Consider the following 72089-nt stretch of genomic DNA (forward strand, 5'->3'; position numbering starts at 1 on the left):
CAGATAAACATGTAAACACCACATTGCCACCTAGTGGACATGAATGGTATTAAAATGCAATGGAAAGAACACAACATCTTCCCCTTTTCATAAAGAATACAGTTGTTTGTATATCACAACAGAAATAAACAAAGAATAAACAAGCATTATGAAATAAAAGATTTTTAAACTTTTGTATGTCTTATTCATTCAAATATTAACACAGCTCTCTCAAGTTTTACACGTTTCTTACATATCTAAAACATAGTCCTTGGTCCAGGCAGGTTTTTGTCTAACTCAAATAGACCTATTCAACGGACTTGGTATTGCTCGATGTTTTACCTCCGTAGGAGTAACACTTCCACTTGATTTCGGCATTTCAGCAAGACGTGAGGCATTCCACACCCTACCATCGTCAAGCAGGTAAGAGTCTTCACCTTTTTTCTGTACAACAGCTTTTGGTTGTGTGAACTTCTGATCACCCTTCTTTACCATCCAAGGTTTCTTAACTCGAACTAGATAACCAGGTTGGAATCTTGAAGGCTTTGCATTTCTTCTGGCATCCATGTACTGTTTAACTTTGTCTTGTTTCCTTTTCACACGTTCTCGTATCACGTTTCTGTCAATTTCTTTTACAGGAACGTCCATGACTTGTAACTTGGTTCTCATACGTCGACCATGGAGTAACTCAGATGGTGTAACACCTGTGGTAGCATGAGGAGTACTTCGATAGTTCATCAAGAATGTTTGAGTGAACGTCTTCCAAGGTTCTCCTTGAATCGAAGCAGTTTGTAGACAGTCTTTCAGAACTCTGTTGAACCTTTCAACTTCTCCATTCGCACGTGGATAATAAACAGAAGATCTGAAATTACGTATGTCTCTCTCTCTCAGAAACTCAGAAAACTCAGCAGAGATAAACTGAGGTCCATTGTCTGAAACCAACTCCTTTGGGTTTCCTTCTCGAGTAAAAACAGTGGTCAAGAACTGTTTAACAGTAGATGTGTCAACCCTGGACAACCCTGAAAGCGACTTCTGGCCATTTGCTGAAGTAATCCACAAGTGTTATTGCGTATCTGCAGTCAGTTGGTGCAGTTTCAAATGGTCCTACAATGTCAATGGAGACCTTTTCCCATGCAGCAGAAGGTAATTCAACAGGGTTGAGGGGAGCATCATGTGTCACGGCAGACTTGTCATTTTGTTTGCAAGTATGACAGTTGCGTATCAGGGCTTCAGTCTGGTTGTCCATCTTAGGCCACCAGTACAATTGCCTAAGTCTTTGCTTCGTGCGGACTATACCTTGATGTGATTCATGTGCCAGTTCTATGAGTTTTTTCTGTAATGACTCGGGTACTAAGAGACGGTATGTTCCCCTGACGATACATCCATCCACGACAGCAAGCTCATGTCGGACAGGAAAGTATCCCTGTAAGTCCGGATCAACATTTTTCTTGTCTTTTGGCCAAAGTGTCTGTTGATATGTACGCAGTTTAGAGAATACTGGGCAGTTGTTGCATGCAGACTGGAAATCTTCTTTGGAGATTGCACTGGAAGCAAATGAAATCATAGCAACAGACTCAATGGTTTCCGCAAAGTCATGTTCAGTGTTAGCAAGAGGCAATCTTGATAAGCAATCAGCAACACTGTTCAATGAACCATGTCTGTATTGGACATCGTAGTCAAACTCCATTAAGCGTGCAGACCATCTGGCGACCCGTAACCCAGCTCGACTATTTCCTTTACTCGTGAGAAGAGTAGTAAGAGCTTGATGGTCAGTGCGTAGTAGGAATTTTCTTCCCCACAGCCATGTACGCCATTTCTCTGCAGCCCAGACGCATGACAGTGCTTCCTTCTCGACAATCGGGGTAGAGGTCGATCACCACGGCGTCGGGGTCCTCGGCCCTCAGGAGATGGTGGTGGTGGGGGGGGGGGGGTAATGTCACAAGCACGCCAGGCTCCACCCTCTCCCAGACACCACGATCACAAGCACCCAAGTACTGATCACACACACACCTGCAGGTCATCACTGCAATCACCACCTGCACTTACACACCACTTGCACATGCTCACGCTAATGCTTGCTTCCACGGACTCACCTGACTACCTACCTGCAATCCCAAGTCTCCTGAGTGTCTCCTCGTCTCGTCTCCTGGCTCCCTGTCTCCATCGCTCTGTGTCCTGTCGCTCTGCAACCAAGAATGTTTCGTATTACCCATTGTCATCACCATTCTTCTGAACTTACACTTCTGATACTCACCTCATCTGCTCACTTCCTGGTTCTGTCAAATAAACCCTTTTTACATCCGCATCTGTTCTCCGTGTCACCTCTGTTTGTAACAACTATAGTTCTACACTTTAGATCTTTAAAGCAGTTAATAGACATTTCTGTTTGTTGTTGTTTAATGCACCATGCTAAAAATTTCCCAGGTTTTTCACCCTGGTTGTAGTAGGATTGTTTAAGTCTCATTCAATTAATTGCTGCTTGGTTAGCTGACAATTCATTGTACTGTGATCTAAGTAATAAAATGAATAATACTTTGCTACATATATATATAGCGATAATCTGGGTACTCAAATCTCTTAACATGGAAGGGGGGGAATCTCCTCAACCCCCAATTATTTGACCCCTAATAAAGGCCTTACATGCCTCCCATCATATGCTAGCAGATGTTTGAAAAGTGTTACATACAAAATACATGTCAATTTGTTTTTCCAAAAAATCTATAAATGTAGGGTCTGCAAGTCATCCTGGTTGAAGGCAAACTTGAAGTTTAGTATCTGTATAAATGAGTGATATAGCTGCATGGTCAGATATTACTATTCTACTATACTGACATTCATCAATTTTGCCAGCTGTTATGTATTGCCCAGGGAGATCTGAGACAGTCAGAAACAGATTATAGAATTTGGAATCATCTTCATTTGGGCCATACACATTCATCAGATTTATATTTTCAAATAATAGCATACCCTGACTTATGATATATCTACCAGCAGGGTCCTCTGATCTACATATGTGCATTTTAAATAGTTTGAAGGCTAAAAAAAAATTATTGTTTTCCAACCAATGTTAGTGAGCCGTAATTATCTGTCATACCTGCCCTCTCCTCATTTCATCACTCTTTTTCTCTCAGTCTCCTTATCTTGCCCTGTGTCTACCCCTCCTTAAGTTGAGCTCTGACTGCTAGTCTTCTCATTTTCATCGGTGTCAGTGAAGAAAGTAAACATAGGGTAAACCGATATTTAGCTTATATTTTAAGCATTTTTCTTAGACAAGTCAATTCACTGAAGGCTACGAACGCTAAGTTTATTAACCTCTTAACCCTCTCGAGTCGCTCTCTTTTTTTCTTATAAGTGCCAAAGAGACTCAAATAACTGTCGTTTTTTATCATTCAGACAAGTGTTTTACATCATTATAATCTGTTAAGTTTCTATTTTTTTAGTACAGTCACAATAAAAACAAATTGTTGTCCTTTTTGCAAATTAAAGAAATCAAACATGATGTGCGATCTGCAGCCTCTCTGTCAAAGACGTTAATTCAGATAGTCTTCAGAAAATAACCTCTAGCTTAGTGAATACTTCTCTCACAAACATGAGACATTTGTGACCAGTCACAGAAAGTAGGGACACAAGTCGGTTCTGGGGCATTTTGAGTTAGTCTTGAGTGTAGTCTCCAAGCTTTCCAACGATGTATAACACATGGAAATCTGATAATATTTGGAGAAGTTGTGGCCATTTGAAAGTAGGCACTCAAAAAAGCTTAATAGGGAGAAATTGCCTCTAAAGATTGTGTTCTCACCTGCTGGGAGTGACAATGGGGCTCATTTACATCTCATTTAGATAAGCCATACCCCCTGTAAAGCTGCATGGTTGCAATCGGACCGCATACTATTAATAATAAAGGATAATGTGCATTGTAAATGTCAGTCATTTATCTTTTTTGACTAAAAATTATTTAGAGGCTGAAATATGTGAGTTTTATCTTTTTATAAAACCTTTTTTGTCAAAACTCTTGTGCATTGTAGATAACGTTGCAAGACACTCCTTTAAAATTTGGGCATCATTTTTAATATTATTATTTTAATGTTTATGTAAACAAAAAGTACATATTGATGCTAATTTTATTTGTTATTTGCTGGTTTTCTACATAAAACTTGGTGAATTGATTTCATTGTGTAGCATTAGGACTCGCTCGCTCATGCCGGTTTGCACTCCACAACATCAGGAAGATTAGACCGTTCCTAACAGAGCACGCAACACAGCTTCTTGTCCAGGCCCTGGTTATTTCTAGACTTGACTACTGCAATGCGCTTCTGGCTGGACTCCCCTCTTGTGCGATCCAAACACTTCGAATGATCCAGAATGCAGCAGCACGTCTTGTCTTCAACGAGCCCAAAAGGACCCACGTCACACCTCTCTTCATCTCTCTGCACTGGCTACCACTCGCTGCTCGCATCAAGTTTAAGGCGCTGACGCTTGCATACAGAGCCACCACGCGCTCAGCTCCTGCTTACTTTGACTCCATTCTACAAATCCACACCCCCACCAGAAGCCTTCGCTCAGCAAAGGAACGACGGCTTGTGGGACCATCACAGAAGGGGAAAAAATCCCTTTCCAGAACATTCTCATTCAACGTTCCCAGCTGGTGGAACGATCTTCCCAACGCCATCCGAAACGCAGAATCATTGACATCATTCAAAAGTCAACTTAAAACTCAGTTCTTCCGCGAACACTTAACCTCATTAAAAAAAAATCGGTTTCTCTTCCTTCTTCCCTCCCTCCTCTAGCCTGTGCTACACTGAGCAATGTACGCGGTCTCAGGATTTCAGGCTCTTATTGCGCTTCTCGACTCTTCATGACCAATCGCTTCATGTTCCCCCAAGTTGTACACTGTTAGACATTTATAAGAGATTTTACAGTAACTTACTGGCAACACTGTTGCCAGTAAGTTACTGTATTTGAGATTTACAGTACAATAACCGCATTTCAGTTTACAGTAACTACATGTTACTGTAATTTTGTAATACAGTACTGTTACTGTAAACCTTGGTTAACAGTGCATTAATCCTAATCCTATTCAATAATTAATACTTACTGAATTACATTAATTCTTACATTAATCTATCCTACAGAAGTAATCCAAACAGACAATTATTATGAAATATAAAATTCTTTATTTAAAACATTTTAAGTGCTTTAACTTAAACATGTAAATGTGTGGAAAAAGTTCACTTTAAAACATCCTCGAATCAAATCTTATTTTCAGAAAATCATGTATAAAAGTAATCAGAGTGCATTCAATATCACTTATTTTACATTTTATTTACATTTACATTTATGCATTTGGCAGACGACTTGCATTGCATTCAAGATACACATTTTACATTTTGTCAGTTCTTGCTTTCCCTGGGAATTGAACCCATGACCTTGCTAGCGCCACACACTATTGTTTGAGCTACAATTTTAAAAACAGAAAATAGTTGGTAGAATACTGTAAATAGTTGGTTGAAGAATACTGTAACTTTGGTGCAAAATACACATATACATGAATAAAATATAAACAAAGAGCAAATTAATTCTGAAACAAGTTATCACAACACAACACAAACACAAGTTTCATGTCTGTACCGATCTGTGCCATCTTCCACATTGGATGATTTCAAACAGGAACCAGGATTCTGCTCCATTATGGCAAGAAGTCCCTCTAGATAAGAATGATATGAAGTTAGTCATACAATTTGAGTATACACAAACATTTTACACTGTTGGAATTTAATAAAAAATAATAATCCCATTACAATTCATCATAATGGTAAAATAGTATTTTAGAGACAGTTAACACTTTGAGGTACACCTAGCTCAACGTATGCTGTCTAATCCAGTCCTGCAATGCCTTCATGAAGATGTGAAATGAAATGTTCAGTTTTTGTTTTAGCTGGTGATTCAATGTTATGAATATTTTGAAGAATGTACTTTGTAGTGATGCTGAACCTGATTGCATATTAGAGAGGTGTCTCTGTTATTAGCTTAACAAAATTGATATTGAGTAAAAAACTAAAGAAAACTGTTAGTACATAATAGTAGCAGCAGCACAAACATGCTCCAAAAAAGTAATATTACTGAATCACCTCAACATGATTTCACAAACTATTTAATCAAAAACAACAATGTAACCTTTTATTGCAGGATGGATTACATGTATACTGCATTAGCTTTAGTAAGGTATCCTCAAACTTAATGCTACATTCACACGGGGCACCGGCGTTAACGCTTCTCATTTACTTTGAATGGGTGACGTCATGCGTTGCTGAACTGAATTGTCGGTTCCATCGCGCGCGCGTCGCTTCACTCACGTAGCAAGCGGCAGAAGTTGAAAGGTGTGTTGGACATCAGCTGTGGCTGGATGCAACCAATCGGCGAGAGTAGCCACGTGCAGGCGGGGAGGAGCTGCAAACGGAGACGTGAAGTCTGACACTTTCTGCTTCCCGCAGTGATGCTTGCACTGTGTTTGCACACTTTATCAGCTGAAGTGAAATAAATGCAATATTTGTCAATGCACAGATGTTTCAGAGACATTTTTTGTCATGTAAAACTTTATGCACTACTTAATACAGCGTGTGTTTGTACAAGAATAAAGTTCAACATACAAGCCTAAACTATCAATGAAGTGGGGGTCTACGTTTTTCATTAGTTTTATTTTGATAAACATGACAATATAACAACGCAACTACATGAAAAGAGATTTAACTGTTATAAAAAAGAGATTTGTGCGCATTAGAGGAACTGAAGGTTTTAGAATAAACACGAAACACATGTGATCGCTGTTATGCGGAGAATCTGGCCAATCGTGGAACGGCTGTGTCATCATCAAAGTCCGTGCAGTCGCTCTGGAGAAACTGCACCGGCTGTATTAGCCGACTGCTCTCGAATTGCTCTCGAGGTGCTTTGATGCCATATGTCACTGTCACGTGGCATTGGCGCTGTTTCAGGTCAGACAAAATTTCTAACCGGCATGACGCCCTGTGTGAATGCAGCATAAGTGTCTGTGTACATTACCTATCCTATTAAAAAAGTGTCTCACCTAGTCCAAGTTTTTCCATTCAAACTCCATTAGGTGGCGAAGGAAGGATGACACTCTGTTGTTGATTACAGTTGTCTTCCTGTTCACAACTTCCCCGGTCTTCCGACTCACTCTGGTTTTGGTGGTGCATCTTGTTCCCTCCTCTGGGTTTTTCCTCACGGAAAAAACTTAAAGCAAGAGAAAATTAAGAGAATAAAGATATTTTAAATTTCATCACCCTTAGTGCCTTTGTTTTAAATGAACTGTTTTCCCTGGTTTCCTTTGTTTTTTTGGTAACACTTTAGAATAATGGTCCGTCATTAAACGGATAGTTCACCAAAAAAAAAAAAAAAAAAGTTAATTGTGTCATTTAGTCACCCTGTTGTTCTAAACCTTTTAAAGAATGTTTGTAAACAGACAATTTTGAGGCACCATTCACTTCCATGGTAGGAAAAAATTACTATAGAAGTGAATGGAGCCTCAATCTGTTAGGTTACAAACATTCTTCATCTTCTTTTGTGTTCAGAAATGTATTCAGGTTTGCACTTGAGCAACATTATTCTAAAGTTTTGCCATGTTTTTTTCATAAATTATATTTCATCTGCCAAAATCATCCAAAAATTGTCCAGGACTGCTTCAATTCCAGAAAATAAAATTATAATCTGTCAGTCCTGGACAAACACAGTTTTGGATTATTTTAGTATAATATAATTTATGAAAAAAAAACATGGTACATGGCTAGTTACAGCTAAAAAGAGGTGGAAAAACTAAATAATTGTGTGATTCTGTTAAACAGACCCGACTAAAACATACAAGAAAAACTTTGAATTAACAGTAATATGTGGAGAAACAAAGAGGGGTAACGTTACTTACCGTTGTATGAGTTCCAGTGTCGCACAGCACAGGCAGGCTCCTGGTATTCTTATCTAAAATGTCAAATAAATAATGTCAATCCAAATGTAAACTTTGTTTGTTAACGACATTATTTTTGCAACTAGTGGCCAACGTTAATTTACTAACTAACGTCGTCCTAAATGTACGCTTAATATGCTCGATAAACAAAATCTTCATTGTATTGGTAAAGTTAATTCAATAAACTCACTAACGTTAAGTCTTTTTAAAAATAAAACGTTAGGTTTATGTTACCTCAGTTTTAGTACCAAAGCTGAAGCAAATGATAACCTAACGTTATGTAAAGTATGTTGTCCGGGCCGTGAGCTCTCTCCTCGGGCAGTAACGTTACACACGACGCTGGCTGCACTGGTTCCTAATCTAATTCAATAAACTCTTTTTTTTAAATAAAACGTTAGGTTTGCCTCAGTTTTTAGCAGCAAAGTTTAAGCAAATGATAACCTAACGTTATGTAAAGTATGTTGTCCGGACTGTGAGCTCTCTCCTCGGGCAAAACTTAGAACGCTGCACCGGTTCCTAATCTAATTCAATAAATTCATAAAACGTTAGATTTACCTCAGTTTTTAGCACCAATGCTGACAAGCTAAAATTGGGGTGCAGACAACCGCGGATAGTACAAATCACACTTACCTTGCTTGTTTGCCGTTCTCACGGGGGATGAAAAAATCTTCGCAGGGTGTCCGGACACAGCTCATATGTTCTCTGGAACCGTGAGCTCTCTCCTCGGGTGAAACTTTCAACGCTGCACTGATGGTTCCTAATATAAATCTAAAGCAAATCCTGTCGATCCCAATTGTGCCAAATAGGCCGTTGTGGTAAATACAGTATTATACTTTATTTTTTAAAAATACAGGAAATCACTGTATTTGGTGTTTGACAAATTAAGGTTAGAAAATACCCATGATGCAACGGGAATTACAGTTATTTACTGTAAAGAGAATTTACAGTATTATACTGGGTGATATATAGTAAATAACTGTACAAATTACAGAAATGTCTAACAGTGTAAGTCGCTTTGGATAAAAGCGTCTGCTAATTGCATAAATGTAAAAAAATGGAAATGTAGGACTTTTTAACAGGATTCTGAGATAACCGTCATGATCAACTATGATAAACTAAAATCAACTATAATTATGTGTTTTTATAGTATAATATGCAAGGTACAATTTTCTATAAGATAAAAAAAATCTCTGATTCTGTTCTTTTCTCTGACATTTAAGGGTAACATAGGCCTACAAAGACTCTTTTAGGTCTAAAACAGTTTGGATAGTTGTTAATACAGCGTTCCCACAGCTAAATTCAAATTCAAGACCAGTCTATTTTTGTAATATTTCATGGTGTGTCTGTGAAACGCAAGTAACAAACATTAATCAAGCATACTCCACGAAGTGTTGGCGAAATAACACATTATTGGACCGGAGAGAATAATATAGAATTTCTTCCAGAAAACTTCTTGCACAAAATAAATTTTCAAGGACCTGTATGTATGTTTATTTTCAGTCATGTCGTTGTACACGGCCCTCTCTTTCTGCACAAGGGAAAAATGATCGTGTTGGTTCTTTACTGCTTCAGACTTTCTGTCATCTGGGAGGTTTGCACTTCATATCAGCTGCTCGTGGCTTTGGCACTGCCAGCAGGGTTGCCAGTTTTTCACAACAAAACCCACACAATTGCTACTCAAAACTAGCCCAAAACAAGCCCAATCATGTTTCTTTTTGGCATGGATGCCTAGTAAAATTCACATTCCTGGGGCTAAATATCACATAATTGGGGTCACTTTATGCTTCCCTTTGAGGGTGGAGCAATAACAAAAGAAACACGCCTCTGCTGCATTCTAGAATCTCCGAAAAACAAGCCGATTTCAACCTCAAAGTGTATGCTTTTAAATAAACCAATACTGCTATCTCAAACACGAAGAGACTTCTTCGTGATCTCAACTAACAGATTCTGCAAAAAAGCAAAAATCACCAATTTTGAACAAAAAAAATGCATCTTTCTCATTTTGCTCGAAACTTGTGCTGCCGACTTGTGTCCCTACTTTCCGTGACTGGTCACATATGTCTAAAGAAACGCTGAAATGTCAGGTTTTAAACACTAAACCAAATCAAAAACAAATATTCTGTGTTTATGTAATCCGTTTGAGAGATGTTAGTCGTTCCTGAGCGGCTCATTATACGCTAATGCGACCACGCCCACGAAGTGCGCATTATATTGGGATTCAAATACTGAGGCTCTGGAGGCGACACCCACACATCACACATCAACTCAAACAAACACATCAAGTACTGCATTCCTACTTCAACTACATAGTTTTGAGACTCGTTTAATAATCCTGGAATAATTCTCCATGGAAAGCTGTTCATTTTTTAAATCAGCAGATTCCATCGCTGTGTGTAAGTATAGGCTAAGTTTACTCTGTAAGCATCTGTGAATATTAAACGCTAAAACCTGCGAGGACGCACTGAAGCTTTCTTTGTTTAAATTAGCTCAAAATTACTGTCAGATGTAATTACCTTGACAATCTATACATCATTTAAAAGATCTAAGCCTCAAGCTTCCATTTTTTAACTCTTTTTTATTCTCAAAGTCATATAGTGACCGTAATTTTTCAATATGTGTCAGAAGTTATGAATATGAAAACAGCTTTGGTACCTTCTAAAGATTGTAATATGAGCCTCAGCTGATCTCATTCATAAAAAACTCCTCTATTCCCATCATGAAGACTCACGACAAAACATCCTTCAGGGCTTTTAGTTCAAAAGTGTGCAGATGAGGAGAAATATTGATAGATTCTCATATGTCTGTGTCAAATTTCTTTACAGAGAAGGGTTATTTATTCAATCGCAAATGTAATCATTATGAGCGCTCAATACTCTGATGTGTTGTGTTTTCAGTTCATACTGGCAGCCGGAGGGCGTTCCGTGCACATGTAGTCCATATTTAGCACGCATGAAGAAGATACCATGTGACATTGACATAAACAGCTTCCAGAAATCACTATAACATGCAGATAGACACATTTGAAGATAATGAACACACAATTGTGACAATATATGGCTTATCTGTGTTATTTATACCATATTGGTGTTTTCATAACATGGTGTTTTCATAATATATATTTATAATGCAATGCTATTCGAGCTTTTATAATTATGCAGAATATTGTAAAATTATATATTTTCTGTCTGATTTTTTTTTATCCAAAGCCAAATGAGATCACAAGGTTATTTAAAGCACTTGACTTGTGATATAAAGTAAGTTTGGAGTTGTGTTTTAATAAATTGGTGTAATAAATCATAAATTATGGATAAATAAATGAAATTGTTGTGGCAGATAATATAGATTGCTTTAAGTTATCTGGTCTACCTTTATGAAGCAACTCTGCACTGTGCCCAATTAGAATTTCCCCTTAGGGACAATAAAGTTAACTAAGCAAAAAAATAACTTTATTTTGATTTTCAACCCAGAAATTTTTACTTATCTAGTAAATTAATCTTGATTTAAGAATTTAAAATATTTGGACTGGAAAAAAGAAAAAAATACCAAATAAGAAGAGCATTTTTTGCAGTGTAGTCAAATCTTTTGATCATTTAAAATATAATAGGCCTTTGTTGACTACATTACAAATAAAATAAACTACAAAAAAGTATAATTTCCTTTGTTCTGTTGCTCTTTCACAGGCCTACCTGAAGCTCATTCATTATGCAGCTCATTATGCAAACTATTGTGTTCTTTTGTTATCTCAGGTGTTCTCATCATTATTCATTAGCCATCACGCCTCCTCACATATTGGCTTTGTGAAGAGAAACTGTCTTACAAATTGTAAACGAATATATTGTTTTATGTGAATGAGTGGGCTCAATGATTCTCACATCAGTTTAAGGAAAGAACTAAGCAAATATACAGTCAAAAAGTCAAAAGTCTTGAAAACACATCAAAAACCGTGGATAAACATTCTTTTCTCAAAAATACAAGCATATACATACATGTTGCTCACATATGGTAGCCCAGTTTGTGCTGAATACAGTGTAATTACACTTTTGCCATTAATATGTATAAGCAACTGAAAAAAAAAATGTCCGAGCATATCAAAACTTCTAAAGGGCCCCAAAAGAGCTCAGACTCCAGAGGGTTAAGCTCAGGGACCAATTGAGATTTCCACCTGGATTTGGCCAATCCAAATTGAAAAGCTTCCCATACCCAAATACAAGGGTCTCAATACACAATTGTGTTGTCATTTTTAAAGGAAACCTTTTGAAGTTTCATAATACACTGCTAAAAGTGATAAACATGCACGTATATGTTGTCTAAGCTGTAATAATGATATGGTATTTGATATACATTTTCCCTGGGTTTCACAGACAAGGCTTCAATCTAGTCCCAGACTAATAAATGCATTGAGCAGTTTTAACTGAAAGCAACTTGTACTAACATATCTTAAGTCTGTGCCAGTGTTTTGTGTTAAGATGCACCAGTAATTTTATTTTCCCTCTAAAAGGCACATTTAAAAGCTACTTAAAATGTCCTAACTGAACTAAGGCTTAATCCTGGCTTAATCTTGAATATTTCTCCCCTGTAATCCTGAACACTGATTAGATTTCTCAGGTGTTTCATTAGGGTTGGAGCCAAACTCTCCAGGAGCAGGGTTGGACAATCCTTTACTATAAAACGAGCCATGAAAAATCATAACAAAATGTTAAAAGCAAAGATATAAATCAAGTAAACAGTTTTACATGTGAATATTAACTTTGCAATTTTCAACTCAATACATAGATTGAGAAAGGGGACCCAAAGGTCAGGAGGGCCTAACTTCATTCACACACACGAGCCAAGTGACTAAAGCCTATTTCAGACTGCATGATTTTCAAACTGGGGGGGGGGGGGGGGGGGGGGGGGGGTTCACACTGCATGGCTGTACTAGAGGAATAGTCGCAGACACCTGTCCCGTCCGCACATTACGTTTCACAACAAAGCACACGCGAGAAGGAAACAACGCGAGATCACGTGCGTCAGACTGGAGTTCTCGCACGAGGCTGGAATTGTGATTAAAAATATAGACTGCAGTGCAGAAACTTGCAATCCAAATTGTCTGTGCGCTGATTTGCAGCAAAAGGGAGAAAACAAACGAAAAAAGTTATTGTGGAGAAAATGGTTGGGGAGAAACAGGGAGCAAGGATTGTGTTCTGCAAAGAGAGTTTGAAGTAATTAAATATTGCAATGTGTTACTGTTTGTTGAAGCAAAGCAAATGTTTGTGTTGTTTCGGTTTGATATAACTGTACATATATCTATTAAAATACTATTATGGTCTATAATTCCTCACCGAACCTCCCGCTGTCCTGTATCTTGCTCTCATTGGCTGTCAGTCATCGCCAATGTATTTTTCAGTTAGAACTCATTTCACACAGCACAAGTTAGAATAGCCGACAGGTCCAGATATTTAGCATGCCAAATATCTCGTGGGCGTCGGCGACTCATCTGCAATTCTCTCGGATCACGTCTTTGACAATCATGCAGGGAGAATGATCACTCATGTGCACAAGCACTGATTGGCCTATGATTTTGGGCATTTGTTGGTGATTTCGCAAACCTGTCGGCGAGTCAAAATCGGGGCTAAAAATCGGGCAGTGTGAACTTGGCATAAGGCAGTCAGCCACAGGACAAACAGAAACTCGAACACTACAACTTCCTGATTCAAACAAGCTTCACAAAAGGAGGCAACAAAAAGGACTGATTGTATAGAAGCGGTTTTATTTAGATCATGTGTCTTGCAGCCAGTACTGAATCAAATCATGGACAGGGTGACATGTAGGTGGTCTCAAACGCATCACCTGAAAAAGGAACAGGAAGGGTCCTGGATCAAGTTCAGTGAATTCAGCAAGAGCAAGACATGATTAGGGATGAAAGCGTACTTGTCTGATAGTAGTCATAAATGTTGATGATTGTCACGACCGGCTCAAAGCCGTGACAAATAAGTGGAGGACATAGTAGGTTGGTGAGGTTTTGCAACACATAAGGTTTATTTATGTAAATAATAAAATATATAATACAATAAATCAAGACCAAAATAACTACAATCTCTGTCAGACAAATGTTGTTAATGTGTCAGACAGAACCAAATTCAAAGTAATGACAAAAGAACGTAAACAAAACCATAACGAGACTGAAAAAGGAGCAAACAACTCAGGACACTCTCATGATGGTGCTGCACGACCTGAAGCTCTCTCCAAGTCCTTAAATAGAGGAAGAAACAGGTGCACATAGTTTGCTCAAGGAGCCTGCCCAGGTGCACATCGTTCTCCCAATGAGTCTCTCAGCCACACCCACCGGTCGGCAACAGCAATAGTAACGGGAGACCCGTCACACACCCCCCCTAAAAAGAAGAGAGCACAGTCTTAAAACAAAAAAACTTCTACAATTCAAATATTCCCGTGGAAATAGTTAGGCCGACTTGTAAATCTCCCCAATCCCGTCAACTCGCTCTCCTTCAGCTCCCTGGCTCCTAGGACGCACATTTAAGAAAGAAACAGAGACAAAGTCAGAGGAAATACATACTCTAGTCTGTTTTTTACGATTTGGCATATTAATCAAATGATTCAGACTAGAAATCTGACTAGCCACAGTAAAGGTCCAACAAACTTAGCCTGAAAGGGCAATCCCACAACAGGCAACGATGCCAGTACCTGGTCACCAGGTTGAAACGAACGCAACTCTGTTCGACGATCAAAAGTTGTTTAATTGAATCTTGAGCTTTTTTCAGAGAAGACATTGCCAACTGACACGCCTCAAAAAGTCGCTCACTAACATATGACAACACATTTTTCGGCGGATCAGACTTTTCCCTGTCCGCAGATAAAACCGTCAACGGACTTCGCACATCGTGACCAAAAACAAGGTAATTTGGACTGAACCCAGTACTTTCTTGGGCAGCTTCCTGAGCTGCCATCCTCAACCAAGGTAGACCAGTCGCCCAGTCCTTACTCATTTGAACACAATACGATCTCAACAAAGATTTCAGTGTTTGATGAAATTTCTCCAGTGCTCCCTGACTTTGGGCATGAATAGCACTGGAGAGATTATGTTGAATATTAAGCGGTTTCAAAACTTGACCAAACAAATTAGAGGTGAAATTACTTCCCTGATCAGATTGAATAATTTTTTGTATTCCAAACACCGAAATGAATTGGGTCAGCGCTTGTATGACTAGTTTTGCCGTTACAGAACGTAACGGATATACAGCCGGATCTCTAGTTACTTGGCACATGATTGTAAGCAAATATTCACTACCTGCCTTTGACCTAGGCAATGGCCCAACACGATCTACAATGAGATGCTCAAACGGTTGACTAATGGCTGGAATTGGATAAAGAGGAGCAGATTTCAAAGTTTGATTTGGTTTTCCAGTAATCTGACGTGTGTGACAAGACTTAATGTATTTGGACACATCAAGTTTCAATTTCGGCCAAAAGAAACGTGTCAAAAGTAACTTGTACGTCTTTCTCAATCCCATGTGGCCGGAAGTATCATGTGCGGTCTGTAACACTAGTTGCCGGAGACACTGAGGAATTACAATTTGCACCATGGGATCACCAATCGCAAACTCTGCCTGTGGCACCCATTTTCGAACCAGCAATCCTTCATCTAGGTAATACCCAGATGAAAGATTCACAATTATATCTTGAGAGACAATTCGGTCAAATAATTCAACAAGAGTCAAGTCAGCTTTTTGTTTTTCGATCAATTCATCACGTGACATTGACAAAATTGAAGGGACTTCTAGTTTTACCTTCTCAGATTCAGTTTTTCCCTCAACTTGTGTTTTACTCATAGATCGGGTTATCACGCAAGACGGTAAAACATTCAAAGGACTGGACAAACTTTCATCACCATCTAATTTCAAGATCTTCGGACATGGTGTAACCACTAGATGTGGTGAATCATTTCTCCAGACACGATCACCAGCCAAGTCATTCCCCAGAACTACGTGTATTCCCTCCACAGGCAAGCAGGAACGAACAGCCACCTCCACTTCGCCCTGAATCAACTCAGAGTGCAAAATCATTTTATGAATTGGGACAGACATAACATTTAGGCCAATGCCCTTAACCAACACATTACTTCCAGTATAAGAATCCGGTGAAAAAGGCAACACAGACTCTAGCACAAAGGTTTCTGAGGATCCTGTATCACGTAGAATCTTAACTGGTACACTTTTTTTTGCATCCACCAATCTAACAGAACCTTCTGTAACGAATGGAGTAAACGCTGAAACACACGGCAAACAATTTTCCTGCATATTACTTCTTGTTGAAGCAGTCACCGCTAAAGCAACAGGCCTTACAGGAGACAAAGAATTAGATTTTACGTTAGAATGGTCAGCTTTTGCTTTCAATAACGGACATTCATTCTTCCAATGACCAAACCCATGACAATAATTACACATATTTGCTTTATCTTTTTCTTCAAGGGAAGTGTGCAACTGTGTACTGGGTAAATCAGGCACAAACCTGGAAAATGCGTTGGATTTTCGCCATGGTTCATTTTGAAAATTCTCTTCAGCGGATCTGTAACCAAAAACAGTTTTATGAGTCAAAGAGAATTCATCAGCCATGACGGCCGCCTCATACACGGTGTCAGGTTTACATTCGTTGATGTAAGTCGCAATACGACCTGAAACTGAACTCTTGAATTGCTCAAGCATCATTAACTCCTTTAAATCGTCAAGTGTTTTTACCTTAGAAGCTACACACCAACGATTGAAATTAACCGAGATCTCCTGTACAAATTCAACATACGTCTGCTTTTCTCTTTTCTTCCAGGACCTAAATCTTTGTCTGTAGGCCTCTGGAACCAGCTCGTAAGCCCTCAACACTGCCGCTTTTACCGCTTTATACTCAGAAGCGTCCTCTACGCTAATTGAAGAATAGGTTTCTGGTGGCTCTGCCTGTAAAAACAGACTGCAACATAAGAGTACGCTCTTCATCTGGCCAATTTCGCGCATCCGCAACACGTTCAAACAATAAAAAGAATCGCTCAACCTCTTTTTCATCAAATTTAGGAATCAACCTCAAATTACTCACAATATCAAACTTACACGAACTCGAATCACGCATCTGTTCTCCAGTTACGGAAAGTTTACTATCTCTTATTAGATCCAAACGATAGCGTTCCAGATCAAACTGCTGTTGTTGCAACTGGATTTTCTGTAACTCAATGTGATTTTGTGCGTCTAACATTTTTTCCTTCATTTCAACCTGAATTAACAACAATTGTTTTTGTTGTTCAAAAGTTAAATGAGACTGTGGTGATGTTGCGATATCAAAAGTTGACGCGTCTTCCGAAATTTGAGACTCTAAGACTCCGCGTTCAAGTAACTCCATCTTTATCATGGTTTTAAGATTATCTTTCAGACGTTTATCCTGACATGACAAATTAATTTTGTAATGAGTTGCAAGTTTTACTAGCTGATCTTTAGAAAAATCATTCAACAAATCTTCAGACGGAGCACTTATAAATTTCTCAACCTTTGAGGCCATTGTAACATAAGGCTACTTAATTTACCAAAATATTTGAGGGGAAGAAATTGGATAAACAATTCCCTCTAACTAAATTTAGAAACTACCTAAACTCATCCCTAATCTTCGTACAGTTACTTGCAGCGGGTTTTTATACACTATAAACCAGCGTTTGCAAATAGCAACCGATTAACGAGTCACCATTACAAAACACGGATGTGTTCCCGAGACAAATGCTCCAACTGCTTTCACCATACAAACAAAACAAACTAAAATAAAAAAAGATCGGAGCATCCGGTTAAGGATACCCCGCTAAACCTAACCAGGGAAAAGTCTAATCCAAAACAACCCTTCCCTCAAATATACAAAGAGTAGCCATACTTACCATCCTTAAGTTGAAACTCCCACGAAACAATAAAAAAAAAAAAAAAAAAAAAAAAAAAAAAACACACCAAACCAACCACTATAAACCTCCAGAATTTTTTCAAATATCTTCAAAGAAAAACAAACTTAACGAATTAATGATTAAATTAACGAAATATAAACAAAGCAACTCCTTTCCAAATTAAATTATACCGGAGCAAATTAACTCCCAAATTTGTTTCTTACCAAACAAAAAACTTTAACATAGACCTAATCAAACCAAACAAACATTTATCAATTAGTACGGACAAGAATTCATATTTGTCATACTAAAAAAAACGGTTGGACAAGTCCACATAATCGTCAAATAATGAACAAACCTTTTAACAAATTGGCTGGACGAGCCCCCATATTTGTCACGACCGGCTCAAAGCCGTGACAAATAAGTGGAGGACATAGTAGGTTGGTGAGGTTTTGCAACACATAAGGTTTATTTATGTAAATAATAAAATATATAATACAATAAATCAAGACCAAAATAACTACAATCTCTGTCAGACAAATGTTGTTAATGTGTCAGACAGAACCAAATTCAAAGTAATGACAAAAGAACGTAAACAAAACCATAACGAGACTGAAAAAGGAGCAAACAACTCAGGACACTCTCATGATGGTGCTGCACGACCTGAAGCTCTCTCCAAGTCCTTAAATAGAGGAAGAAACAGGTGCACATAGTTTGCTCAAGGAGCCTGCCCAGGTGCACATCGTTCTCCCAATGAGTCTCTCAGCCACACCCACCGGTCGGCAACAGCAATAGTAACGGGAGACCCGTCACATGATCGCTGGCTTGAGATTTTTCACTGCAAGAATCTGTTTCAGCTGGAGTGTGTAACTCATGGGGACACCTTTGGGAACCTGCGAGACAAAAAGGATGAACAGCAGCACAAACAGGACACGAGAAGATGGCAGCTAGTGAATATACCCAGAGTACAGTCTCACCTCTTTCAGATACACTAGGACACGATTCTCTTTAGAATCAACTCGCACCTCTAGCGGGGCAAACGATTGGGGTGGAGATCCAAGCTGAGGGTAAGAGACCAATGTTTAGACACAATTACGTCTGAAGGAGCTTCAAGCATCTTGGAACTAAATCATAAGCACACAAACCGGTGACGAATCTGCCATGAAACTTGACAGGATATAAGGTCCACGATAACCATGTTAGTGCTTACTTTTATACCATTGTATCTGAATGAGTGTGATGGGGAGGAGAAAAAAAAAAAAGTTTAGTCAACAGGATCTAGGACAGTTTAATTTTGCAAGACTCACAATTTTACCCCGTTAGGGGAAACAAAACAGCATATGCTGGTTAGGTATTTTGAAGCCCTGCTGGTTCTCAACAGGGTAGTTGGCTTCAGGAAACGGAGCCAATCTCATGTTGAACTTCACAGTGAAGTAAGAATGGCTCCAAGCGGTCTGCAGTCACCATCGCTCCGACACTCAGTGTCCTGGTGACTTTAACGGGCGTTGGGATGTTGTAGAAACATGCAACCTACAGTATGAGTGCACAGACACACAAGTGGATCCTGATGCTTTAACACTATATTTGCCAGGAATGTTCATCAGGGGCTTCTCCTGATACAGCAGCCTGTTGTCCCAATTCACAGTGAAGCTATAAGACTCTCCTCCTACCACTGAGGACTGTGCGGTAACAGTGCTGGTGCCGTCCAAGCTGAAGACTTGAGCAGCGTACACAGACAGGGCATGAAGAGCCACCACTGTGTCCTGAAAACAAGCACCAGATTAAAAACTCCACCCATGAATGATTGTGCTCATGTTTGGTAGTCAGAAGCACCTGGGTGGAGGAGAAGCCTCCATAGGGATTCTGCTGGGTCACCAGCCAGTTGACAATGCGGTCAGCATAGCCCAGAGTAGCCGTTGTGAAAGGCCGTTCAGTGAGAACCACTAGTAGCATGTAGGCGCTGATCTCCACCGACAGAGTATCAGCAGATGTCGTCTGAGACCAATGGAGCTTATCGCCTGAAGAGATGAGAGATTGAGTGGATGCCAAAGAACATGGTGAAAAAACAAGCTGGTAAATCTTACCATCAGAAATGGCAAGGTTGTTTAAGGCAGTTAAAAGCTGTGATTGAGTGGTGGTGTCTCCAGTTAGACTGAAGGTGTAGGCCAGCAGAGCCATGGCGTAAGTGTTTCCCAGGTTCCCAGCAACAGGCCTCAAGCAGGACAGAGCCTTGGTAATGACAGGATCCTGAAATCAAAGTAAGCGTCAAACAGCAAGGTCATCTAAATAGAGCTCATTGAACTACTTGAGATGTTTTACAGTGGTGGGGACGCCTAGTTCAAGTAGCGATGCAACAATGTAGCCAGTCATGGTCACGCTGTCACCAACGTCACTCTTAAGACAAAAACAAACAAACAAAAAAAAATTAGAACAGTCCTCACACCAATTCTGTTGTTGCAGATCATTAATTGAAATTATTTTATTTTTTTTAAAACCTTCATGTCACTGTGGTACAGAGTTCCCTGCTGTATAAGAAGCAACCGAAGCAACCGTCTGAACCCTGCGTGCCGATCAACCAATCCCTTGCACTCTGCAGGACATTTGGATCAATGAAGACAAATTGCCTCGCTAGACCAAAAGACCTCAGGACAAAGGCAGTTAACCTGGCTGTGAAGAAGGTTGTGACAAACTGACCTTAGAAACTGCTAGTGCCACAACAGCTTATATACACCCAACAGTAGAACAGGATGCAACTCACCATGTATTGGATTTATCATAACCAAAGGTGCTGTATGAACCATCGTTGTGTTTGTAGTTCAGTTGCCCTTGATATCCTGATTAAGTCAAAAGCCACATGTAAATTGGTCAAGGAGTTAGACAGTCTGATAGTCTAAGGGGAAGAGCAGGACTAAACCTTAATTTATGCTCATACAAATTTAAAGTGGATTGGTCATCCATACCGCTATTAAGGTAGCCTGTGGCAGTCTTTTGAATGGCTGCCTTGAGTTGCCCTGTGACCTTCAGGTACAGCAGGATGTAAATATTGGGAGCAAGAATGATCATATTCTGTTCTCCACAGCCACATGGCAGCTGTAACAACCCATCTAGATTGTTCAGTGCACGACCCATTATATTCCCTACAAGACGACAAACAAAACCCACATCAGAAATAAAGTTATTCTCTCAAGCATCACCTGTCAGTTTCTACTTGAAATGCTTTACCAAGGACTGAAACTGAGCATCTGGCTGATCCCTGAACCACATTTGTTGGAAACGTCAGAGACACGTCTTCAGAAAGAACTTTGCCTGCAGAATGAATAAAATGGAGCAGCATTGAGTGCTAGGCTAATGTTTGGCTATACAAGGAGAATGTGTTTGGGAATCATTGAGTGAAAACAAACCCTTTGGACACAGTAACCAACTCTGGGTGATTGTCCTTTCAACACCTTCAGGCTATAAAAGCAATGAAACCACATCAGTAAAGCAGAATGAGTTCCATGATAAAATGTCAGAATGCAGGTTAACACGTACCAGGACAAGAAGACTTCGAGTGACAATGTCAGTGTGTCCTTTCATTGGTACGGTCACAGCCTCAGTGCCACATCGAGTCTGGAATATCTCAGCTGAAGCATTGACAGTCACATTGACAGCTCCTGCAGTGACAGACAGGAAGTGAGCAACACCACATACACTTCAAATTTAGAAACAGTCCAAAACCAACCAAGAACAGAAGCTGAGAGAACACATTTGAAGGTCTCTCCCATTGGCACAAAGACAGGACGAGAACGGATCAGGATATGATTTAAGGGTGAAGTTTGTGGATGAAGCTGGAGTCACTTTAACCTGCCAATGAAACAGAAAACATGGAGCAAAGATGGGACCTTCTCTACAGATCCATTATATAAAAAGGTAAATAAACCATGACAGACCATGATGCACTTGGACAGATAGCTGAAGACCGTGGCCTTCAGATCAAATGACTCCCCACGGACGATGGAGTATGGCAGGGAGAGCTCCAGGAAGAAGGGCTGGAAGACTGTCAGCAGAGCAGGAGGAGCCAGACCCAAACCTTTAGAGGACAGGCAGAACTCCTAAGTCTCCCATGTGGTGATGGTGTCAGGAACAGTGAGGGGAACTTGTGTGGATCCAGTGGCACTGAAGGACAGCAGAAGAGAAATAAAGGGGAATTAGTAAACTGTTGGAAAGTACTTTAGAAGGAATAACATGCTTTACTAACCCCACTTGAGCAAGCTGCCAGATCCAGGTTTCTGGAAAGTAAGTCCTGATGGTCACGTCAAAAGAGGAAGCTTCGCCTCCAACACCTTCTTCTTCAAGAGGACCATTACTGTAAGAGACAAGAAAATGTACACCCATTTACTCCACACATTCTTAGTCGGCAGAATAAATATTCTAATATACTACACTAATATATAGAATAACTGCCCCTCTTATTGCATTTATAAAAAAAAAACACAAAATTTGCTGGTTCACAAAGAACGAGAAATACACTCCAATAACTGAAGGCAAGTTCACCAGGTCGTTCAGAATTTATTTGTTTTCACCAAAATAACCTACTTTCAAGGATCCCGGGATACCTCTGACACAGAGGGGCTCGTACAGCAAGATTTGTTGCAATCTTCATTCCCAGGCTCTGTCATAGTAACGAGTCAAAACACAATGCAGAGTCATTAACTTCAAGTCTTATTCAGTGACTACGTGGTTATGATTTGTTTTTTTTCTACCTTGTTTGAAGGTTGTGTAGGCTTTATTTGTAGGAACAGCATAGCGAGCTAGATGAATAGCTCGGGGTTGAAAACCAAAACACTGTGGCTCATCGTCAATGCTGTATGGGTAACCTGATAGTGAGCGCACTGGGAGCAAGTCTAACACCTGGGACCATGAAACAATAGTGTTGCCATTTTGACTCTCTGTAAAATTTAATTAAAGGCCTTGTTTGGCATGTTATGGTCAGAGTTTATAATGTTAGGCATTACATTTACACTGCTATAAATCATAACAGCCCTATAATTGCATAGGTTTGTTCAATTGACTCATCAGCATTACTCAAATTCTGAGCTGAACCTGAATGACAATCAAGCTCAAGGATTTAAAAAGCAACTGCACATGGATACCATTTCAGCACTCAGCCGTCTTCCTGGCTCCAAGATACAGACACTCTGATCGACAGCACTGATGCCACGTTTACCGCTTTTCCACCAAAGCAGAGCTAGAGCTAAATCGGAGCCAGAGCCTAGTTCCAAATCGGTTCTTTGTGTTTCCACACCCAAAGCCCCAGCTCCGAGCCAGGAAAAGTGGTTCTTAAGTAGCACCAAAACATTCCTGGGCTAGAAGTAAGAACCGATTACGTCAGCGGCTGGGGGCGGGGTCAACAAGACCAACACAGACTTGAGAGCCGCCATTGTTGAAATAGCAGCTAATGGAGCTAACAGTTGCTGCTCGTTTGTAATCTCTGTCTATACAAATTACGGCGATCTGCATGAATGCGTTGGATTCGCTGTGTTTTGATGCCAATGTAGGATTGTAAAGCCATGTGAATCAATAGTAACGCAACGTTTGCATTGTTGATGGAAGGCTTGTTAGCAGCGGTGCTGTGCAGAGACCGATCGCCATATCATAACAAGTCAAGCGAGAGCACACGACTCCTTATGCTTTTCATTCACTCATGTGTTTTTTTAGATCATACGTGGATCGGTCTGTGTGTTTGTGTTTCCCGCTGCCCAGGGTTACTGGTTTTCACAACAAAACTCGCCCAATTGCTACTAAAACAAGCCCAATAGCGTTTCAGGAGGGCTTTCCCCGGTAAAAATCACATTTGGGGGTAAAATATGTGTTTTTTTGGCATGGTTGCCTACTCACATTTGCATTCCCGGGTCTAAATATCACATAATTGGGGTTGCTTCAACCCGCGGACATGAAAAACAGCCCGCGGCAAAAGTGATGAAGTAGCCCAATTTGGCAACACTGCCACACTAGCGTTGCTGAGAACGATGAGACGTATACAGTGACGCAAGACCTGGCTCTGTTGTGGCTCTCTAGCCTGTGGAAAAGCAAACGGTTCTTAGAAGGCTCCTCAGTCGAACCAACTATGAACTTGGACTAGCTCTGGCTCTGAACTAGCACCCGGTTCATTCTGGTGGAAAAGGGGTAACAGATCCTGCTTGAGCAGAGACAGTCAGAACTTTTCCCTCAGCAGGAACGGCTGTAGCAGGAGAAAACTGTAGAGACACCTGAAACAAGGACCAACACACTGTAGGGAAAATCATTCCCCACAAAACCACATTAAGTTTGCATACCGCAAAAAACGCTCCACTGATGATGCCATTTCATCCACTATACACACCTCCACTCTCCCACCTGGAAAAGAGGAACACATATGTGAGAATGCTGTTTGTAGACTACAGCTCAGCATTCAACACCAGTGCCCTCTATACTTGACATGAAACTCCGGGCTCTAGGCTTAAACAGCTTGTTATGCAGCTGGACCCTGACTTCCTGTCAAACAGACGCCAGGTGGTCAGAATGGGCAGTAACATCTCCACATCACTGACTCTCAACACTGGAGCCCCTCAGGGCTGTGTTCTCAGCCCACTCCTGTACTCCTTGTACACACATGACTGTGTGGCAACCCACAGCTCCAACACCATCATCAAGTTTGCTGACGATACGACGGTGGTAGGTCTCATCACTGACAATTATGAAACGGCCTACAGAGAGGAGGTGCATACTCTGACACGATGGCGTCAGGAGCACAACCTCTCCCTCAACGTCAGCAAGACCAAGGAGCTGGTGGGCGACTTCAGGAGGAATGAGAGAGAACACCGCCCCATCACCATCAATGGAGCACCGGTGGAGAGAGTCAGCAGCTTCAAGTTCCTCGGTGTCCACATCACAGAGGAACTCTCATGGTCCGTCCACACCGAGGCCGTTGTGAAGAAGGCTCATCAGCGCCTTTTCTTCCTGCGACGGCTGAGGAGGTTTGGAATGAACCGCCACATCCTCACACACTTCTACACCAGCACTATAGCGAGCCTGCTGACTGGCTGCATCACCACCTGGTACGGCAACAGTACCGCCCGCAGCCGCAAAGCCCTGCAAAGGGTAGTGCGCACGGCCAGCTGCATCATCGGAGGTGAGCTTCCCTCCCTCCAGGACATTTATGCCAGGCGATGTGTGAAGAGAGCTCAGAGGATCAGAGACTCTAGCCACCCGAACCATGGGCTGCTCTCACTGCTGCCATCAGGCAGACGGTACCGCAGCATCAGAACACGCACCAGCCGACTCCAGAACAGCTTCTTCCCACAAGCAATTAGACTCCTTAACTCTTGATCCATCAGGATCATAACACACACCGGACAGAATATCACTCAGCACAACCCACTGTAGATACACACATTATATACACATTTATTTATCATATAGCATCTATTGTACATTGGATCTCTATTGTGATTAATATTGTATACTGTACATTGTATATTATTATTATAGCTTAATGTATATTGTTTAATGTATGTTTAGTGTACATTGTTTAAAGTATATGTATATTGTAAGTATGTGTATATTGTTTAAAGCTGTGAGAACTACACTCACATTGTGTAAATTATTTATTGTTTATTGTAGAGTTTACTGTGCTGTGAGTAATTGTGGGCGCATCAGATGTGTAATCTGATGTTGCTTTAAAATGTTGTACATGTCATGTCATGACTGCTATGTTGCTCGGAACTGCACCTAAGAATTTCACTTATACTGTTGCACTTGTGTATATGGTTGTGTGACAAAGTGATTTGATTTTTAATTTGATTTTTTTGGAAAAGATGCTAGAGCACATTATACCTGGTTTTGGAAACACATTTCAGTGTCAAACGACACACTAGCTGCAACTACATTCTCACTGGGCAGAACGCAGTAGACCAGAATCTGCACCGCTGGAGCCATATCGACACTGACAGACAGTTGGAATGACACAGAGCCGCTGGTGACGGTATTAGAAGCCCTTGCTCTGACCGTCTGAAATCCATGGAGGACAATCACTCCTCTGGACAAGACCTGACTGAAGACAAAGAGGTGTATAAAACATGCACCTCCACAACTACGTGACGGTATCATTTACTGTGTTGCGATTAATGGCTGATGATATCACGACATTGAAATAACTTGTGGGAAAAGGTAGGTTACACTTTACAATAAGGTCTCACTAGTTAATTCATTAACAAGGAGCACATTTTTTTTACAGAAGTTATTCTTCGATGATGTAAAAAAAAAAAAAAAAAGACACATTTAAAGGGTTAGTTCACCCAAAAAAGAAAAATCGGTCATTAAATTACTCATGTTGTCAATGCCCTCATGTTGTTTGACAACCGCAAGACCTCCGTTCATCTTCAGAGCAAATTATATTTTAGTTGAAATCCGATGGCTCAGAAAGGCCTCCATTGGCACAATGTACTTTACACTCTCAAGACCTATAAAAGGCACTAAAGACGTCATTACAAAGTCCATCTCACTACAGTGGTTCTACAATAATTTTATGAATTGACGAGAAGAGTATGCGCAAAACCTAAATAACAATACATATTGTGAGGACTTATTTCAAAACACTGCATCATGAAGCTTCAAACTGCTGAAAATCAACTCGCTATTCATAACGCAATAAATAGTAGTAAAGTAATTAATGACAGAATTTTCATTTGTGTGAACTAATCCTTTAAAGTTGCTCAGGGCCATTAAATAGTTTTTTTAATGATGTTATTTTAAAATGTTGAAATTTACATTTAACTTAGATTAAATGCTTTAGTTTATAAGTATTTTTCATTGCCAGTTTGTAAACTTCTTAAACTCTGTGGACCCTGTACAGGGTTTATGTAATTTCAAAGGGTTTCATGTAAAATGACAAAAATTGTGCATTTAGACTACTGCATGTGGGTATGGGAAGCTTTTCAATTTTGGTTGGCCAAATCCAGGTGGAAATCCCCAAGAATTATCCCAGAGCTTAAGTGGTCAACTAATGAATTAGTGGTAAATATGGTGCCTTATTCCAAAGTGTGCCTGAACAATAAAGAATCAGAACATGTATACAAACAATATCTAAAGAGTGTAGTTCACATTAACCTCCTGGGACTCAAGAATAGACTTTTGTCCACTGTAGTGGACATTATATTTTAGTGAATTTCTCTAACATCAATTTCACCGGTCACAGTCTGGATGTCCTTTAAAGAGCACATTTGGGGCTTTGCAAGGATACCAAATGTTTGGAGGTTTCACTAGGCAACAACTTCTTGGTCTTTAAAAAAGGCTGACATCAATGTTTAGCACTCTTATGGAAATGTGATCATATTTTTTAATTATAATTTAAATCTGATTCATTTTCAAATTGTTTGTTATAAAGCAACATCTCAGGAAAATGTTATGGGGTTTCTAATCAAAATATGACTGTTACAAATCAGGGCATTGATTTCATAAATTACCACTGTTATGGACACCAGGATTTAAAATCATGTTTATCAGGCTTTTGACATAACAAGTGAACAGGGAAATAAATTACATATCAATATTCCTATGAAATAGTAGATATTATGAAAATGTTGCCAATTTTTCCTCCCATTACTACACTTCTTTTTTCATTACATGTTGCACCAAGAACACATTATTATGCAAAGTATTGTCATTTTACCCATATATTTAATAAAGTAAAATGGTATATGAATGCATTTCATTATATCTTTCATAACAGTTCAGAATCATCTTTAAATAAAGTAAAAAAATTAAAAAAAAACCTGAACCCTAAAAATTGATTGGGGAATTAAAAATCCCATCGTTTTTGCCTATACATGCAATTTCATGGCATTTAATTTTTTCTGAGTCCTGCTGTCAACTACAGAGTACATATAACATGAATAAAATATCATTTTTCAAAAATGTTTTTCCATTTGTTTCTTATGCTCTAAACAATGTAATGACATAAAAAAATACTAAATTCAAAAAACTTCTTTCTGGTTCCCAGGAGGATATAATGATAAATTCACTGTACTTTTGAAGTGCCCACGATAACAATATCATACAAGTTCATTATCGTGATATCGTATACCATACATCCAACCACAACTGATGTCCACTCACCATATAGACAATGTCAGTGCTGTAACCACCAGTCTCCAACAAAAGAATACTTCACGGTCACAGGAAATGCAGCACCACATTTGAGCGGCTGCTCGAGCATCACTATAGTCAGTTCACTAGATGACGGGCTGTCAGGAGAAGCAGGTTGGAGAAGCGGAACTCCTCTTGTATCTGTAGTGAAGTATGGCGATTTGTAACCTTAAACAACCTCTGGAGTTACACTCGCCTGGGAAACAATGAACAGAATCAGTTTCTTCCGAGAGTGGTCTATATCTTCACAAAATAGAGCAAATCTTACCACCAGATTGAGAGCAGCGTTAGGAAGATTAGCTGTGTTGAGGGAGAACGTGGCCAGACCGTTCTGGTTTGTGGTCAGATTCAGTAGCAGTTTGTTTGGCCAGCTGTTGCCATCCAGGAGATGCACTGCTTTGCTCGCAATTGGATTCCCATTGAAACGAGACACCAATATCTGTTGGGAATGATCAAGGTTAGGAAAAGGAACCAATGTAAAAGGCTCCTGCAATGAGGGATAAACTTGCCTTTCCATTAATCGTTAATCCAGGTTCAAAATAATCTGGGAGATCCAAAAACGCAACCTTGCCGACTGCCCGCATGACGTAATTTTTCGGAGGGCTCGCGGCCGGCCGCACACCCCGTCCGCACGCAGCCCAAATTTTGAGACCGCGCGGACGGTCCACGTGCAACAGCGCATGCGCCAGCAGTACAGAAGAGTCCACTAGGTGGCAATACACACAGTATTGAGATTCAAGATTCAAGATTCAAGAGTTTTATTTGTCACATACACAGTTATATACACAATATACAACTGGCAGTGAAATGTAAACAGGTCCGCTCCATGGACAGTGCAAATAACAGTTACAAGAACACAAGGGAAATTAAAATAGAAATAGAATAAAATTAGAATAAAAGTATTAACATAAGTAGAGTTATAAATAAATCAAGTAAGATAAAAATAGGAAATAAGATAAAAATAAAAAAATAAAATTAAAATATAAAATATAAAGTAAGTGGATATGATAAGTGAGATAAACTGTAGACTTAAAAATAAGTGGTTAACATAATATATATATATATATTTATATATAGAGAAGTATAATGTGCAAGCAATAGGTATAATTGCAAATCGGAGTATAATGTGCAAACAGGAGTATGATGTGCAAACAGGTTTATTACAGGTTGTTACACAGTAACAATAGGAACGTAAAGTGCAGTGCAATGGCAGTATGTGAATGTTAATGTATAAACTGGATGTTTATGCGTGTGCGGGGTGAAGTGAAGTCACGTGACTGAGTTCAGGAGTCTGATGGCCTGGGGGAAGAAACTCCTCCTGAGTCTTTCAGTCTTTGCCATCAGGCTACGGAAGCGCTTACCAGATGGCAGCAGGGTGAAGTGAGAGTTTGCAGGGTGATTAATGTCTCTGATGATTTTAGTAGCTCTACCTCTGCAGCGTTTGGTGTAGATGTCCTGCAGAGGCGGGAGAGCTGAGCCTGAGATGCGCTCGGATAAGCGCACCACTCTTTGCAGGGCTTTGCAGTCGTGACTGGTGCTGTTCCCGTACCACGCTGTGATGCACTGAGTCAGGACACTTTCTATCGCCCCTCGATAGAAAGTTTTCAGGATGGCTGGTGAAACCCTGAATTTCCTCAGCTGGCGCAGGTGGTACAGTCTTTGCCTGGCTTTTTTCACCTGTGTCTGGATGTGTGTAGTCCAGGTCAGATCCTCGGAGATGTTCACACCCAGGTATTTGAAGCTGCTCACTCTCTCTACCGGTGTCCCGCTGATCATGAGAGGGGAGTATGACCGATGCTGTCTCTTCCTGAAGTCCACAATCAGTTCTTTGGTCTTGTTAACATTCAGAGAGAGACAGTTGTCCTGGCACCATGATGTCAGTTGCTCCACTTCGTCCAAGTATGCCGTCTCATTGTTGTTGGAGATGAGACCCAGGACAACAGTATCATCAGCAAACTTGATGATCGAGGTGGAGCTGTGTGTGGACAAACAGTCATGGGTGTAGAGAGAGTAGAGCAGGGGACTCAGCACACAGCCCTGTGGAGCTCCAACACTCAGGGTGATGGAGGTGGAGGTGAACTGGCCTACTCTCACCGCCTGGGGTCTGCCAGTGAGGAAATCTTCAATCCAGAGGCAGAGAGAAGAATTCAGGCCTAGATCCAGGAGTTTGTGTGTTAGCTTAATGGGAACTATGGTGTTAAAGGCTGAGCTATAGTCAATAAATAGCAGCCTGACATAGTTCCCACTTTTGCTGTCGATGTGAGTGAGGCAGGAGTGAAGGACGTGAGAAATGGCATCTTCAGTCGATCTATTGGGACGATAGGCAAACTGAAGAGGGTCCAAAGTGTCAGGAATGGAGGAGCAAATGTTGTTTTTAATGAGTCTCTCAAAGACCTTCATGACTAAAGATGTGAGAGCCACTGGACGATAGTCATTTAGGCAAGAGGGTTTACTGATCTTAGGTACAGGGATGATGGAGGATCGTTTGAAGGAGGTGGGGACAACAGATGTAGCAAGGGACTCGTTAAATATGGATGTAAAGAGCCCTGCGAGCTGATCAGCACAGGACCGCAGAACACGACCTGAAATACCATCCGGCCCAGCAGCTTTCCTGACATCCACACGTTTGAGTGCCCTCCGAACCTCGTCCTCCGAGACAGAGATCACGTGACCGTTGCTGCTCTGAGGGACTCTCTCTGACGCGTCACTCGCCGGAGTCGCGCTGCCGCGATTACCATCAAAGCGAGCGTAGAAAGAGTTTAACTCGTTCACCAGCAACGGATCAGCTCTCACCTCTGCAGAGGATTTAGTTCCAAAAGCACAGATGGTCCTCAGTCCCTGCCACATCCGCCGGGAGTCGTTGAGTTGGAAATGAGATTCCACTCTGTCTTTATAGCGGAGTTTTGCGGCTTTAACGGCGCGCCGGAGGGCGTAACATGAAGCTTTGTACTCCCTCATATCCCCCGTTAGGAGACCGGCATTGTAAGCGGTAGTGCGCGAGTTTACTGCAGTGCGAATTGAACTGTCCACCCACGGTTTCTGATTAGGGAAGGACGTTATAGTTATTGTTTGTGTGGCTTGCTCTGTCAGTGTGTTAATAAAGCAGAGCGCCACTTCTGTGAACTCGCTGACGTCTTCAGAACTCGCGCGGAACATGTCCCAGTCGACGTCATCAAGAGCTGCCTGTAGCGTGATCTCTGAATGGGATGACCAGCGTTTGACTTCCCTCCTCACCGGGGGCTCTTGAACGAGCCTTTGTTTATATTCCGGTGTGAGGAAAATGGCGGCATGGTCCGATTTGCCAAAAGCTGGCTGTGACCGAGCTTTGTAGGCGTTCTTAAACGGAGAGTAGCAATGATCCAGTGTGTTTGCTCCTCGTGTGGGACAGGAGACATGCTGGTGAAAGTTTGGCAATACTTTCTTTAGGTTTGCTTTGTTAAAATCACCCGCAACGATGAAAGCAGCGTCGGGGTGTTTGTTTATGAAGCCGCTGGTCACATCATGGAGGGCAGATAGAGCCAGCCCCGTGTCTGCCTGTGGTGGAATATAAACGGCAGTAGCGATGACCGAGGAAAACTCCCTCGGTAGGTAGAAAGGCCGGCAAATGATAGTTAAATGTTCCAAGTGAGGCGAGCAGGATCGCGAAAGAATGGAGATGTTCCTAGGATCGCACCATTTCTTGTTTATCATGAAACACACTCCACCGCCTTTAGATTTCCCGGCCTCGGCTGTTCTGTCCATCCGAAAAACAGAGAAGTTCTCGGACGGCGTCACGGCTGTATCCGGGACCGCTGGCGTGAGCCATGTTTCGGACAGACAATAGATGTTGCAGTCTCTCATGTCCCGTTGAAAACTTATCCTGGCTCTAAGATCGTCCATCTTATTCTCCAAGGATTGGACATTTGCGAGCAAAATGCTCGGGAGAGGAGGACTGAATGCTCTTTTTCTCAGTCTGTTGCGGATCCCAGCGCGTTTCCCGCGGTGTTTTTTGAATCTTCGCCGTCGACTCGAGTGGCCATTGTTCAACTCGGCGTCCCGGCGAATCTCAGATGGAAGATTGGAGAAAGTGTCCTGAAACAGGTCAGTGTAGCGGTAACCAAATTCCAGAAGTGTTTTGCTGTCGTAACAGATCAAAGCAGATGATCCGTTGGAAAAAATAGAGAGTAAAAGAGAGTAGAATAATAAATAAAAGCAAAGTCTTAGCGGAGCGACCTGAACGGCGACCGAACACGGCGGTTCACAGTGTTCAGCCGTCGAAGAAGAGTGTGCAAAGACCGTTTTAAAAACAACACGCTTGAAAAAAAGAGAGAATTTTTGATTCTTCAGTGTTTCTTCCAAACTATGTTGCAATGGTGGATGCACTACAATTCTTCTCCGATCATGCCCAGCAAATGTCCCGTTGATGACAGGACTCAGTGCTGCCCTCCGATGTCTGGTAGAGCATAGACAGTTTTTTAATGCGCATGTGTCGAACGCGATCATCCGCGCATCCGTTGTGTAGTATACTTTGAAAGACGCGCGGACAGGGCTGCGCGCGTGACGCGTCAGGGCGCGGTAAGTGAAGTATACCCGGGCCTTAAGGCAGAGAAAATAAACATGTCTGTCAACAACAAACACAACAGCACAGGGGCCTGTTTCAGAAAGGAGGTTCAACCAACTCTGAGTTTAAACCTGAACTCTGAGTTGACTTACTCTGAGATGGGAAACTCTGAGTTTTGGGTTTCAGAACAGCTGAATTGAGGTAGTTCATTCAACTCTGAGTAGACTGACTCTGAGTTAAGCTCATGCACTCCAACTATGAAAAGCCACGATCAATGGAGCTCCAAAATTACGATTCACCATGGCAACAGCACCCAACAAAAAGACGTTTGCATACTTCCGGGTCAATACACAAGTTTAATTCTTAATTATTTTAATTAAGTTTAATTTTCATGGTATCCAAAAGGCAAACAAAGAATGTGGCAGCAGCTAAAAATAAAATAAAATAAAAACATAATTTAATCAGGAAAAGCTTTAAGCATAAAATGTTCATGGGTGTAGGTTTAATGACTTTACAAACATTTGACATATTAAATATCATTCAGTGTCCAATGTGCAGCAGCTTTTCCCACATAGACCCTTTTCACAGACTGTGATGACGTGTTTTAATGGTCATCAATATCGTAAATCCTGCAACGTTTTTTTTTATTTATTTTTTATGTATGTACATTTATAACACTAATACTTTGTATTATATTACTTTTGCATCAAATTACAAAAATCAAATTACCGCTGCTGTGAGAGTGTTTCTAATAAAGCGTCTTTGGGAGTGATAGTTAAAATTAACATCTTTCTCTCTTTTCACTGCAGTTATCAATCTCACTTTAATTTTTCCATCTTTTTGAAAGTTGTGAAATCACTATTGTGGAGTTTTTCTCTTGCTATTTGAGCAAATGGAGACACAAAAATATATATTTAATGTATTCTCTCATTTACCGCTATAAGAGTTAACCCAACTATGACGACTTCAGCTTCGGAAAGCCAGAAATGTGAAAAGGGTCTATGCTCTTTTCACATAATGAAATGTTCTCTGATCCCACCTGTTACATTTATTAATTAGGGTAATGACATTAACATTTGACTTCTACTCAGGCCAGCCAAACACCAGCACCACTGACAGATGAAGAGGAGATGGAGGAAGAATATTAACACCCAACAGGAAAAAGAATAAAGTATTTGTAGGAAATAAAGATGACTATAAAAAATGTAAATAAATTAACAGCTGTGGTGGTGGTTATGGCATATATCTCGTACTACCATCTGGCAGCATCCTTCCATTCCATACAATAATCCGTTTTCAGAAAGTGTGATGATGGGTATATGAGTGTCATCAATGCATCCAACCACTGGAAATCCTAAAGGAAATTCTAATTATTAGGTTACTTCTAGAGGATTATCAAGTGAACGTCAGGATCCTGTATAAAAGGACATGCCATTTTTGTCACTTTGACAGTGTCCTCATGATGAAAATATGAGCAATGAATGTTCCTGCAAAGAATGCTTTTCTTACTTTTTATTTTTGTCAAGTGGCAGATAATTTAATTTGTTTTAAGTAAACTTTGCTTACTTTAGATTTAGATTAAATTCATATATTTTTTTATATTTATACTTGAAATACGACCAAAATACTCAGTAAGAAAAGCATTTGTGGCGTTTGAATGAATTAATAAAGTATTTAAACACCGCTGGTGCTTTAAAAAGGGGGAGGAGAACAAAAGAAACTCTGGGTTTACCAAAGAAAACCTGCTTCTGACCAGGTTAGGTTCACAGAGTAAGTTATCCTGGTAACTGACTCTGAGTATAAGTTACCTCTCTTTCAGAAACGGGCTTGGCTTACCCTGCTTTCTCGGGTTTGACATACCTCCCATTCTGAAACAGAAAACCCAGAGTCTCCCTTATTTCAGGGTTAACCTACTAAGAGTTTTCACTTAACCTCCTTTCTGAAACGGGCCCCTGAGTTTTCAAAAATTCAAAATTCACTGTTTATATCTTTGACCAATGTGCACCGTATCGTTGAATGTTGCTGTATTTTTGAAGTGAAGACAGCGTTTGGAGTGCAAAATAATCTGTTCCCTGAGTCCACGGCCTTTGCTGTTATCGTGACTGTACACAAATAAAAGTAGGCAGTTTATAGTTTATAATTATGTCTTGCACTTATCTGTATGGCTAAAAATGACGGGAGTATTTTAAGTTTCCGCTGGAATAGCCTAAGGAAAAAAATTCATCAAAAGGCGACAACGACTTCGTCGGAAAGAGGGTTAAAGAAAACGTAGCCTAGTTAGTTTCATATAGTTAGGCTATGTCTAAATATTATAATCTTTTAATTTCATATATTGATTTTGAAAAGTGAGCAGCATGAGTAAAGCACATAATCAGAACACATAGGCTATGTCTGGAGACATGGATTTTGAGCACAATTGAATTTTTTTCTAGAAAGTCTCTTTAAAATTAATTTTGTTTTGTCTAAATTGTATTTTAATTTTGATCAATGTTTAATCAACTATTTGGCTGTAGGCTATATTTAATAAATAAGAAACAAACCAAGATTGTCGGGAATGGATAGACCTAGTCTTTGAGCAAGGCTGAAACTATAGCGTCTTTCTGTTTTAATACATTACTTTAATATATGTCATAATTACAGTAGGCCTATAGATAGATATGATATTTGTGGTTGCACCGGGGTCCGTCATTATAAAGTTACGCCACTTTCCTTATTAGGAGAAAATATATGTCGTTTTAACGACAAGATCTCGTACATACTTGAGTGGAAAAAATAAATTATGTAGGCCCTATGTGAGAGCAATGCGTGACCGTACCAGGTGACCTGTAAATGCGAAAAAACTGTTTCCATTGCATTCGCAATTTGAAGGGGAATGGAAACGCAGCTACTGTCTCTTTTGTCAGATTTTTCCCATGATAATAAAATTAAGTCAATATTAAATAAAATTTGTGAATGTAAAACAAGTAAATTAATGTTCAAAGTTAAATTAATAAAATAGGCACTGATAGGCTAAACCGTGGTTTGAACGTCTTAAGGCCTGTTCACACCGGGACGATTTTCGCGCGCGTTTATCGCCGACGTTTAACGCCTCGTGACTAAACAATGGGCGCCAATGTGAGTTCACACCGACGCGTAAAACGCCAGGCGTAAAAGCGTCATTTAAAAAAAAACGCCTCGGGTTCGTTTTTTTATTTTGACGCGGCGCGTTAAAAACTGGCCGACCAATGAGATCAGCGCTTTTGTTCACGTGCCTGGAGCTGCTGAAGTGACAGTAAAACACGACTGGGTGGCGCTCAAGCACAAAATCGGTCTTCCCGAGCACACATTGATACGAAGAAGAAGTAGTAAGTAGACAAAGAAGAGGAGCTGCTAATGCTGCTTGCCAGTTAGCAAAAAGTGTGTGAATGGTTTTGCCATAGACATAATATATCTGTGGTTTTGGCAAGCACGTAAATACTGTCTCTCCTCTTCTTCTGTGTGACAAGCGAGTGTCAGAAGCGTAAGTGCCGCAGCACCACCTTGTGTACCGGGAGCGCATCTACTGAATGTGCACGTTCACTCGGCGCATCGCCAGTGAAAATCGCTTGGGTGTGAACACTCAAGACGCGCCGAAAAACGTCACGAAAAACGCTGGCGATAAGCGCGTGCGATATTCGTCCCGGTGTGTACAGGCCTTTAGATTATCCATTTAACAACACTAACTGGAGGCAAGCAACAGTTTGCTAAATTGCTGCTATTTGATAACTGCCTACAGAGCTTAAAAATCTCCCTCTTTTTGTTTTCTTGCTGCATTAAAGATGAAATGGTTCAACTTCTGCTTTCGTGCAGGCGTAGAGGAGAAAATGGGGCAATCAGTTTTAGCTCTGCTTCAGCTGTTTAATAACCTCACAAGGATCAACCAGAATTTCTGACATGCTAGAAATTCAGGCGACCATCGAATCGGAAGAGGTTTAATCACATCTCGTTTCCCACTGCACGAACACCTCACGACAAATCGGCCCGACCCAAAAAAAAAAAAAGTCACGAGTCAGACGTCGGCTCGAAATTGGTCAAGGGAAAAAAACAAAAAACAACCCACGCACAGTGTATGCCCAGCTTTAAGGTTGTGGCTGAAGTTGGTTGTTTCTCTTTCCTTCAGTGATTCTGCTCATCAGGTGCTCATTATTAATGCTCAATACTTAATTCTCTCATTATCTACAACACTAATTCAATGTTTAACTCAGTAGTGTGCACACAAACACTAGGCAGCATTATTTGCAATGGGTGTTTTGGTGTGTACTACATGAATCTTATCCATTTCATTTATGTTTGACTTACAAATATGAATCACAAGGTTTATGAATTTGTTAAAAACCATGTAATCCAAATGCTCGGAAAATGTATATGCAAGTCAAATACATAAATCTTACGTTTAGACAATTGGTGCAAAAAAAATAAAAATACACCTGATTGTATAGAAGCAGTTTTATTTAAGTCATGTGTCTTGCAGCCAGTACTGAATCAAATCACAGACAGGGTGACATGTAGGTGGTCTCAAACGAATCACCTGAAAGAGGAACATAAAATGAGCTGGATCATGTTCAGTGAATTCAGCCAGAGCAAAGCATGATTAGGGATGAAAGCATACTTGTCTGATAGTAGTCATAAACAGTGATGACTGCTGGCTTGATATTTTTCACTGGAAGAACTTGTTTAAGTTGAAGAGCGTAGCCCATAGGGACTCCTTTGGGAACCTACGAGACAGAAAGGATGAACAGTACTCAAGATGGCAGCTAGTAATATACCCAGTGTACACAGTCTCACCTCTTTCAGATACACTAGGACATGATCATCATCAGCATCAACTCGCTCCACTAGTGGAGCAAACGATTGGGGTGGAGATCCAAGCTGAGGGGGAAAACCATAGTTTACAGACAATTATATTTGAAGGAGCTTCTAGCATATTGGGACTAAATCTTCAACACAAACCAGTGACGTATCTGCGTTGAAGCCTGACAGGAGCTTAATGTCTATGATAACCATATTAGTGCTTGCTTTTACACCGTTGTACCTGAATAAGTAAGAGGGAAAGTGGTTTAGTCAACAGGATCAAGAACACTGCTTCCTTTTGCTAGAGTCAAACAAGAGCTGGTTTCAGGAAAGCCAAAGCTATTTACTTCACTGTGAAGTTCAACATGAGATTGGCTCCAAGCGGTTGGCAGTCTCCCTTCACCTTCGCTTCAACACTCAGTGTCCTGGCGACTTTAACGGGTGTTGGGATGTTGTAGAAACATGCAACCTGTAGAACAAATATATTAAATAAAATTTGGATTTGCATGGACACAGGGGGGGAGAAGATACAGACCTGCAGAGACACACAGTTGGTTCCTGATGCTTTAACACTATATTTGCTAAGAATGTTCTTCAGTGGCTTCTCCTGATACAGCAGCCTGTTGTCCCGATTCACGGTGAAGCTATAAGAGTCTCCTCCTACCACTGAGGACTGTATGGTAATGGTGTTGGAGCCATCCAACTGAAACACTTGAGCAGCGTACACAGACAGGGCATGAAGAGCCACCACCGTGTCCTAAAAACAAGCACCAGATTAATAACTGCACTCAAGAATTATGCTCATGTTTGGGGGTCAGTCACCTGGGTGGAGGAGAAGCCTCCATGGGGATTTTGTTGGGTCACCAGCCAGTTGACAATGCGGTTAGCATAGCCCAGATTAGCCGTTGTGAGAGGCTGAACAGCGAGAACTGCTAGCAGCACATAAGCGGTTATCTCCACTGCCAGAGTATCACCAGCTGTTGTCTGAGACCAATGGAGCTTATTGCCTTAGGATGAGACAGAGGGGAGAAAGTTGATGCCAAAGACAATAACCAATATCAAGAGGCTGGTGTGAATTCTCACCTTCAGAAATGGCACGGTTTTCCAAGGCAGTTATAAGCTGAGATCGAGTGGTGGTCTCTCCAGCAAGACTGAAGGTGTAGGCCAGCAGAGCCGTGGCATAAGTGTTTCCCAGGTTCCCAACAACAGGCCTCAAGCAGGACAGAGCCTTGGTAATGACGGGATCCTGAAATCAAGGGAAGCGTCAAACAGCAAGGTCATCTAAATGGAGCTCATTGAACTACTTGATGTTTTACAGTGGTGGGGACGCCTAGTTCAAGCAGCGATGCAACAATGTAGCCAGTCATGGTCACGCGGTCACCAACGCCACCCTTTAAAAAAAAAAGAAAAAAGATTTAGAACAGTCTTCACACCGAGTCTGTTGTTGCAGATCATGAATTTAAATTTTTTTTTAAACCTTCATGTCACTCTGGTACAGAGTTCCCTGCTGTATGAAACAGCCATCTGAACCCTGCGTGCCGATCAACCAATCCCTTGCACTCTGCAGGACATTTGGATCAATGAAGACAAATTGCCTCGCTAGACCAAAAGACCTCAGGACAAAGGCAGTTAACCTGGCCGTGAAGAAGGTTGTGACAAACTGACCTTAGAAACTGCTAGTGCCACAACAGCTTATATACACCCAACAGTAGAACAGGATGCAACTCACCATGTATTGGATTCACCAAAAACAAAGGTGCTGTATGAACCATCGTTGTGTTTGTAGTTCAGTTGTCCTTGATATCCTGATTAGGTCAAAAGCCACATGTAAATTGGTCAGGGAGTTAGACAGTCTGATAGTCTAAGGGGAAGATCAGGACTAAACCTTGGCATTTAGGCTCATAAACATTTAAAGTGGATTTGTCATCCATACCGCTTTTAAGGTAGCCTGTGGCTTTCTCTCGAATGGCTGCCTCGAGTTGCCCTGTGACCTTCAGGTACAGCAGGATGTAAATATTGGGAGCAAGAATGATCATATTCTGTTCTCCACAGCCACATGGCATCTGTAACAACCCATCTAGATTCTTCAGTGCACGACCCATTATATCCCCTACAAGACGACAAACAAAACCCACATCAGATACAAAGTTACTCTCGTCACCTGTCAGTTTCTACTTCAAATGCTTTACCAAGGACTGAAACTGAGCATCTGGCTGATCCCTGAACCACATTTGTTGGAAACGTCAGCGACACGTCTTCAGAAAGAACTTTGCCTGCAGAATGAACAAAATGGAGCAGCATTGAGTGCTAGGCTAATGTTTGGCTATACAGCGAGAATGTGTTTGGGAACCATTGAGTGAAAACAAACCCTTTGGACACAGTAACCAACTCTGGGTGATTGTCCTTTCAACACCTTCAGGCTATAAAAAAAAAAAGCAAAAAACAAACAAACAATGAAACCACATCAGTAAAGTAGAATGAGCTCCATGATAAAACGGCAGAATGCTGGTTAACACGTACCAGGACAAGTAGACTTTGAGTGACAATGTCAACGCGTCCTCTCGTCGGCACAGTCACTGCCTCAGTGCCACATCGAGTCCGGGATATCTCAGCGGAAGCATTGACAGTCACATTGACAGCTCCTGCAGTGACAGACAGGAAGTGAGCAACACCACATACACTTCAAATTTAGAAAAAGTCCAAAACTGACCAAGAACAGAAGCTGAGAGAACCCATTTGAAGGTCTTTCTCCCATTGGCACAAAGACAGGACGAGTACGGCTGAAGATATGGTTTAAGAGTGAAGTTTGTGGATGAAGCTGGAGTTACTTTAACCTGCCAATGAAACAGAAAACATGGAGCAAAGATGGGACCTTCTCTACAGATCCATTATATAAAAAGGTAAATAAACCATGACAGACCATAATGCACTTGGACAGATAGCTGAAGACCGTGGCCTTCAGATCAAATGACTCCCCACGGACGATGGAATATGGCAGAGAGAGCTCCAGGAAGAAGGGCTGGAAGACCGTCAGAAGAGCAGGAGGAGCCAGACCGAATCCTTTGGAGGACAGGCAGAACGCCTCCGTCTCCCATGTGGTGATGGTGTCAGGAATAGTGAGGGGAACTCGTGTTGATCCAGCGGCTCTGAAGGACAGCAGAGAGAAATAAAGGGGAATTAGTAAACTGTTGGCAAGTACTTCAGAAGGAATAACAAGATGCTTTACTAACCCCACTTGAGCAAGCTGCCAGATCCAGGTTTCTGGAAAGTAAGTCCTGATGGTCACGTCAAAAGAGGAAGCTTCGCTTCCAGCACTTTCTGCTTCAAGAGGACCATTAAGAGTCATTACTGAAAGAGACAATGTACACCCATTTACTCCACACGTTCTTAGCCGGCAGAATTAATATTCTAATATATACACTACACTAATATATAGAATAACTGCCACTCTTATTGCATTTATAAAAACCCCACACAAGTCGCTGTTCACAAGGAAATTAGGAATAACCTCCAATAACTGAAGGCAAGTTCACCAGGTCATTCAGAATTTGTTTTCACCAAAATAACCTACTTTCAGGGATGTCGGGATACCACTGGCACAGAGGGGCTCGTACAGCAAGATTTGTTGCGATCATCATTCCCAGGCTCTGTCATAGTAAAGAGTCAAACCACAATACAGAGTCATTGACTTCAATTCATGACCATGTAGTCACTGAATAAGACTTGTTTTCTACCTTGAAGGTTGTGTAGGCTTGATTTGTAGGAACAGCATAGCGAGCTACACGAATAGCTCGGGGTTGAATACAAAAAAACGGCTCTGGTTCATCCTCAATGCTGTATGGGTAACCTGATAGCGAGCGCACTGGGAGCAAGTCAAACACCTGGGACCATGAAACAATAGTGTTGCTATATTGACTTTCTGTAAAATTAAAGGCATTGTTTGATATGTTATTGTCAGAGTTTATAATGTTAGGCATTAGTTACACCAACACTGTTATAAATCATAACAGCCCTATAATTGCATAGGTTTGTCCAATTGACTCATCAGCATTACTCAAATTCTGAGCTGAACCTGAATGACAATCAAGCTCAAGGATTTAAAAAGCAACTGCACATGGATACCATTTCAGGACTCAGCCGTCTTCCTGGCTCCAAGATCCGGACACTCTGATCTACAGCACTGATGCCACACAGAGATCCTGCTTGAGCAGAGACAGTCAGAACATTTCCCTCAGCGGGAACGGCCGTAGCAGGAGAAAACTGTAGAGACACCTAAAACAAGGACCAACATGCTGTAGGACACATGCCCCACATTAAGCCAAAAGATGCTAGAGCACATTATACCTGGTTTTGGAAACACATTTCAGTGTCAAACGACACACTAGCTGTAACTACATTCTCACTGGGCAGAACGCAGTAGACCAGAATCTGCACCGCTGGAGCCATATCGACACTGACAGACAGTTGGAACGACACAGAGCCGCTGGTGACGGTATTAGAAGCCCTCGCTCTGACCGTCTGAAATCCATGGAGGACAATCACTCCTCTGGACAAGACCTGACAGAAGACAAACAGGTGTATATAACATGCACCACCACAACTACGTGACGGTATAATTTTTCATGTTGCGATTAATGGCTGAAGATTTGATCACAGCATTATCAAAATATTTAAATAACTTGCAGGAAAAGGTAGATTATACTTTACAATAAGGTCTCACTAGTTAATGCATTAACAAGGAGCACATTTCTTTAACAGTTAAATTTTTTTTAAAGGGTTAGTTCACCCAAAAATGAAAAATCTGTCATTAAATTACTTGCCCTCATGTTGTTCGACACCCTTAAGACCTCCGTTCATCTTCGGAATACAAATTATATTTTAGTTGAAATCCGATGGCTCAGAAAGGCCTCCATTGGCACAATGTACTTTACACTCTCAAGACCCATAAAAGGTACTAAAGACGTCGTTACAAAGTCCCTCTCACTACAGTGGTTCCACAATTTGAATCGACGAGAATAGTTTGTGGAAAAAACCTAAATAATGACTTGCAGTGTTATGAAATCAGTCATCACTTTACATCATGAAGCGAAGTGATATGAATCAGTGAGTCGAATCATGATTCGGATTGCATGTCAAACTGCTGAAATCACGTGACTTTGGCGATCCAAACCGCTGAATCGACTCACTGATTCAGAACGCTGCATGTAATAAATAGTAGTAAAGTAATTAATGACAGATTTTCCCTTTTTGGGTGAACTAATCCTTTAAAGTTGCTCAGGTCCATTAAATAGTTTAAACTTTATTTTAAATGAGCTTTTACATTTTGAAATTTAATTTGTCATTTTCATGTAAAATGACATGCAAATTGTGCATTTAGACTACAGCATGTGGGTATGGGAAGCTTTTCAATTTTGGTAGGCCAAATCCAGGTGGAAATCCCCAAGAATTATCCCAGAGCTTAAGTGGTCAACTAATGAATTAGTGGTAAATATGGAGCCTTATTGTTAAGTGTGACACTGAACAATAAAGAATCAGAACATGTATTCAAACAATATCGCAAGTAGTTCACATTCACTGTACTTTTGAAGTGCCCACGATAACTATTATATGTGTAGCCCTCCTGCCGGGTAGAATCTAAACGTGGCTCACAAGATAGCTATCTGGCTAAGGGATCTTTACTTTATCCGCTACCCCAGTAAAGGCCCACTTCTCTTACAGTTACAGTACCAATATAACCCAGATCTTAACCCATGTTTTCTATTTGAAAATTAAAAAAAAAAAAAATGTGTTTACATTTTATGGAAATACAAATATTTCACAGGAAAAATTAAATAGCAAGTGTTTTTTCCTCTGAACTAGGGGTGGGCATTTTTGTCAATTTCTCATTTCGATCATCGATAGGTCTCAAAAACGAGTACTCGAGTACTCGGGGGCGGGGCATGTCCGTCATTAAGATAATGACAACTGTTATGAAAATGGTTGTTGACAAATACAAGTGACATGAAAACAGGTATATGAAAACATGAACATATAAAACAAAAAATAAATGCTAGATGATGATGCATAAATGTCTTTGAAAAAGAAACATTTATAAAATGACTGTCTCAAATAACCAGGTCAGTAATATCGAGCATTGCCTTTGAGCTGAAACTGTGAAATAACACCACCCTGCAGAGCTTGCTAGCTGGTTAATAAACTCAACCAAACGCACCCTATATCAATATTAATATGAAGATTATTATTAACCTATTACGACATAAATCAACACAAAAGGACGTGAATGCGCACGTGAACTTCAGCGTGCCAGATTTTACAGGCTATGGTTTGAAACGGAACATTTTGAATGCGCTCTTCCCTTAACAACGCTGACACACGGACAACGAAAGCACACAGAAACAACATTTTATTAAAATCCTGTTCTCATTAAAATGCTTTGACAGATTGACTCTGCACATCATGCACTTAATTTTATTATTCATGATCGAAGCGTTTACATACTTCACTGCGCGTTTTCAAACTCATAACGAAAAACAACTTTAAATAACTATAGGTCTACTGTTAAAAAATATGAGACCAGTATAGCACTGCTGCATTACTAATATCAATGATTCTGAGAAAGAAATAGCCTATCTGAAAAGAATATGACTGTCTCTAAACCATCATGTCGAGCATGAAATGCGTTTGAGCTGAAACTGAAGAGAATGAACAGCCGGTATAACGGCAGCGCTTTGCTAGCTTATTAAGCTCAACCAAACGCTTCTTATATTAGATTAATCAGATAGACAACATAAAAGTAATCTTACAACGTGCATCTGCAGAAAAGGACGCGGATGCGCACATGAACTTCACGCGCTAGTCTGAGTGTTCTCGCTAGTTTCTCTGTGGATCAGCTGATACACGGGGAACTAAGAACAGATCATTTACAGCATTCTAATTTCTATCGTGTTGTCATTATAATGCTATGTAGGCTATGACAGATTGGCGCTGCACATCTTGCACTAAACATTTAATGATCTCATGATTCCAGACATCACTGCAGTGCACGCCTCAGTTTCACTTTATTTTGCCGTGGTCTGGAGGCTGTATAACGCTAACCAATCAGACCTCCGGTACCACGCAAAACGAAGCAATAACCAATAAAAAAATAAAAAAAGACATATTTTTTTTTCAGGGCGATCATCGTTCTCATGATCGATGATCGCTGTCACGTTCGAGTACTCGATTACTCGACCACTGTTGCCCATCCCTACTCTGAACTATTGTCTTTGTGTGATTTTTTTCTTCTTGAATGATCAAATTCACAAAATCAACAGCAATAAATTCAAATAATCACTGTTTCCCCAAAACAAAAATAAAATGAAGATAACACTTTGAATTGTACCCAGCTGGGATTTTCAGTACACCGATGGCGCCCTAGTTGAAGCTCTTTTGATGCAAAACCAATGTACTCACGAATTCAGGAAACACAAAATTCCAATTTCAGAATAGAAACCTCTAATCCTCACTTCCTGACGAGATGATAAACAGCAACCCCGTCGTGTCCCATGACGATGTGAGTGGATGTCGATTAACTCTTGAGATGCATCCGCTAAAGTCCATGCAGTGCTCCAAATCTTGACTCGACGATCTGTTTCTTAACGAAAATATGCACGCACTTGCCTCCTAACTACGCACACCACGGTGATACTCCACGGAATTAAAATAAAACACGAGTAAATTCATCCGGATTTCAACCAAATTACCCAATTTATTACAACTGCACCACTGAACTTCAGAAATTAAACACGGGATTATTCTTCCGGATGAATTCTCAATATACTCTAATAAAACAAATAAACGTAATAAAAAAAAAACTGATTCTCTCACGTGAGATGCTAGTGCATAAATTTGACTCACACGGAGTTGAAGTGTGCAGCCTCTTTCCAAACTCGCTCAAAATGTCCTCGCGTGCTGGCAGCTGCAAACCTGATGCGTGACACGGTCACACAAGCAACTCACTCAACTTTAATCACTGGCCTGTCACTCAAAAGGTGCGTGAGCGTTGACTCACTGCCAGCTTTTCACTTTGCTGCGAACACTCGTTCCCCTCCGACGAGCTTCCTTTCGTTCTCTCGCGACCCCTCCCCTTTGAACTTGAGGTCAAAGTCCACAGTTCTCAACGCAAATGACGTTCAAGAAAAGTCCTTGTATGACTTTCCACATATGCACATTTTGAACCTTTCAGAAATATTATATATAAAAATACATTATATATAAAACAAAGTCCATCAAACATTTGTTTGCATATGAATGCACACCAATACAAATGTGACATACAAATTATGACACTCTTTTTTTCTACTACAGTTTCTTTTGAAACTCAAACATTTTCAGGGCTCTACATACGAGTGCATTATCGTGATATATCTTATTACCGTATACAATACGTCCAACCACAACTGAGGTCCACTCACCATATACACAATGTCAGTGCTGTAACCACCAGTCTCTCCAGCAAAAGAATACTTCACAGTCACTGGAAACACAGCATCACATTTGAGCGGCTGCTCGAGCATCACTATAGTCAGTTCACTAGATGACGGGCTGTCAGGAGAAGCAGGTTGGAGAAGCGGAACTCCTCTTGTATCTGTAGTGAAGTATGGTGATTTGTAACCATAAATGACCTGTGGAGTTACACTCGCCTGGGAAACAATGAACAGAATCAGTTTCTTGCGAGAGTGGTCTATATCTTCACAAAATATAGAACAAATCTTACCACCAGATTGAGAGCAGTGTTAGGAAGATTAGCTGTGTTGAGGGAGAACGTGGCCAGACCGTTCTGGTTTGTGGTCAGATTTAGCAGCAGTTTGTTTGGCCAGCTGTTGCCATCCAGGAGATACACCGCTGTGCTCGCAATTGGATTCCCATTGAAACGAGACACCAATATCTGTTGGGAATGTTCAAGGTTAGGAAAGGGAACCGATGTAAAAGGCTTCTGCAACGAGGGATACACTTGCCTTTCCATTAATTGTTAATCCAGGTTCAAAATAATCTGGGAGAACCAAAAACGCAACCTTGCCAACTTCAAATGTAATGGACGCTGTTGCAGATTTTGACATCACTACATCTGGGGAGAAAAACAAACTCAACTTCCTCCATACAGAGCCATTGGTTCAGATCAGTCAGTAGCTTACCTGTTCCCTCCTCAGTGACGGTCACATTTACAAGAAATGTGTCTTGCATATAATTTTCAGATGTAGTGCCAAAAAACTCTGACGTAGCGACAGTAAGGACAGCACAGCCGGTAGCATTCATCTGGTAGCAGAACAGAGGTCACATTTAATTCAAGCACAAGCAGAAAAACCCTCCATTGTAAGGCAGGAGTCAAACCTGTGTAGTTTTATTCAGGCAACGACGGGTCACACCAGGATCCTCAACATATGGAAATGGATCACGGCACACTTCCACCAACACTTGACCAGGTACAGGTTGGCCATACGTGTATCTGGGAAAATTCACAAGTAACATAAAGATCCACTTCCTGATCTCATACAGAGCCGACGTGCCTTCTATCTGCTCCTCGCTCTGCTTTAGCGCTGATCTTTGCCTTTTCTTGACTCCCTGCTTGCTGGACTACTGAAATGGAATTAACTGGTCTCTCAGCACGATTGACAAGATTCTCACTGAGGAAGGGTGCACCAGGAGAACCCACCTGCCCGGACGGGACCTTCGTCGAGGGCTACATGCGGGACGCCTGGAACAGCTGGCAAGTCCTGTGCCTGGAAGTCCTGTCCGTGGAGGATTTATTTATAATTGGCATTTTGATAACGGGGGTCCTATTTCTCAGCCTTGGGATTGCCCTGACCTATCAGAAGATTGGCAAGACAGCTGCCAGTAAATTCACCTAGCCGCTATCTGTGGAAATTAAAGAATGCTTCAGGGATGTGTGACCGACTGAAGGTATTAGATCAAAGAGTGACACAGATTGAGGAACTGTATCGTAACATCTCAGCCCAGACTGGGGGAGACGCAGGGAAGAGTGGGCTAGTGAACTGCTATGCAGGATGTCTGGTCCGACCATGAAATTGTATTAAATGTCCAAGTCCATTCATGAACCGGATGCTCGCCATTGACGCTGAGGATCAGAACGGATTGATTATGGTCCGGAAAAATTACCGAAGATCAGCTAAATGGATTAAGATATTGACCCCCTCCTTCCCTCACCATCCAGCTTGTCCCGTCGCTCTGGGTTGGGAGGTCAGCTTGACAGCTGGATCCTGCTATTGTTCCCTGTGCACTGCCATATCTCCCTTCAAGGACAAGCCACAGAACTGAACGCGAAAACATCTTAAGTTATGGCTAACATTCACACAAGCTCACAACACAGGACTGTTCAGACTCTTATGCCTAGTTCAGACTGCACGAACTGGTCGGATCACTGTTCTTTTCACACTGCATGACTATCTGGGCCAGCATTCAGTCACTGCTGTGTTCACACTGCATGATTGTACAAGAGAAAGAATCAGCGACAGTTCGGTTCCATCCGCAAATTACGTTTCACAACAAAACACGCAAGGAGGAAACAACGCAAGATCACATGTGCGTCAGACCGGAGTTCTCACACGAGACTGGAATTGTTATTAAAAATATAGACTGCAGTGCAGAAACTTGCGGTCCAAATTGTCTGTGTGCTGATTTGCAGCAAAGGAGAAAAAGAAAAAAAGATTATGGTGGAGGAAATGGTTGGGGAGACACAGGGAACAAGGATTGTGTTCTGCAAAGAGAGTTGGAGGTACATAAATAGTTGTGCAATGTGCTACTGTTTGTGCTTTGTTCCTGTTTGATATAATTGTAAACAAGTATCTATTAAAATACTGATATTCTGGTCTATAACTCCTCCCCGAACCTCCAGCTGCCCTGTATCTTGCTCTCATTGGCTGTAGGTCGCTGATGTATTTTCAGTCAGGAAACAGTTCACACAGCAGGAGTTTGAATCGCTGACAGGTCCAGATATTTAGCATGCCAAATATCTCACGGGCATTGGCGACTCACAGCGATTCTCTCTGATCACATCTTTGATCATTCATACTGCATGATTGTCACTTGCGTGCACAAGCACCGATTTGCCTATGATTTTCAAAACCAGTCTGAGAGTCAAAATCAGGGCTAAAAATCAGGCAGTCTGAACTAGGCATTACTCGCATCATACCTCATCCCTGTCCCCGTCCAACCGTCTGCCCCCCCCCCCCCCCCCCATCTCCCTTACTCAGTCCCAACAACAAAAATTCCATCACGTGACCACGTGTACTGTGTGTTATGCATGTTATGTTTTTTGCATGCATGCTTTGCAATCTGCATTCCTTTTTTTTCCTGGAGAGCATGTGGCGGCACTTTAAATAGCTGTGGCTCAGAGGCTTGCTCAACTCATTTCGTTGCATTGTACATGTGTAAATGACAATACACTTGAATCTGAAAAACTGACCAACAACAAGACAAAAAAATAAAAGCCTCACTCACTTGGCACAAGCCTCAACTTTCAGTCCCACATCTGCAACGCTGTACGTCTGTGGTGAGTTTACGGTCACATCAAACTTGGGTAAAACTAAACCAGGAAACAACTTCAGCTCAGGACCTCAGATTTGTCGTTGAACCACTGCACATTATGTGAACAACTTACCATATTTTTTCACCTCAAAACCTTGGGAGATCATTCGGTCGCCAATAAAAGCCTTTAGTGTGTACATCCCCACCTGAGCCTCTGGGTTTAACTCGTGAGAAAGCTGCAAGATCATCCCCGTTGAGGAAACGTTTGTCCATTGACCAATGCGATTATTATTGTCCTATTAAAACAATTAATAGCTCAGAAAAAAGTAAACAAAAGTACTAAAAGCTTCAGCTCCATTCAAAGACTGGAGCAAATGCTCACCTCCACCGCCACCAGATTGTACTGCAAGACAAAGACAGGAATATTAGGCATTTAAGAGAACAAAGCACACATTGAAGAAAACGGAAAGTGCAAAACTGCATGTAAAAATAATTTGCAATTTGGTCATGTCTTACCATCTGATTAAGAGGCACAAATTTAGCATCCATGGTGACAACTCTGAAATTCACTACAAAAGACAGCAATAAATGCATCATGCACATGATGATCAGAACGTGTAGTGTAAATTGACTTTCTACACCTCTTATACTCAACAAAGGGTCATTCACAGCTCACCCGTTTGTCCTGGATTGTAGATGGGTTTGTCTGTTTGGATGAAGGTCAAAGGCAGGTAATGTTTGAACAGGACTTTCCTCACTTCAGTCGCTCTGAAGACCCTCCCTTGAACTTCCACCTTCAGCATCTGCACAGATTCTCCATCTACTCGAGGAGCCTGTAGAGAAACTCAGTTAACATACAACAAACCAGACAAGAAAAAGCCACATGTCTCATGATAACAGACCTGGAAATTAAAGCAGCGGTGAAACGGCGTAGAAGAAACCTGCTGCACAAGTTGAGTCGCCCTGTTGTCATCAAGCAGAGAAACTGTCATCGTGAGACTCTCTTGGGGTTTCAGAAGACTTGCACACAATTTAGCATCAGATCCAGACTCAATCACAGCAGGCAATGTCACCATGAATAACCTGTGGAAACATCATGAAGCTTAGGTTCAGAGACCAAAGGGAATCAGGTCAGAACATGTACATGTTGGATGCACCGTCACAGAAAGTGGCTGCCAGGTTTGTGAATCAAAAATGGGCTGCCACCAGAAAGCCTTGGTCTCCCAATCATTACATTAGGCCCCTTCTGTTCACTTCAAAGCCCATGGTACTTACGGCCTTTCCTGTCCATCCACAACAAAGAGGAAAAGGGCTAAGATGAGCCCTTTCCAAACACAAATCTCCCACACAGCCATGAGGAGCAATCATTCAAGACTAGACAGAAATCAAAAGGCTGGTTCAGAAACCTGCAGCACTCCTGTACAGATTCACACTGCTCTACAGCTTCACTCTCAATCACCTGCACTGATGCCAGTGTTATTGAAACGCTCTTAATAATTGGGATCAGGTTGATTTAGCACTCACAGGCAATCAGGATGTCTTTAGGGTGGAGCCCCGGTAATTAATCACAGGGTTGCCAAAGTGAAACACATGCTAGCTGTGTCCCAATTCAAGGGCTGCATCCTTTGAAGGCCGTGTCCTTTGAAGTGCGCGGCCGTCGCAGCCTTCAAAGGACGCACTGAGACTTGTTTACAGTGGAAGGTATAGCGGATTGCGTCACCGCGGCGCGACGAAGACTGTCCCAATTCGTAGGTCCTTCGAAGACTCCTTCAAAATACGGCCTGCAAATACGTCCTTCTTTTCCCATGAAATGAAGGATACTCGGATGGATGCTTCGCAGCCTTGCCTACCCCAGAATTCATTGCGCGCCTCGACGTCAGATTTTTGAAGAGAAATTGCTAGATTACACTTTTAAATGCAAGTATTGGGTTTCAATTTACTCCAGTAATCTAATGTAAAAATAAAATGTTGACTAATATGTTACCAACATACGATTTTATATAGTTTTTACTTATACTTATATTTATTTATTATGTACATAAATGGGCCGAGGTAAACCTGTTTGTTGTTTTGTTTTTAGGCAGTTGAATATAACTTTCAGAATATAAATTTCAGTTCTCTTCAACGGCAGCTGTCAACATTTGCTAAATATTACAAATAATGTAACGAAATGCATTTACTCTGTATTTGAGTAAAATTGTGAAGTACCTCAGATTTTTATTCAACTTCATCTCAGAGGCAAATATCGTGGTTTTATGTATTTTACACATGGATCACATTTTGATATTAGTTATCGTTTAAAAAAGAATCTAAAAATAAAATACACTAGAAATATGTCTTATAGATTATAGGCGCCGTTGGTCCTGGAGGGCCGCTGTCCTACAGAGTTCAGCTCATAGAACAGTTATGCATGTTAAAATATTTTTATTTGAGGATGTGAGTTAATTTAATTTATTCTTCCCTCTTTCTGAAAACATCTTAGTGACATGGCAGCCGTCAAATAAGTCAGCACTGCAAACCTGTTGGTAGACAGTGGAAAATGCACTGATCCCAGATGATGTCCTGCTGACAGAGGCTTCAACAGGGTCAATAAAGCCCAGCTCAATAAAAGACTACATTAAAACATTTTCTTGCATCTGTTTTATGTACTGTTAATTTTAAAATTTATTTAGTTTTTCTAATCTTAAACATAACTTATGTAAATAGTTGTAAAAAGCACTGTAAATAAAAATTTATAGAACAATTTATTGTTTAATTTACAAATTAATTGACATGACAAATAAATGTACAGAACTATTTATTTCATTTACAAATTATAACTTGCATAACAAAAATAATGTGTAAAACTATAATATTTCATTTAGACATTTTAATTTCCGAAACCAAAATTTTAGTTCTCAACAATCTCTCAAGAAGAGAAAACAATCAGCATTCTCTCCCTGCTCTCTGTCGCTCGCTGAAACTTCCTGTCCTCCCTCAGTCTCTCCATCAGCTCATCCTCTCGTCTCGTCTCCTCTTGGCTCCTCCTCATCTTGGTCATCCACTGCTGAACTTGGCCCTGGTGTGTCCTCAGGGATGATGGAGGCAATGAGGACAGTGGGATTGTCCCAACACCTCATTCATAAAGACAAACCATGGCCAAGTTTCCCACTCCCTCACCTGTCCTAGGACACTTTCAATCCTAAAGGCCCGGGTATACTTCGGCCGTCCGCGTTCGTGCACCGCCCGCATGACGTAATTTTCGTCACTCGGAGGGCTCGCGGCCGGCCGCACACCCCGTCCGCGCGCAGCCCAAATTTTCAGACCGCGCTGACGGTCCGTGTGCAACAGCGCATGCGCCAGCAGTACAGAAGAGTCCACTAGGTGGCAATACGCACAGTATTGAGCACAGTGTTCAGCCGTCGAAGAAGAGTGTGCAAAGACCGGTTTAAAAACAACACACTTGAAAAAAAGAGAGAATTTTTGATTCTTCAGTGTTTCTTCCAAACTATGTTGCAATGGTGGATGCACTACAATTCTTCTCCGATCATGCCCAGCGAATGTCCCGTTGATGACAGGACTCAGTGCTGCCCTCCGATGTCTGGTAGAGCATAGACATTTTTTTACTGCGCATGTGTCGAACGCGATCATCCGCGCATCCGTTGTGTAGTATACTTTGAAAGACGCGCGGACAGGGCTGCGCGCGTGCCACGTCAGGGCGCGGTAAGTGAAGTATACCCGGGCCTTAAGGCAGAGAAAATAAACATGTCTGTCAACAACAAACACAACAGCACAGGGGCCTGTTTCAGAAAGGAGGTTCAACCAACTCTGAGTTTAAACCTGAACTCTGAGTTGACTTACTCTGAGATGGGAAACTCTGAGTTTTGGGTTTCAGAACAGCTGAACTGAGGTAGTTCATTCAACTCTGAGTAGACTGACTCTGAGTTAAGCTCATGCACTCCAACTATGAAAAGCCACGATCAATGGAGGTCCGAAATTACGATTCACCATGGCAACAGCACCCAACAAAAAGACGTTTGCATACTTCCGGGTCAATACACAAGTTTAATTCTTAATTATTTTAATTAAGTTTAATTTTCATGGTATCCAAAAGGCAAACAAAGAATGTGGCAGCAGCTAAAAAAAAATAATAATAATTTAATCAGGTAAAGCTTTAAGCATAAAATGTTCATGGGTGTAGGTTTAATGACTTTACAAACATTTGACATATTAAATAAATATCATTCAGTGTCCAAAGTGCAGCAGCTTTTCCCACATAGACCCTTTTCACAGACTGTGATGACGTGTTTTAATGGTCATCAATATCGTAAATCCTGCAATGTTTTTTTTTTTTTTTTTTTTATGTATGTACATTTATAACACTAATACTTTGTATTATATTACTTTTGCATCAAATTACAAAAATCAAATTACCGCTGCTGTGAGAGTGTTTCTAATAAAGCGTCTTTGGGAGTGATAGTTAAAATTAACATCTTTCTCTCTTTTCACTGCAGTTATCAATCTCACTTTAATTTTTCCATCTTTTTGAAAGTTGTGAAATCACTATTGTGGAGTTTTTCTCTTGCTATTTGAGCAAATGGAGACACAAAAATATATATTTAATTTATTTTCTCATTTACCGCTATAAGAGTTAACCCAACTATGACGACTTCAGCTTCGGAAAGCCAGAAATGTGAAAAGGGTCTATGCTCTTTTCACATAATGAAATGTTCTCTGATCCCGCCTGTTACATTTATTAATTAGGGTAATGACATTAACATTTGACTTCTACTCAGGCCAGCCAAATGTTACAGGTACCGGCTGGTACCACATAAACAGCTTATATGCTCTCTCTGGAAACAGGAGAAATAAGTGAGACAGGGCAAACTCAGCATCCGTTTTTCATCTCGCTCAGCAGAAAGAGGGCAGAGAGGATTTATTAGACATTCACCATTTAAATCCTCCTCTGATACAAACACTCAATGTTCACTATGAAACAAACATAACTTCAAAATAAAATACAAGTTGTCCCTTTTTTCCCCAGGTTTCAGCAAATACTGAATTATACATTTTGGGTGATTACATAAATCAAAATGACAATAACCAATTGTCATAACCAATGTTACTCTGTAAGTTGTCTCTTTCCAACTCAAAATATAACATGGCTTAATTTAACAATTACATATAGTTCTCAAATGCATTTTCCATTTCCAGCTAAAGTCATTTCTTTTCCTCTTCCCCAAAGTGCATGAGCTGACAGAATTTTAACTTATTTTTAACCACTTTGTAAAATACATCACATTTGTATTTAACCTTACTTTTTAACCATTATGCAAACTCAGTTTTTAATATTCGCTGATAACATTTTACATCAACATCATACATTTCAAACGTATCGAGACTTAACAAGAATGTTCAAGGAGCTAAAAATAAAACTCTCTCTGACGTGACTTTGGCAGCAACAGGTGGCGTTAACCGGCGCGAAAATGCGGCTACTGCCATATTTACATATATGTCCACATATCCATAAAACAGCCTTATTAGCGGACATTTAAACATTCAGTGACATGTCAGCATATTTCACTTCAGGTATTTAGCTTAATTTACTATCCCACCAACCTGGAAACAGGAGAAATAAGTGAGACAGGGCAAACTCAGCATCCGTTTTTCATCTCGCTCAGCAGAAAGAGGGCAACCGCAAAGCGGACCAAACTGACGTAACGCTCCCCTGAAGCACCATAAGCGCTACTCTACCCCCTGCTGGCGAACTCCACAATTTCTCCTGCCCTATATATAAAATAATTTTGTGAAAGAATGGTGGTGGAAACAGGTTCATTACCCCTGACCAATTATTTAAAATATTAATTATAAAATTACAGAAAACTACCACAAATGTGATAACACTTTAGTGGGCATCACACGCTCCCTGACAGAGAAGAATGGCTCCCGACATTTCCAACAATCATTCCCAAACAGTTTAACTTTTCTAACTCTTAACTTTGATTCTCAAATCACTGTTCAACAAACAAGCATGGTAGGTGAAATGTATGTGGCTGGTGCTTGGTAAGGGTATGGCATGCACGGTGTGTGGGAGTAAAGGAGTGGGCGTGAATATGGCATGCCAAAAGGCGGGATGTATGGAAAGTGTGAGTGTGCAGGTATAGTGTGTTGAGATGCTTCTATGACAGGTATATAGGGTGCTGTGTATCCGGTCACTGAGTTAACTGTGGCGTGCGTCTGGACTGATGGCTCACCTAATGACTCGTATGTGAGAAAACGGCGTGGCCTTTTCTCACGAACAGGCCGTCTCACGTCTGACTGAGTGTACTCTACAGGAGGGGTCAAAGGGCGAGCTTCTTGATCAGAGTCTTGGTGTCCATTGTCTTCCTCCCCTTCCACAGGACCAGTGGGTAAAGGTAGGTTTTCATCTGCTTGGTGTCTCTTCTCAGTCGGATTTGATAAGTGTTCAGGTACAGTATGACTTTCTCCCCTTACAGGTGCTGGTTTCAACCCCTGAATCTCTGGATACCTGGTGAGTTGCTCCTGGTAGGTAACAGGTCTTCCCTCTATAGTTTCGGTTAGTCTCCTTAACCAGTATCCCGAGCCAGAATCATCATCTGAATCATTTTCACTGTCATCACTTGTGTCTGCTTGTCTTTGAGTGTCTGTCATCCTCTCTTGGTTTTGTCTGTTATGTGTTTTCTTCTCAGAAATCGATCTGGTGTCAGGGGGAGTGACATCGATAGGTAAGTCGTTCACCAGCAACAGGAGATTACGGTGCAGCGTCCTGCTTTTCTGTTTGTCTCCCGTTTCAGGGCAAACAACGTACACTGGATTCTCAGCAAGTTGACATTTGACTACGTATATAGTCTTCTCCCAGTATGCCCTCAATTTTCCGGGCCCTCCACGTTCACTGAGGTTCCGGACCAGAACTCTGTCCCCTGGTTGCAGTACAACCCCTCTTGCTTTCTTATCATATGTCACTTTTCCCCTTGCGCTGGACTTTTTGCTATTCTCGCCAGCAATGTGGTAGGCTTCTGACATCTTTTTAGCCCATTTTTCTGCAAATCCTCTAGGTGAGTATGGTTCCCTTTCTCCAACCAATCCAAACAGCAGGTCGACGGGGAGATGCGGGTGACGGCCGTAAAGGAGAAAAAACGGTGAGTTGCCAGTTGATTCATTTCTGGTGCAATTGTATGCGTGTATAATGTGCGGGAGGTGATCCTTCCACCGTCGTTTCTCACTATCAGTCAATGTTCTTAACATCTGGAGGATGGTGCGGTTCAACCGCTCAGCTGGGTTGCCTTGTGGGTGATAGGGCGACGTCCGCGAGTGGCCAACCCCTGACAACCGCTGTAATGATTGGAACAGTTTGTTCTCAAATTCACGACCCTGGTCATGATGTAGCTTGGATGGATATCCGAACCGAGGTATGAAATCATTGAAGATGCGCTCAGCAGCTGTTTTCCCGCTTTTGTTCTTCGTGGGATATGCCTGGGCAAATCTAGTGAAGTGATCAAGTACTACTAGAATATATTCATATCCCCCACAACTGGTTTCCAGATGCAAATAGTCAATACACACAAGTTCTAAAGGGAAGTTAGATGTGATGCTGCCCATAGGAGCTCTCGTGTGGGTCGTGGGTTTCTTAGACCTGATACAGGGACATTTTCGGGTGACATAGTCTTCAATTTCTTTAGCCATAAAGGGCCAGTAAAATCTTTCACGAGCAAGATGGAGCACTCTTTCTGTGCCTACATGACCCATCTCATTGTGTAGGTACTTCAGAGCAATCGGCCTGAGTTTCTGAGGGAGGACTAACTGCTTTTGCTGGTTTGTCCTTCTGTAAAGGAGGCCGTCTTCAAGTTGCAACTTACTCCACTCATGCAACAGTTTTCGGGTGGCTCCACTTAGAGTTTGGCGTATGTCATCTGTTAGCTTGGTGTTTGACTCCTTCAATTCAATAACCTTGCCTATGGCTTGATCCTCTCTTTGAGCCTGTACAAGATCATCATGGCTGATAACTGGTAGGTGATAATGAGGTTGTGGTGGAGGATCCGGGGAACACATGTTAAGTGCAGCAACCCAGGCCACATCCTTCCGTTCTGCTGCCTGACTCCCATCCCATGTAGTACGCACTGCCTCATCCGAGAACTCCTCTGTACACGCCACCTCATATTTCTCCATGTCCAAGGGAAGCCGAGACAGTGTGTCTGCATCCACGTTTGATTTTCCAGGCCTATACCTGATGTCGAACTGGAAATCTGAGAGTTCTCCCACCCACCGGTGTCCAACAGCATTGAGTTTTGCTGTACTCATGATATAGGTCAGGGGGTTGTTGTCCGTGTACACTGTGAAATGGGGAGCATAATACAGGTAGTCCCGGAACTTTTCACACACAGCCCATTTCAATGCGAGGAACTCCAGTTTTCCACTGTGCAGGTGGTAGTTACGTTCGGCAGGTGTCAAAGTCCTCGAACCATAGCCAATGACTCTCAGCTTTCCATTCTGGCGCTGATAGAGGACAGCCCCCAGGCCCTGGTCTGAGGCGTCTGTATGCAGTGTGAACGGTAGGTTGAAATCAGGATACGCTAAGACGGGTGGGGTTATAAGGAGAGTGACCAGTTGCTCTAAAGCTTCCTGATGTTGAGTGGTCCAGTCAACAGGCTGTCGGGAAGGCAGCTGTGGCCGTTTGGTGGTTTTCCCGGACTTAGTTTGGAGAAGCTCATAGATTGGCTTTGCGATTCTGGAAAAATCCTGGATGTAGGAGCGATAATATCCCAAAAAGCCGGTCAGCTTCCTTACTTCACCAACTGTCTGTGGTGTCTTGCTTGTCAAGGTTTTGACTGCCTCAAGGTCACGTGGGTCTATCTTGACACCGTCAGCTGATACAAGGCGCCCCACATACCTGACTTCTTGTCTGAAGAGCTCACATTTCTCAGGTCGCAGTTTTACTCCGTGCTGTTGAAGAGCCTGGAGCACTTTGCGGAGGGCCTCCACATGTTCATCGAATGATCTCGCGTAACAGAGCACGTCATCCAGATAAGGGATGCAGCATTCATCCCTGAGGGTGCCTAGCACCTCCTCCATGCTCCGCTGAAATGCTGCTGGGGCATTTGAGAGTCCGAATGGGATACGGACCCATTCATAGAGGCCCCACGGGGTGACGAAGGCTGTTAGGTGACGTGACCCCTCTGCGATGAAACCCTGATGGTAGGCTTTTCCCTGGTCCAGGATGCTAAACCAGGTGTAGCCCCCCAATGTGTCTGTCAGGTCTTGTATTCTGGGCAGTGGATGTCGATCAGGCACAGTCTTTTTGTTCAGGAGGCGATAATCGATACAAAGACGTAGGCTGCCATCCTTCTTCCTAACACAGACAACTGGGGCAGCATAGGGGGACTTGGATTTAACAATCCAGCCTCTCATCAGCAGCTCCTGCACGTACTCCTTTACCTCTTTAAACAGTGGCTTCGGGACTGCTGAGTATGCTCTCTGTACAGGGATTTCATCTGTGAGGGCGATCGACATTTGTAAGCTTGGTATGCATCCAATATCATCACTGTCATGTGCGAAAGCCCCGGCTTCTTCACACAGCATTTTGTTGACTTTTTCCCTTTGTTTATCATCAAGGTGTCTGAGGTCGATGGGAGGTTGCCATGACGAGGGGCGGGCATCAACAGGTGTTGATACCACACTGTTGACGGTCACTGTGGGCTCGGGTGCTTCCAGTGGGTCTGTTGCGATCACCTTTTCAACACTGTGGATGCCGCCCAGTGCTGTCTTCCTTGGCAGAGTTACTGCATGTTTAGTGTTGTTACCCACAGGTACAGCTACATAAGGTTTTCTTGGATTTTGTACCTCCAACAGACCTTCACCTACGTCCAGTTCATTCAACTGCACATTGTTGTCATCAGGCTCAAATAGAAAGACTACGTCAGATGTACTCATGTGGGGAGGAACTTGGCACTTGACCCAGGTTACCTGACCAGCTGGGATAACCATGTCCTGTCTGCCCGTCCGTAGGCGCCCAAACTGCACGGAGGGTTTGCTGGCTTGGATGAAGCTCACCATTAGCTCTGCCTTCTCTGCTGGTATACACAAGGCATTACAAAGTAGGACAACGAGGGTTGAAATCAGCTTTTCAGGTCGTTCTTGTATCATCTCTTCCAGCACGTTGAAACCCAACAGTGGTCTCTCCAGAACAAGACTGCTGACAAGAAAAGGCACAGTGATTGACAGATTAGGGTCCTCATTCCCCATCAAATTGACTGTAAGGGCAACCCAGCCATCAAATGGGAGGACATCACCGTTCACTGCATACACCCTTAACTCGTCTTCGTCACCTATAAGGTCACTAAGTGGCCTAACAGGAGTGTCAGGTAGATATTTACTCTTCCAGTCTCTATCAATCATACTGACTTGAGCCCCAGTGTCTAGCAGAGCACTGACTGCTAATCCATTCAGGTTACAATGGGTGAGAGCTCTCCTTCCAATGAGTTTGGCTAGACGTTCCCTTTTGCTGTGAGGTAAGTCATAAGTTAATGGATTTGTTGTCTTGTTTGATTGTTTCCGTTTCTTTTCCATTATCTTGTCTTTTTTCAGTCTTTCAATTCCAGGTTGATCAGTATGACATGTGTCAGGTTGGGACGATCGCTGAGACCCGGTCACTGTTTGTCCCCCGGCAGGGACCGGCTCCAGTTTCCCTGACGTGTGGGTCTCTTTAGACAGCCCACTGCCCGGTGGCCTTCTTCACCACAGTGGAAACAGTGAGAGCAGTCGGGACGATCTTGCTCCACGCACTTGTCACAGCCATATGGTTTCTCTCTCCTGCGTTCTCCTCTACCTTTCCCATTGTGGTTGAACTGTCCTGCCACCTGTATCTGCATTGACTGTCTCATGAGCTCAACTGTACTTGTAAGCTGTTCAAGTCTTTCAGTTAACTGCTGGATCACATCTGTTTTTGGCGCCTTCTCCTTTACACCGGAACACTGCGCAGCCTTGACTTCAGACTGAGCACTGTGCACATTGGTTAGTCTTTGGCGGGTGGCAGGACCTAGCCTTCGCTGCCTTTCACTTTCATCACACATCACTTTCTTCATCTGTTTTAAGATCGCCTCATCCGATACTCTGGTGTCCACAAGCAATGGCTTCAGCTCTCTGCGGACATCATCATGTTTATGACCTAGGCCCTGATACACGGTGTGAAGGAACACATCCTGCACTGTGCTTGCACTGTACTTGACATCTGTGTCAGCGTGTTTAGAGGCCAGCATAATCTTCTGCTTAAGTCCTATGACTCTGTATAGGAACTGTTGGGGTGTCTCATTGTCTTTCTGTTTGGTGCACATGAGTTCCTGGAACAGCTCAGTGTTACTTTGCTCACCCATGTGGGAGTGGAGGAAGGCTTTTAGCTCTTCTACAGTCAGATCATCCTTATTCATCAGCATGTCTTTAAACGTTCCTGGCTTGATGACTTTGAGGACGGCTCTTACAACCTCTGCATCACTGAACTGCTCCTTTAAACCGTCTTCCATCTGCCGACAGACACTGTTATAGCTGAGATCTGACCCCTGGTCCCCAATCTGACCCCCCTGGATCTTCAGTTCCCTGCGATGAAGGTAAGACAACTCTCTTAAGGAGAGCAACTTGTCATGTGTTATTGGTGTAGAGTGTTCACTTAAACCTCTGGTGCCTGCCTCGTTACTACTCTGTGTGGTGCGTTCTATCTTTATAGATGACTGAGGTACGGACTGTGGAGTGGGTGTTTGTTTGTACTGCATAATTTTTTTACTCAGCTCCTCATAACTAGTAACTATTTTCTGCAGCTCTGTGTCATGTGTGTCACTAGCAGTAGATAGTGCCATGTGGGTTGTATTAGTCATCCCAATATTGGTAGCATCACTATCATCAGTTGGGTTAACATTATCGTCAGCATGACTTACATCCCCCCTGCCCGATCCCTCAATTACTACAACAACTTGTGAAGCACGACCCTGAATGACTATGTCAATCAACTCCCTTAAGTTCAATAAATGTGCCATCCCAGAATCCTCTAACTCCAGTAAAGGCTCACTGGACATGAAACTGCAAATGTACTCGAAACAATCCTCCTCATCTGTCGACTTGACGTGAGACTCGTCCATTCCTGGCACTGGACCCACTGACTTGGCAATCTGGAACAGTTCATCTACAGACAGAGTGAGAAGGGTCTTTTTGATGGCCCACACCAACCTTTTCCTCTCACCATCCGCCATACTGCTTCCCAATTCCTCGCACTTGGCCACAAGAGTCCAGGATCACAATTCACACGCTGTTCTTGATGAGTGGTGATTTCAGCACGGCACAGTCATTATTCTTTATTCATTGCAGGTAACCTCTACATCCGTAGTCAGCATCGATGGTATCTGGAGATCTTTTTCACTGGCTGCAGCTCGCTGGTTGCATCAGGTCACTTTTGGTCCAAGGTTGCAATATCACTGGATCAGCCTCCGGCCACAAGGTGGAAGTGATCCCGGACCGAGCCCCCAATAAACTGTTACAGGTACCGGCTGGTACCACATAAACAGCTTATATGCTCTCTCTGGAAACAGGAGAAATAAGTGAGACAGGGCAAACTCAGCATCCGTTTTTCATCTCGCTCAGCAGAAAGAGGGCAGAGAGGATTTATTAGACATTCACCATTTAAATCCTCCTCTGATACAAACACTCAATGTTCACTATGAAACAAACATAACTTCAAAATAAAATACAAGTTGTCCCTTTTTTCCCCAGGTTTCAGCAAATACTGAATTATACATTTTGGGTGATTACATAAATCAAAATGACAATAACCAATTGTCATAACCAATGTTACTCTGTAAGTTGTCTCTTTCCAACTCAAAATATAACATGGCTTAATTTAACAATTACATATAGTTCTCAAATGCATTTTCCATTTCCAGCTAAAGTCATTTCTTTTCCTCTTCCCCAAAGTGCATGAGCTGACAGAATTTTAACTTATTTTTAACCACTTTGTAAAATACATCACATTTGTATTTAACCTTACTTTTTAACCATTATGCAAACTCAGTTTTTAATATTCGCTGATAACATTTTACATCAACATCATACATTTCAAACGTATCGAGACTTAACAAGAATGTTCAAGGAGCTAAAAATAAAACTCTCTCTGACGTGACTTTGGCAGCAACAGGTGGCGTTAACCGGCGCGAAAATGCGGCTACTGCCATATTTACATATACGTCCACATATCCATAAAACAGCCTTATTAGCGGACATTTAAACATTCAGTGACATGTCAGCATATTTCACTTCAGGTATTTAGCTTAATTTACTATCCCACCAACCTGGAAACAGGAGAAATAAGTGAGACAGGGCAAACTCAGCATCCGTTTTTCATCTCGCTCAGCAGAAAGAGGGCAACCGCAAAGCGGACCAAACTGACGTAACGCTCCCCTGAAGCACCATAAGCGCTACTCTACCCCCTGCTGGCGAACTCCACAATTTCTCCTGCCCTATATATAAAATAATTTTGTGAAAGAATGGTGGTGGAAACAGGTTCATTACCCCTGACCAATTATTTAAAATATTAATTATAAAATTACAGAAAACTACCACAAATGTGATAACACTTTAGTGGGCATCACACAAACACCAGCACCACTGACAGATGAAGAGGAGATGGAGGAAGAATATTAACACCCAACAGGAAAAAGAATAAAGTATTTGTAGGAAATAAAGATGACTATAAAAAATGTAAATAAATTAACAGCTGTGGTGGTGGTTATGGCATATATCTCGTACTACCATCTGGCAGCATCCTTCCATTCCATACAATAATCAGTTTTCAGAAAGTGTGATGATGGGTATATGAGTGTCATCAATGCGTCCAACCACTGGAAATCCTAAAGGAAATTCGAATTATTAGGTAACTTCTAGAGGATTATCCAACCCGATCTCATGGCAATTCGTACATATTTTACGAGGTGGCTAATTCGTACGAATCTGTACGACCTCAGTCGTACGAATTCATACGATTTTTGCTAAATCGTACGTATTTGACGAGTTGCCAAATTCGTGCGTATTTGTACGAATGACTTACCTCAAACCCCGCCCCTAAACCTAACCGTCACTGGGGATTAGACAAAACGTACAAATTCGTACGAGTGAGGTCGTACAAATTTGTACGAATTAGCCACATCGTACAAATACATACGAATTGGTTGTGAGATAGCGTTGGATTATCAAGTGAACGTCAGGATCCTGTATAAAAGGACATGCCATTTTTGTCACTTTGACAGTGTCCTCATGATGAAAATATGAGCAATGAATGTTCCTGCAAAGAATGCTTTTCTTACTTTGTATTTTTGTCAAGTGGCAGATAATTTAATTTGTTTTAAGTAAACTTTGCTTACTTTAGATTTAGATTAAATTTATAATTTTTTTATATTTATTGAAATACAACCAAAATACTCAGTAAGAAAAGCATTTGTGGCGTTTGAATGAATGAATAAACTATTTAAACACAGCTGGCGCTTTAAAAAGGGGGAGGAGAACGAAAGAAACTCTGGGTTTACCAAAGAAAACCTGCTTCTGACCAGGTTAGGTTCACAGAGTAAGTTACCCTGGTAACTGACTCTGAGTATAAGTTACCTCTCTTTCAGAAACGGGCTTGACTTACCCTGCTTTCTCGGGTTTGACATACCTCCCATTCTGAAACAGAAAACCCAGAGTCTCCCTTATTTCAGGGTTAACCTACTCAGAGTTTTCACTTAACCTCCTTTCTGAAACGGGCCCCTGAGTTTTCAAAAATTCAAAATTCACTGTTTATATCTTTGACCAATGTGCACCGTATCGTTGAATGTTGCTGTAATTTGGATGCATTTTAATGATCTAGCCTGCACTGAAATGATGGAAAGTATTTACAAGTATAATCTTTCATCACGCTCAAAAGAAAAGAAAAACATGTACACATTTGAAAAGAGCCATTACGGCAGTAATTAACATCTCATCTTCCTTTTATTGGGGGGGGGGGGGGGGGGGTTAAATTTCCTATTATTAAATTAAATATGAATTTATTCTTGTTCCAAGCATGTGGCATTTTTACAGCAGACAATCAGTCGACTGACTACGAGAGCATGTGCATTCCCAGGCTTGTATGGTCACAATTCGCTCCTCCACCGTGAATAAATTGCCATCCAAATACATGAGTTTCATCACTGAGGTGGCATTGAAATCTTTACAGATGTCTACATGAGAAACAAGTACCATCCGGATAGGGCTTAAGCTGGGCATACACTGTGCGGTTTCTGTCCGATTTCAGCAAGGTTACCTACTCACACTGTACGAGTAGATCGCATGCGATGTAAAGCCAAAGCTCACAATTTATGTGCTCACACTGTGCGGTCCAATCGTCGAACGCGACTTGTCTGCTCACACTGTACGAGTGAAATATGCGCTAAGAAACCTATAATAGAGATAGCCTATCAAATGCACCAGCTATCGATATCAAGAGCATTTAGCATTTACAATTTATGTATATAAATGAACATTATTAGGGTAGGCCTACTTTTATTATTAAATTGATATTAGGCTACAATTAATTTGCCCCCGCGCTAATTTTATAACGCATCAATGCATAACTGATACTCCGCATAATAAAAGAATAGATTAATCCTCATTATTTAAATACATTTTTCCCAATTAAAAAGGAATTAAAGGCCTATAATTAAAATGATTTTCAGTCTATAATATGTCAGAACACTGCAATGATATCATTATTAGAAAGTAAGAGCAGCTTTATTTCAAAAACAACTTGTTTAACACTAAATGGGCCCATACGTCTCTTCCAATTTGTTTCACAATATGGGCCACAGAAGAAATATTAACAATATAAATTGAGACAATTATAGGCAACTTTATCAGCATATGTTAAATAAGATGTATCTGGTCTCTGAGAATATGCAACGAAGCTCGTCAGATTTTACTTTCACCGACCTTTGCGCACATTGTGTGATATCCACTGACTCGCCTTCATGATTTAAAACGAAAAAAATAAATAAAAACAATCTATATTGTGCTGTGACATTACAGATTTGCGCAAAACTTTTGCGATATTTTCTAAAAGTCGACAAAAAAATATTGCGAAATGACAGCGTTTCCATTAACTGATGTTATGCGACTAAAACATTTTTTTTCCTCTCGTGATAAATCATTCCAAAAAATCATGCTACGTAGCCTATGTTGTTAGGTTTATGTATATCCCATTCACCGCACGCCATTATTATTAATGGAAAGAGACGTGCGTGTTATAGCACTGATGGCAAGGAAAGCACCTTATAGAGCGGCACATATGAGTTATGATAAATTGAGGCATTTTATATTCCATTGTTTTTTTATGAGTTTAATAAAGAACTCGTCTTCTGTCCAAACATCATCTGTAAAGAATGATCGACTTTTACATACGCAGGTTATTGTGACGCATTGCCACATACAGAGACGAGCGAAAAGTTTGAATTTGCATGGTGGTAACTTAAAGGTTTTTTTTACCACTTCGTTATTTTGGCTCGGAATTTCGTTTTTTGTAAATATAAACTGAATTTAGAAATGCTTTTGAAATGAAAAACTTTGTTTAATAAACAAAATATATTTTTGAAATGAAGACAGCGTTTGGAGTGCAAAATAATCTGTTCCCTGAGTCCACGGCCTTTGCAGTTATCGTGAGTGTAAAAGTAGGCAGTTTATAGTTTATAATTATGTCTTGCACTTATCTGTATGGCTAAAAATGACGGAGTATTTTAAGTTTCCGCTGGAATAGCCTAAGGAAAAAAATTCATCAAAAGGCGACAACGACTTCGTCGGAAAGAGGGTTAAAGAACGTAGTCTATTTAGTTTCATATAGTTAGGCTATGTCTAAAAATTATAATCTTTTAATTTCATATATTGATTTTGAAAAGTGAGCAGCATGAGTAAAGCACATAATCAGAACACATGTCTGGAGACATGGATTTTGAGCAATAATGAAATGGTTTCTAGAAAGTCTCTTTAAAATTAATTTTGTTTTGTCTAAATTGTATTTTAATTTTGATCAATGTTTAATCAACTATTTGGCTGTAGGCTATATTTAATAAATAAGAAGCAAACCAAGATTGTCGGGAATGGATAGACCTAGTCTTTGAGCAAGGCTGAAACTATAGCGTCTTTCTGTTTTAATATATGTCATAATTACAGCCCAGCAAACAGGGGACGTCCCCCGGACGTTGCGAACGTCCGTTTAGGTCCGCCGTAGGTCCGCTTTGTAACGTTCGCTGGCGGACGTTCGGAGGACGTCCCCATTTGATCCGCTTTATAACGTTCGCTGGCGGACGTTCAGAGGACTTCCCCATAATAACGTTCGCTGGCGGACGTTCGGAGGACGTCCCGATTTGGTCCGCTTTGTAACGTTCGCTGGTGGACTTTCGGATCTATATTTGATCCGCTTAACGTTCGCTGGCGGACGTTCCCATGACATTTGTCCAGGCCAGTTTACGAACGTCTATTTCTCTCTTCACCTGCCATTTCCAAATGGGATAGCAACACTTGCAAAATCCAGTCGCCCATATGCATTGTCTTTTATCATCAGACATGACACAACTCAGACAAACGAAAAATGTAACTAAAATAAACCCGTATTAGATTTAAAAGGGGATTTGTTTATTTCTTAAAATCCCTTAAATTAACTGTGATCATGGAACGTATGCAACAAATATAGGCTATATATATATATATATATATATATATATATATATATATTGTAAATTAAAATTTTAGTGCAAGTAAACTATAGGCCTAAAATTATGATTTGAATGAATTGTAGGTCTGTTACAAATAACTTTCCTGTTACACTTACCAGTATCACTATCATCAAATCGCGAGTTTGTTTTCAGCAGTAATTTAAACATCAAAACACAATACCCTGCAATAATATAATTAAACATAGGCTACAATTTATTATGTATTACACATGCATGAAGGAAATAAGGTTGAATCTCAGGAGCTCTAAAAGAATGAATCGACTTCAACTGAGGAATGCAGCTAAAGAAAACGTGAAGAATGAAAAACCACATTGCTGGAAAGAAAGTGGAAATAACAGGTAAGAAAAATATAATTTTCCTATTTTACCTGGTCAGGTGAAGCGATTTTTCAAGAAAAGCGATTATAGGACACATTTTACTGCTTAATACTTAGAGCACAAGCTCAAATAACAAAAAAAAAATGTTTGTGTTGTTGCCGTTGAAACCGTCTATAGCCACACTGGGAGACAAGCAAATATCGATCAAATGCACCTGACCGAGTGACGTCATTCTTTAAAGGCACGCGCAGCATGTATCCATGGCAACGCTTAGCTGCGTAGAGACAGTTAACGGTCCTGCCGGATTTCCTCAGAGGCGGCTTTGAGTGCTCTTTCGTCGGTAGAAAAGGTATTTATAATTTTTGATTAGTAGACATTAGCTACCATAACCATTGTTAATCTTGTAATGTTTAAAATATGAAAAATTTACCTTTTAAAACGTTTGCTGAAGTTTTCTATCGTGTAGTAGCCTACAGCTGCTAACCATTAGCACTTCGAAGCTATAACGGTATGTTAAGCTGAAATGAGACGACATTATCTGATATTGACAAATATAGGGATTAAATATCGAACTTTATACAGTAAATATACTGAGTAGAAAGACAAAGCCCAAATTGGGACAACCGTTATCTTCCAATATGCGCTGAATATAATATTAGGCTAATTTGGACCATGGTCTATCGAAATCAAAATAGTCAACAGTCTTTTTTTTCAATGGTTTTTTCAATGGACAAACGATGATACTGGACATAAAATCATAACACTACTGAATGTGTTCATTTTGTTGTTTTAGGTTAAAAGCCAAGTGGAAGAATTGCCATCGGACCATCGGACTAACCCCACGGCTGACAACCAGAGACGCGCGCGCGCACACACACACACACACATACACACACGCGCGCGGGGAAAGAGCACATCACCTTTACAACTGTTCAATTAAAATAAATGTACTTTGTTCCTTACAATTCATATATGTCTGTTTTCTTTGGTTTGCCGAAATATAAAATAAAATGCTGCTAAAGTGAAAGTCCCCTAAACGTCCCAAATGACCGCTGGACGTCCTGTGAACGTCCTCATGAATGTCCGGAGGACGTCTTTGAGGACGTTCGCGGGACGTCAAGAGGCCCCTACACATTGACGTCCGGGGGACGTTCGCTGAGGCCATTTAGGGGACGTCCTGGGGACCTTTTTTTGTTAGCTGGGAGTAGGCCTATAGATAGATATGATATTTGTGGTTGCACCGGGGTCCGTCATTATAAAGTTACGCCACTTTCCTTATTAGGAGAAAATATATGTCGTTTTAACGACAAGATCTCGTACATACTTAAGTGGAAAAAAAATATATATATATGTAGGCCCTATGTGAGCAATTCGTGACCGTACCAGGTGACCTGTAAATGCGAAAAAACTGTTTCCATTGCATTCGCAATTTGAAGGGGAATGGAAACGCAGCTACTGTCTCTTTTGTCAGATTTTTCCCATGATAATAAAAGTCAATATTAAATAAAATTTGTGAATGTAAAATAAGTAAATTAATGTTCAAAGTTAAATTAATAAAATAGGCACTGATAGGCTAAACCGTGGTTTGAACGTCTTAGATTATCCAGTTTACAACACTAACTGAGGCAAGCAACAGTTTGCTAAATTGCTGCTATTTGATAACTGCCTACAGAACTTAAATCTCCCTCTTTTTGTTTTCTTTCTTGCTGCATTAAAGATGAAATGGTTCAACTTCTGCTTTCGTGCAGGCGTAGAGGAGAAAATGGGGCAATCAGTTTTAGCTCTGCTTCAGCTGTTTAATAACCTCACAAGGATCAACCAGAATTTCTGACATGCTAGAAATTCAGTCGACCATCGAATCGGAAGAGGTTTAATCACATCTCGTTTCCCCCTGCACACTGCACGAACACCTCACGACAAATCGGCCCGACCCATAAAAAAAAAAATCACGAGTCAGAAGTCGGCTCGAAATTGGTCAAGGAAAAAAAAAAAAAAAACAACCCACGCACAGTGTATGCCCAGCTTTAAGGTTGTGGCTGAAGTTGGTTGTTTCTCTTTCCTTCAGTGAGTCTGCTCATCATCAGGTGCTCATTATTAATGCTCAATACTTAAGTCTCTCATTATCTACAACACTAATTCAATGTTTAACTCAGTAGTGTGCACAAACACTAGGCAGCATTATTTGCAATGGGTGTTTTGGTGTGTACTACATGAATCTTATCCATTTCATTTATGTTTGACTTACAAATATGAATCACAAGGTTTATGAATTTGTTAAAAACCATGTAATCCAAATGCTCGGAAAATGTATATGCAAGTCAAATACATAAATCTTACGTTTAGACAATTGGTGCAAAAAAAATAAAAATACACCTGATTGTATAAAAGCAGTTTTATTTAAGTCATGCGTCTTGCAGCCAGTACTGAATCAAATCACAGACAGGGTGACATGTAGGTGGTCTCAAACGAATCACCTGAAAGAGGAACAAAATGAGCTGGATCATGTTCAGTGAATTCAGCCAGAGTAAAGCAAGATTACATTTATGAAAGCATACTTGTCTGATAGTAGTCATAAACAGTGATGACTGCTGGCTTGAGATTTTTCACTGGAAGAACTTGTTTAAGTTGAAGAGCGTAGCCCATAGGGACTCCTTTGGGAACCTACGAGACAGAAAGGATGAACAGTACTCAAGATGGCAGCTAGTAATATACCCAGTGTACACAGTCTCACCTCTTTCAGATACACTAGGACATGGTCATCATCAGCATCAACTCGCTCCACTAGTGGAGCAAACGATTGGGGTGGAGATCCAAGCTGAGGGGAAAACCATAGTTTACAGACAGTTATATTTGAAGGAGCTTCTAGCATATTGGGACTAAATCTTCAACACAAACCAGTGACGTATCTGCGTTGAAGCCTGACAGGAGCTTAATGTCTACGATAACCATATTAGTGCTTGCTTTTACACCGTTGTACCTGAATAAGTAAGAGGGAAAGTGGTTTAGTCAACAGGATCAAGAACACTGCTTCCTTTTGCTAGAGTCAAACAAGAGCTGGTTTCAGGAAAGCCAAAGCTATTTACTTCACTGTGAAGTTCAACATGAGATTGGCTCCAAGTGGTTGGCAGTCTCCCTTCACCTTCGCTTCAACACTCAGTGTCCTGGCGACTTTAACGGGTGTTGGGATGTTGTAGAAACATGCAACCTGCAGAACAAATATATTAAATAAAATTGGGATTTGCATGGACACAGGGGGGGAGAAGATACAGACCTGCACAGACACACAGTTGGTTCCTGATGCTTTAACACTATATTTGCTAAGAATGTTCTTCAGGGGCTTCTCCTGATACAGCAGCCTGTTGTCCCGATTCACGGTGAAGCTATAAGAGTCTCCTCCTACCACTGAGGACTGTATGGTTATGGTGTTGGAGCCATCCAACTGAAACACTTGAGCAGCGTACACAGACAGGGCATGAAGAGCCACCACTGTGTCCTGAAAACAAGCACCAGATTAATAACTCCACACAAGGATTATGCTCATGTTTGGGGGTCAGTAACCTGGGTCGAGGAGAAGCCTCCATAGGGATTCTGTTGGGTCACCAGCCAGTTGACAATGCGGTTAGCATAGCCCAGATTAGCCGTTGTGAGAGGCTGAACAGCGAGAACTGCTAGCAGCATGTAAGCGGTTATCTCCACTGCCAGAGTATCACCAGCTGTTGTCTGAGACCAATGGAGCTTATTGCCTTAGGATGAGACAGGGGAGAAAGTTGATGCCAAAGACAATAACCAATATCAAGAGGCTGGTGTAAATTTCACCTTCAGAAATGGCAAGGTTTTCCAAGGCAGTTATAAGCTGAGATCGAGTGGTGGTCTCTCCAGCAAGACTGAAGGTGTAGGCCAGCAGAGCCGTGGCATAAGTGTTTCCCAGGTTCCCAACAACAGGCCTCAAGCAGGACAGAGCCTTGGTAATGACGGGATCCTGAAATCAAAGTAAGCGTCAAACAGCAAGGTCATCTAAATGGAGCTCATTGAACTACTTGAGATGTTTTACAGTGGTGGGGACGCCTAGTTCAAGCAGCGATGCAACAATGTAGCCAGTCATGGTCACGCGGTCACCAACGCCACCCTTTAAAAAAAAGAAAAAAAGATTTAGAACAGTCTTCACACCGAGTCTGTTGTTGCAGATCATGAATTTAATTTTTTTTTTAAACCTTCATGTCACTGTGGTACAGAGTTCCCTGCTGTATGAAACAGCCATCTGAACCCTGCGTGCCGATCAACCAATCCCTTGCACTCTGCAGGACATTTGGATCAATGAAGACAAATTGCCTCGCTAGACCAAAAGACCTCAGGACAAAGGCAGTTAACCTGGCCGTGAAGAAGGTTGTGACAAATTGACCTTAGAAACTGCTAGTGCCACAACAGCTTATATACACCCAACAGTAGAACAGGATGCAACTCACCATGTATTGGATTCATCATAACCAAAGGTGCTGTATGAACCATCGTTGTGTTTGTAGTTCAGTTGCCCTTGATATCCTGATTAGGTCAAAAGCCACATGTAAATTGGTCAGGGAGTTAGACAGTCTGATAGTCTAAGGGGAAGATCAGGACTAAACCTTGGCATTTAGGCTCATAAACATTTAAAGTGGATTTGTCATCGATACCGCTATTAAGGTAGCCCGTGGCAGTCTCTCGAATGGCTGCCTTGAGTTGCCCTGTGACCTTCAGGTACAGCAGGATGTAAATATTGGGAGCAAGAATGATCATATTCTGTTCTCCACAGCCACATGGCATCTGTAACAACCCATCTAGATTGTTCAGTGCACGACCCATTATATCCCCTACGAGACAAACAAAACCCACATCAGAAACAAAGTTACTCTCGTCACCTGTCAGTTTCTACTTCAAATGCTTTACCAAGGACTGAAACTGAGCATCTGGCTGATCCCTGAACCACATTTGTTGGAAACGTCAGCGACACGGCTTCAGAAAGAACTTTGCCTGCAGAATGAACAAAATGGAGCAGCATTGAGTGCTAGGCTAATGTTTGGCTATACAGCGAGAAAATGTGTTTGGGAACCATTGAGTGAAAACAAACCCTTTGGACACAGTAACC

The 72089-nt window shown here is 41.3% G+C and overlaps 2 protein-coding genes and 1 pseudogene across 3 annotated transcripts in view; all 3 read right to left on the reverse strand.

Moving 5' to 3' along the window:
• Positions 1-1665: 1665 nt before the first annotated feature.
• Positions 1666-28594, reverse strand: LOC307123158 (alpha-2-macroglobulin-like; annotated as a pseudogene). The gene is made up of 24 exons: positions 28520-28594; positions 28279-28449; positions 27981-28206; positions 25701-25913; positions 24017-24094; positions 22442-22497; positions 22084-22191; positions 21776-22001; positions 21568-21689; positions 21378-21499; positions 21248-21299; positions 21069-21152; positions 20807-20983; positions 20605-20680; positions 20342-20509; positions 20166-20240; positions 19931-20093; positions 19680-19864; positions 19311-19609; positions 18824-18907; positions 18686-18739; positions 16714-16890; positions 2073-2162; positions 1666-1797 (listed from the first exon to the last, which is right to left on the reverse strand). The product of its transcript is annotated as an alpha-2-macroglobulin-like (transcript).
• An 8461-nt stretch (positions 28595-37055) lies between these two features.
• On the reverse strand, positions 37056-50237 carry LOC307123165 (alpha-2-macroglobulin-like; the record flags this gene model as incomplete). The annotated part of the gene is made up of 34 exons (XM_079811586.1): positions 37056-37096; positions 37178-37283; positions 37354-37437; positions 37519-37600; positions 37707-37828; positions 37895-38116; positions 38182-38366; positions 38443-38605; positions 38676-38750; positions 38837-38993; positions 39089-39164; positions 39293-39469; positions 39549-39632; positions 39728-39779; positions 39880-40001; positions 40070-40193; positions 40280-40505; positions 40590-40707; positions 40931-41006; positions 41094-41240; positions 41482-41631; positions 41704-41916; positions 45813-46040; positions 46115-46285; positions 46356-46465; positions 46533-46653; positions 46729-46843; positions 48856-48940; positions 49016-49178; positions 49265-49285; positions 49399-49451; positions 49559-49715; positions 49785-49965; positions 50158-50237. The coding sequence occupies 34 exons, from the start codon at positions 50235-50237 to the stop codon at positions 37056-37058; spliced, it is 4287 nt and encodes a 1428-aa protein (XP_079667712.1).
• A 19166-nt stretch (positions 50238-69403) lies between these two features.
• The window catches only part of LOC307123170 (alpha-2-macroglobulin-like), a gene marked incomplete at both ends in the record, with an annotated part of 11537 nt that continues 8851 nt past the window's right edge, over positions 69404-72089 (reverse strand). The window contains 14 exons of the mRNA XM_079811599.1: positions 69404-69444; positions 69526-69631; positions 69702-69785; positions 69866-69947; positions 70054-70175; positions 70242-70463; positions 70529-70713; positions 70787-70949; positions 71022-71096; positions 71182-71338; positions 71434-71509; positions 71638-71814; positions 71891-71974; positions 72072-72089. The exon at positions 72072-72089 is cut by the window's right edge and continues 34 nt beyond it. Coding sequence (XP_079667725.1) covers positions 69404-69444; positions 69526-69631; positions 69702-69785; positions 69866-69947; positions 70054-70175; positions 70242-70463; positions 70529-70713; positions 70787-70949; positions 71022-71096; positions 71182-71338; positions 71434-71509; positions 71638-71814; positions 71891-71974; positions 72072-72089 — 1592 coding nt within the window. The remainder of the gene's footprint in view (positions 69445-69525; positions 69632-69701; positions 69786-69865; positions 69948-70053; positions 70176-70241; positions 70464-70528; positions 70714-70786; positions 70950-71021; positions 71097-71181; positions 71339-71433; positions 71510-71637; positions 71815-71890; positions 71975-72071) is intronic.

Source organism: Gobio gobio (genome assembly GCF_949357685.1).
Source record: "Gobio gobio genome assembly, chromosome: 1".
In the NCBI taxonomy this organism is placed as follows: domain Eukaryota; kingdom Metazoa; phylum Chordata; class Actinopteri; order Cypriniformes; family Gobionidae; genus Gobio; species Gobio gobio.